This window comes from Canis lupus, chromosome 1 (assembly GCF_011100685.1).
Source record: "Canis lupus familiaris isolate Mischka breed German Shepherd chromosome 1, alternate assembly UU_Cfam_GSD_1.0, whole genome shotgun sequence".
NCBI lineage: Eukaryota > Metazoa > Chordata > Mammalia > Carnivora > Canidae > Canis > Canis lupus.
The window spans coordinates 113,105,828-113,173,057 of record NC_049222.1 but is presented as its reverse complement, the minus strand read 5'-3'; the positions used below and the strand labels follow the sequence as shown (position 1 = coordinate 113,173,057).

At 57.9% G+C, this 67,230-nt stretch overlaps 4 protein-coding genes and 1 long non-coding RNA gene across 14 annotated transcripts; 3 read left to right on the top strand and 2 right to left on the bottom strand.

Moving 5' to 3' along the window:
- Positions 1–5,735: 5,735 nt before the first annotated feature.
- Positions 5,736–14,327, top strand: RPS19 (ribosomal protein S19). The gene is made up of 6 exons (XM_038528786.1): positions 5,736–5,826; positions 6,295–6,365; positions 6,646–6,746; positions 12,559–12,742; positions 13,256–13,310; positions 14,266–14,327. Exons 2-6 carry the CDS (start codon positions 6,295–6,297, stop codon positions 14,290–14,292), a joined length of 438 nt encoding a protein of 145 aa, XP_038384714.1. The 5' UTR covers positions 5,736–5,826; the 3' UTR covers positions 14,293–14,327.
- Positions 14,328–17,682: 3,355 nt separating this feature from the next.
- Positions 17,683–22,761, bottom strand: LOC119867179. The gene is made up of 3 exons (XR_005354594.1): positions 22,147–22,761; positions 19,477–19,626; positions 17,683–17,742 (listed from the first exon to the last, which is right to left on the bottom strand). It is a non-coding gene; the product is annotated as an uncharacterized LOC119867179 (long non-coding RNA).
- CD79A (CD79a molecule) lies at positions 18,300–21,847 on the top strand. The gene is given in 5 exon segments (NM_001313834.1): positions 18,300–18,472; positions 19,889–20,212; positions 20,377–20,495; positions 21,278–21,346; positions 21,479–21,847. Coding segments are annotated over 5 exon segments (711 nt in total). The 5' UTR covers positions 18,300–18,393; the 3' UTR covers positions 21,599–21,847.
- A 201-nt stretch (positions 22,762–22,962) lies between the features above and the next one.
- ARHGEF1 (Rho guanine nucleotide exchange factor 1) lies at positions 22,963–41,995 on the top strand. 10 transcript variants are annotated; one of them, XM_038528782.1, is made up of 32 exons: positions 22,969–22,999; positions 23,092–23,181; positions 28,019–28,061; positions 28,153–28,236; positions 28,694–28,807; positions 30,755–30,853; positions 31,027–31,069; positions 31,309–31,555; positions 31,967–31,996; positions 32,273–32,372; positions 32,516–32,612; positions 32,694–32,729; positions 32,918–33,055; positions 33,946–34,051; positions 34,558–34,569; positions 35,211–35,378; positions 35,675–35,820; positions 37,244–37,390; positions 37,727–37,809; positions 38,030–38,155; positions 38,261–38,375; positions 38,488–38,588; positions 38,781–38,858; positions 39,106–39,181; positions 39,264–39,431; positions 39,952–40,039; positions 40,183–40,269; positions 40,536–40,606; positions 40,698–40,784; positions 41,032–41,201; positions 41,291–41,393; positions 41,627–41,980. In XM_038528782.1, exons 3-31 carry the CDS (start codon positions 28,032–28,034, stop codon positions 41,372–41,374), a joined length of 2,931 nt encoding a protein of 976 aa, XP_038384710.1. In that variant the 5' UTR covers positions 22,969–22,999; positions 23,092–23,181; positions 28,019–28,031; the 3' UTR covers positions 41,375–41,393; positions 41,627–41,980. The 10 variants fall into 10 exon arrangements, with proteins under 10 accessions (XP_038384713.1, XP_038384704.1, XP_038384708.1 ...); XM_038528776.1 differs by lacking the exon at positions 41,032–41,201 and having other exon boundaries at positions 22,965–22,999; positions 41,627–41,995; XM_038528783.1 differs by lacking the exon at positions 34,558–34,569.
- Positions 41,996–42,367: 372 nt separating this feature from the next.
- Positions 42,368–47,629, bottom strand: ERFL (ETS repressor factor like). Its single transcript, XM_038528775.1, has 5 exons — positions 47,477–47,629; positions 44,454–44,688; positions 43,870–44,065; positions 43,641–43,758; positions 42,368–43,202 (listed from the first exon to the last, which is right to left on the bottom strand). Exons 1-5 carry the CDS (start codon positions 47,541–47,543, stop codon positions 42,748–42,750), a joined length of 1,071 nt encoding a protein of 356 aa, XP_038384703.1. The 5' UTR covers positions 47,544–47,629; the 3' UTR covers positions 42,368–42,747.
- Between the last annotated feature and the right edge of the window lie 19,601 nt (positions 47,630–67,230).

Below are 67,230 nucleotides of genomic sequence, written 5' to 3'. Positions count from 1 at the left end.
CTCCATGTAGGGAGCCTGATGTGGGACTCGATCCTGGGTCTCCAAGATCACGCCCTGGGCTGAAGAAGGCGCTAAAGAAGGGGCTGCCTAGTGGCTCACTAGGGGATTTATTTATTTATTCGTGAGAGACAGAGAGAGAGAGAGAGAGGCAGAGACACAGGCAGAGGGAGAAGCAGGCTCCCCATGCGAAACCTGATGTGGGACTCGATCCTGAAACTCCAGGATCACACCCTGAGCCAAAGGCAGATGCTCAACCACTGAGCTACTCAGGTGCCCTTGCCCAACTATTTTAGGGGAAAATTTCTGGGCAAAAATAGGGGGAAGTATATCTCTCCTTGCCAAGCCCCAAATCAACTAGGTAATTTTTATAAACAGAGTGAAAGAGTCAGGACTCCAGGAGACAGGGATGAGCCCAGGGGTTTTTCAAAAAGTCTTTTATTTTTCTACTCAAAATATCCATAAGTGATCATGAGATCTTACCTGCATTCGTTTCTTAGTCCCCCGCTGTCAAGTTCTACTTGAACCGTTCCACACATATGAAGACCTCTTGAGCTATTCCAAAGATATGAAGATCCCCACCCCCATTCCCAGCCTTAGAAGGGACAGACAGCTCAAGGGACATGTCTGCTCACAGATTCTTTTTCCTGATGCTACCTACACCCCTCTTTAAAAAAAAAAAGGGGGATCCCTGGGTGGCGCAGTGGTTTGGCGCCTGCCTTTGGCCCAGGGCGCGATCCTGGAGACCCGGGATCGAGTCCCACGTCGGGCTGCCGGTGCATGGAGCCTGCTTCTCCCACTGCCTATGTCTCTGCCTCTCTCTCTCTCTCTGTGACTATCATAAATAAATAAAAATTTAAAAAAAATTTAAAATAAAAAAAAGGTATTTGAGAGAGAGTACATGCGCTCACATGAGTGTGGGCGGGGGCAGAGGGAGAGGGAAAAGCAGGCTCCCCACAACACAGGGCTTGACCCTGGGACCTGAGCCAAAGGCAGATGTTCAACCAACTGAGCCACCCAGGTGCCCCTTTATGCCTCTCTCTCTCTTTTTAAAAAAGATTTATTTCTTCATGAGAGATACAGAGAGAGAGGCAGAGATACAGGCAGAGAAAGAAGCAGGCTCCACATGGGGAGCCCTATGGGGAGCCTGATGCGGTACTAGATCCCAGACCCTGGGATCATGCTCTGAGCCAAAGGCAGACGCTCAACTGCTGAGCCCCACCCAGACATCCCTACGCCCCTCTTTTTATTCAAGCTTTTTGCTGGTGATGAAATTTAGTCATAGCTTGTTCCTTCCTGTCTGGGGCCTTGAGAAGATAGGCTTCTTCTACTTCCTAGCATTACAGAGAGCAAATGTGCAACACTTCTCAGGACTCGGCACAAAATAATCAAAGGAGGAAAGTCTTCACGTTTTCTTTCCTCTTCTTATAACTTAGGTATATGATTGCCCCTTAATAGACCTGCCTAAGCCTTGGCATGCCATACTCTCTGTATGTCACTCTCAAGTGACAGATGACTAAGTCCACATGGTCACGGAGGAGGTTTGCAATACGAAACATGGCTGAGACCCTGCTACTCAGGGCTGACCAAAGGTCCCAGTACACCAAGGTCACACAGCTGGGAAGAGTAAAAGAGAAAGTATAATTTGGGATTAAAGGATTACATGAGAAGGTGGAGGAAGAGATGAGGACTAGGCCAAGGAGCTAGGGGCAGGCCCCACTTTGCAGGCCCTTCTCAGTTCTCAGCAGCCCCTTATAACTTCAGAAGCTCATTTCACATTCTGCCCTTTGGGAATTTATGCTTTCTTCACTTCAGCTCCCTTAACTCCAGGAAACCTGGTCCACTCCTGACCATACTTCTTGTCCAGTGTAGAACTAACATCATGCCACCCAACCCTAACCTGTTTCTACTCAGACTCTCATTGCCTGGCCCTTATAGGCCTCATTCTGTACCCCTGTCCCATTGTGTAGCTGTCTCCGTGGACCCCAACATATGTCTTCATAGACACAGTCCTATAACCCTTGTGAGATCCTGAGCTCTTCCCAAAAGCAAGTCTCTATTTAGGGGAATCTTCTTAGTATCTCCCAGAAGCTCCTCAAGCAGAGTGCCCTACATTCCTACTTTCACAAGCCTGATCACCCTGAGCAGCCCCTGGCTCTGTGCATCGGTTTCCTCCTCTGAGAATAAGCAGTCTCAGGGCGCAGGATCTACACTCAGTTCCTCTCTGGGAACTCAAGAAATAATTAAACACATTCTGTCTGATTCCTTTGGATTTATTTTTTTCCGACAAAGTTCACACACTCCAATGCTGCTTCTCCCCTTACCACAATATGAACAACTTCCTGTCCTCAAATCATTTTTTTTAAAACAGAGTTTGTTTTTTAGAGCAGTCTTGGGTTCGCAGCAAAATTGAGCGGAATGTAAGTGTTCCCATGGTCTCCTTGCCTCCAGGCAAACACAGTCTCCTCCGCTATCAACATCCCATACCAGAGTGGGACATTTGGTATAGTTGATGAGCTACACCGATGTGTCACTTCCACCCCAAATCCATAGTTTACATTAGGGTTTGCTCTTAGTATTGTACATTTTGTGGGTTTGTACAAATATATAATGACATGTACCTACCATTATAGTATCACACAGAATAGTTTTCACTGCCCTGATTTCTCTGTGCTCCACCTATTATTCATCCTTACCCCCACCAACCCCTGGCAACCAATGATCTTATTACTGTTTCCATAATTTTACTTTTCCCCCCAGAACATCATATAGTTGGAATCATACAGTATGCCTTTTCAGATTGCCTTCTTTCACTTACTACCATACACCTAAGTTTGCTCTGTTTTTTTCATGGCCCAATAGTTCTTTTTAGCACTGAATAGTATTCTATTGTCTGAATGTACCACAACTTCCTATCATTTTTAAATTCTGTCTATAGAGTTATTGGAAAACGTTGGAGAGTCATTACTTATGGATTCAAATCCCAGCCAGGCTTTACCCTTATCTGAGCTTGGTCAAGCGACTTGACTCTCTAAAACTCAGTTGCCTGGTTTGTAGCCACCTTAAGAGTTGTTAAGATTATGAACCTGTAAAAATGAACACCAAGGACATAGTACTGAGAAACCATGTTATTTAAAATCATAGACTGTCAGAACGTTTGCTCTTTGAAATCATAGTAATAATAAGAAGGGGACATCTTACTGTTGCCTGGAGAGTCACTTTAACACAGAGAATCAGTTATGATTTCCAACCCACGTGCAGAGCTTCAGAGGGCAGTTTCTGGAGATGACACTGCACATTTATCTTAATCTTATAATTTCCAAAAAAACCAGGACCTTGTGTCTGCTGCTCAGCCCAGGCATGATGTTGACTCCATTACATCAGATCTGCTTTGCCTTGAGTCCATCAAAGCTCTGCTTAATGCAAATTTTATCTAACCTTCATTCTTCCCCAAAACTTATATTAACCTTGTGTCTTCCTTTGTTTGGTGAGTGACACTACACAGTTCCTCTAGAGAGCTCTTTTCTCAAAAAAAGAAATATTTAGTAAATTGACTCAAGTGAACTAAGCTTAAATGATTCAGCACTGATATTAGAAACATATATCGAAAACGTATAAAAGTGGGATGCCTGAAGTGGCTTGGTGGTTGAGCGTCTGCCTTCGGGTCAGGGCGTGATCCTGGAGTCCCAGGATCCAGTCCCACATCGGGCTCCCTACATGGAGCCTGCTTCTGCCTCTGCCTGTGTCTCTGCCTCTGTGTGTGTGTGTGTGTGTGTGTGTGTGTGTGTGTCTCATGAATAAATAAGTAAAATCTTTTTTAAAAATTCATTATGAAAAAAATAAAAGTGAATATAAATTACCTAAGTATAGGATATTTATAGTTACACATGCATGCAACTTAGGTATTCAAAAACACATATATTGATTCAGGGGGAGGGGTGGAATCTGAGATACTAAAACTATTCTTAAGTTTTCAAGACAGTGTGAAATAGGTTTCAACCACATTCTGCATGAATGTGAGGTGCTCTAATCTAAATACATGATGCTAGAAACATGGTTTATGTTCTAGACTAAACATTTGTGTTACTTCCCAAAATCCCTATGTTGAAAACTAATTTCTACTTGTGATGGTATTTGGAAATGGTGCCTTTGGTAGGGATTAGTGCCCTAATAAAAAATTCCCCAAAGACCTCTCTCCCTCACCTTTCTGCAAGGTGAGGACATGGCAAAAAGATGGTTATGAGCCAGGAAGCACATCCTCACCAGACACCAGATCTGCTGGCACCTTGATTTTGGACTTTCCCAGCCTTCAGAACCATGAGAAACAAATTTGTTGTTCATAAGCCATTACCTGTGGAATCTTGTTATAGCAGCCTGAACAAACTAAGATAGTTGGTTTTAATTTTTTAACAGTTATTGGTATAACATATCGGCTTATTAATAGCTAAGGCATTTTGCATACACAGTATCTCTGGAAAAAATATTCGCTCTTATGTTTTAAACTCTGTCCTTTCAACATAATAGCCACATACATTTATTATTTTTTTAATATTTTACTTATTCATGAGACACACAGAGGGAGAGGGGCAGAGACACAGGCAGAGGGAGAAGCAGGCTCCATGCAGGGAGCCTGATGAGGGACCCGATCCCAAGACTCCAGGATCACGCCCTGGGCCGAAGGGAGGTGCTAAACGGCTGAGCCACCCAGGCGTCCCAGCCACATGCATTTAAATGTCTCCTTTTGCAGCGAGTTAACAATTTTATCAGACAAGAAGTGTGTCCTTTCTGTTCTCGGTTGCTGGACTTTACAAGGATTTAACTATCAGGCATGTAACACTACATAAGGTTTATCTGTGCCTCGCACAGGGTAGGAACAGACACAAAAATATGTTGATAGAATTAATTAGACACATCAAGTACAGGAGCAGTCACTTAAAGGGGGCAAATAAAACAGGATTTCGGTGCATCCATTTAAATTGTATTCTTTTCTTTAATGGGGAAAGACTGGAGTGTTGATAGGGCAGTGGACAGCTTGGACTCGCACAGGTCTGGGAGGTGGATAGATTTTAAGCGGGCAAAATAAGCCCAAAGCGCTGAGCGAACAAGATTCAGGCACTAGGAGGCAGAGCTGCACTAACTTCTCCGAAGGTCCCGCCTCCGCCTCTTTGTCCCTGCCCCGATCTCCTCCCCGCCAGCACTGCCTCATTCCCACTGCGGTCGCCTGGACGGTGATGAAGCAGTTTCCGCCCTAACAAGGGTGGTCCGCCTCCTCCTGCTCTCGCGAGAACTGGTGGCCGAACGCTTTTCTTCCTTGCTCCACCGCTGGGTCCCCCAACACAGTTCCGCCCTTACTGCCCCCACTTCCGGCACGAAAAGCTGCTTCCTCCCGGGGCGGGGGGGGTCGCCCCCCTGGGGGCGCGGGCAGTGGTCCCGTCCCGCTTCTCTGCCCACCCAAGTGCCCCTCAGCTTCCGCCACCACCGTCTCCTCCGCCGCTGTTCCTTCCGCCCCGATCAACGCAAACGAAGCCACCTCGCCACCCCCAGCTCAGGATCGGAGCTCTGTTTCGCTCCGGGAGAGGAAAGGGTGGGGAGGAAGCACACCTCCACCCCCGCGTGCCCCTGGCTTTTCCTCTGCCAGCCCGCCCCCTGGCCACACACCCTCCCATCTCCACGGAGGCGAAGCCGCATTCGCCCTGAGAGAGGCGGAGCGGCTCTTCTGGTCCCGCTCTCGCGAGCTCTCGCACCTCTCGCGAGACTCGACGCCCGACTTGTGCGCCCGGGAAACCCCGTTGCTCCCTTTCCCCTGGCTGGCAGCGCGGAGGCCGCACGGTAAGGCGGGCGCTCCGGCTCGTGTTGGGCGCCGGGCGTCAGGGCCCGGCTCTCCAGCCGGGATCGCGTACCGGGAAGGGCTCCGAGGCGACCGCGTGGGGCCGCCCCGCCCCCTGGAGCCGCAGCCACGTGCGAGCGGCAGGCCCGGACATGCCTGGACCGCGCGGTCCGGGAACCGAGGCTGGACCGAGTGGGCGGCGGAGATGCGGGAGGCGCCCCCGAATCGGGCCAGGGTCGTCTCCGTCTCCATAGCGGCGCCAGACCGTGCTGGTGCGACCCGCAGAGACCGCGAGGCGCGGTGAAGTGGAGCGCCCGCAGGCGCCGGGGCCTTCAGGGCCCAGTTCCGAAGTGGGGCCTTGGGAAGTAATGGGAGTGCGGCGGTTTCGGTGTCGTGGGGGCCGCACCCCGTCCCCTGTCAGTCGTCTGCCCGGGTCCTGAGCTCACATGCTTGCTCTTTTTTTCTTCCAGATGCCTGGAGTTACTGTAAAAGACGTGAACCAGCAGGAGTTCGTCAGAGCTCTGGCAGCCTTCCTCAAAAAGTGAGTGTGGGGATCGGGGCTCGCGGCCTGTGGGGGCTGTGGTCTTTCCGGGCTCCTGGGCGGGCGTTTCTCTCCCCTGGTGGAGGGAGGCTTGTGAGGTCTCTGTGGAGTCTGCTTGTCTGCCTGAGGCCTGGGTCTGGCTTGTAATTGGGTTTCAGATGCTTTGTATTCTGGGACACGTGGGGCTCCCCTTAACCTACAGTTATGCTGAGCAGAGGGGATTTGGGGGACGGAGTTTGTGGAGACTCCTGAATCGTGCCTCTATCGCTGTTGATCCCAGGTCTGGGAAGCTGAAAGTCCCTGAATGGGTGGACACTGTCAAGCTGGCCAAGCATAAAGAGCTTGCTCCCTACGATGAGAACTGGTTCTACACGCGAGCTGGTGAGGAACTGGGGCCTCTGCCTGGGTAGTGGGGGCCTGGGTGACCCCTGGCACAAACCATACCTCCCCATTCTCTGTGAGCCCAGGATAGGCAAGAGAGGTGAAACTTTTTAAATCATGGTTGACCTACGGTGTGAGAGGAGAAACCTCAGACGGTCCCTGTGTGCTTGTGTGAGACACTTGATATCTTCACATTCTGAATTTGTTTTCTTCGTTTGTAAGAGGGTTAAGTGAGGACCTGTGGCTTCCTCTGAGCCTCCAGGGAAACCCAGGGTCAAGCGAGTGTTCATATTTTACTTAGAGGTGGTGTGTTTTAGAGGGAGGTATTTATGTTCATGGGGTCTACACTCTCTGGGTTCAAATTCTTCTCTACTGCTTACCTGTGGCCTCCCCATCTGCCTGTGCCTCTTGTTCTCTTCTGTAAAATGAGGCTGATGGAGATGCCTGGGTGGCTTACTGGTTGAGCATCTGCCTTCTTCTCAGGGTGTGATCCTGGGGTCCTGGATCCTCCACGAGACTCCATATCACATCAGGCTCTCCTTGGAGCCTGCTTCTCCTACTGCCTGTGTCTCTGCCTTTGTCTCAGGAATGAATATGTAGAATCTTTAAAGAAAAAAAATAAAATGGGACTAATGAATGTACCATTGCAGGGTTGTAGTGGGAATCAAATGAGTTTATAACTGTTAAAATGCTCTGGAGTTTACCTGTGGCAGTAATCCTTCAAGAAAAGTCGTGTGTGTGTGTGTTTGTTTTTTTTTTTTTTTTTAAGATTTATTTATTTATGATAGAGAGAGAGGCAGAGGGAAAAGCAGGCTCCACGCAGGGAGCCCGATGTGGGACTCGATCCCGGGTCTCCAGGATCACACCGTGGGCCAAAGGCAGGCACCAAACGGCTGAGCCACCCAGGGATCCCCTCTATTGTGTTTTTTAATGTTTAGATCATCAGACTCACTTTCTCATTGCCTTTTTAGTAAATTATTTCTAAGAGGTTGGGGTCTGGCCAGATGATTCCTTTCTCTAAATCTTGGTAAGTTCCAAGTGCCTGAAAGAAAGCCTTATGGTCTCCCTGTAACCATTGCCAGTCCCAACTATTGGTTTTCCAGTGATGACAACTTGGAAGGAATGACAAATGTAGTACCTGATAGCACAGTGCTCATTTTCACCTGTCGTTGACATTTTAAGTTTCTCCAAGCTGTCTCCTCATTAAGGCCTAACTTGGGGATGGGAGTGGTGCTGGTCAGTGCTCAGTTGTTCTAGGTGGCAGCCTCTGCATAGGCCTTCACTGAGGGCCCTCAGCCTCTACAACCTTCGATCTTCCTCCGTGACCTAGGGGCCCTATCCTGGCCAAAGCTTGTCTCCTGATAGGAAGTAGGCGGGAAGCAAGGTTTGGGAATTGAGAAAACCTCCAGATGACCTTGAGAAGAGTTGACTTTGGTACAGATTGCCTTAGTGCTGTGGAATATGGACCGTTTCATAGATTGGTGGTGCACTCGTGGATTGAATATCTGTGAGGTCCACTCTTCATTCAGGCCTACACTGGGCACAGGGGCAGCAGCCTCAGATCTCTGAGGTTGAAAAGGTCAACTCAGGTGGGTAGGGTGGATGGCATTATGGTGGGAATCACTGCTGTGCTTTCAGGAGGAAAATGGGGTTGGTGAAGGAAAGCTGATGTGACTTGCCTGGGCACATGAATGAAGAGGTCTGGGTGAGACCACCACCCCATCCACCCATCTAGGGAAGAAAGCAAGCCTGCCCGATCCTGAGTTTTTTGGCAATGCCCCAAGAATCCATTGGTCATGGCAACTTTGGGTCTAAGATGAGAATTTGAGGTAGCTTTTCCTGTACGGTTAGGTACACATGCATATTTTGCTTAATCTGCCTTATCAAAAACCTCCAAGGTAGAATTGGTGGTTTCTGTTTTATGGTTATTGTCAGGAACCTTAAATAACATGCCAGCTAGTGATGCCACAATCCACCCCATCCGTGCCATCACTTTGAGGAGGGGGTCTCCAGCTCTCTTCCCTTAGCTGCATTTCATACTTTATTTTTGGAGGTGGGGAGAGATTAATAGGAAATGAGATCAGGACTCTGGGCAATACACACAGATGAGTCTTGCTGTAGCTGTGGCCCCTTTCTGCCTACCCCATCCCTCCTCTTGACAACTAAGTGTGTGTGCTCTTCTGGTCTCCCTTACTCAAGGTTCCCAGATTCCTTTTATTTTGGCGGGGGTTAAGATTTATTTATTCATGGAAGAAGCAGAGACCTAGGCAAAGGGAGAAGGTAGCCTCCCTGTGGGGAGTCTGATGCAGGACTCGATCCCAGGACCCCAGGATCACTACCTGAGCCAAACCACTCAACCACTGAGCCACCTAGCACCCCCCTCCCGCCCCCATTTGTTTTTTACCTCTATTTTCCAGCTGCCTCAATAGTATATAGCCTGGTGATTCTAGACAGGTCTGTTGGGTACATTTTTGTTGGGATACCGCTACGCCTGTTTGTTTACATCCACACCAGAGGTAGAGTTGTAGTTGTCCCAGACCACATGGCCTACAAGGCCAAAAATGTTTACTCTGACCCTTTACAGGAAAAGTTTGCCAGCCTAGTTAGAGTTCTCCCATACTTCAGACAAGTCATAGGAGATACTCTGCTACCAAAGAGGAAACTAAGGTGCCTATGGGGTGAAGTGACCCTGGGAGGACATGGCAAGCAGTCTGTGCTGTATTTGCTTTTTTTCTTTATTTGGATCATGAGGCCTTGGCCTCTAATCTCCTTGGAGATTTGGAGCCAGAGCACAGTAGGACAGTGGCCTGTTCTGGTAGGCTGAGCTCTGGCAGTGGGTGGGTGGTATGGGACTTGACTTCTGGAGGCATGTTGATAGAGCCATTGTGGAGTGAACACGTTTTGATCTCTGGTGGAGGCAATAAAAAGGCAGTTGGCAGAGCCTTCCTGAGGGCTCCTCTTGAAGAGGAACAGAGCTAGAGGAGTTTAAGAGGTCCCAAGTCAGTGGTGAAGGGTGAGGTAGGGCTAGAAAGAACCTGTCAGGAGCTGCTCTAAGAAGAGGAGGGGCGGTGTCCAGGAAAGACCACCTTTAGGGCTTTGTGAGGGGCCTTGGACAAACTCTTAATCTCTTGATTTTTAGAGGGGAGGTGAGAATCCATTGTCTCGTCTTGACAGTGAGTGACTGCTGAATTGGGACATTGGAGTGCATTTCATTGTAGGATGGAACCTGGTTGTCTCTGACCCCTGCTCAGGGCTGGGCAGTCACCCATGTTGTGTTACTGGCAGAATCAAGACCTTGCAGGAAGAAGATCGGGGTGACAATGTCAGGAAGTCATTTTTGTCTTTAAAAGCTTAGCAGAGGAGGGTTGGGGGCAAGATGTACATGAGAGGCTTCCTTTTCCCACTTTGTGACTCGGGAGATGAGAATGGGGTCACAGATCTGAATTTAAACAAGCTGTTGAGATGCTGGCTTGCAAAGACACTTGTGCAATTTCCTTGGTCCGCCAGGTGCTCCAGTGCATTCTGACCCTCTTCCCTCTGGTGGCCCCATGCGTGGGGCATGCTGCTGGTCCTTCACAGTTGGAGGCACCAAGTGACTCCTGGATACTTGGAATAGGATTTCCCCCAGAGGAGTGGAGCAGAAAGCCTTTAGAGGGACTTGAGGAGAAGCCATTTGACTCGCTGTGGCCCTCATAAACAGCATCTAGGATGGCCTGGATTTGTGATGTTACAACTCCACTTCAAAAGAGGTTGGGGGCTGGGTCTTCTTCAGGGGTGGAGGGGTGCGAAAAATTGGTCAATATTTCGTAGAATTTGTTTCTTTTGACTGTAACAGCTTTCAGTTTGTGGAGTTAGTACTCTTCTAATGGGTCAGGAGAATAATTATCAAGGTGAGGGGGGCACCTCGGCTTGTGATGTCTGACACCACACCAGATAGTTTGATGCAGCTTTAAAAAACAAATTAGGGGCACCTGACTGGCTTGGTTGGTGAAATGTCTGTCTTCTCCGATCATGATCCCAGGGTCCTGAGAGAATCTGGCATTGGTCTCTGCTCAGTGGGGACCCTACTTCTCCCTCTCTGTCACTCTGCCTACTTATGCTCATTTGTTCTGTCAAATAAAATCTTTTTTTAAAGAACTTTAAAGCAACCCGCCACCCCACCATTTCAAAGAAACTAATGGTTGGACTTTGCTGGAGCTTATTCTCTGCCACTCACTTCTCAGGATTTAAGGAAGTCTTCCCCTTTAGGTACCATGACCCAGACCACCTGAAACGGAAATGGACTCTCACAGCTGATGAGGAGTAGTGTTGGGATTCAGACCCTTTGGTATCAGACAGTTCGGGTTTAGGTACCCCTTTTTATACAGAGCCCAGATCGGGTTTGAGCAGAGTGTTAATCCTGTCTTGGCCAGGCCTCTCCAGGGCAGCTGTGTGCTTAGGAATATGCATCTCACCCCCTTCCTGAGGCTGTCCTACTCTCACCCAGGCCAAGCTGTGGAAGGAAGGATGGTGGCTGTTGGGCATGTGAGCTGGTAAAGTTCGGAGTTCTTCAGAGATGTGTCCCTGGAAAGGGAGTTTTGGTCCTAGAGGTGGTGTTGGGAGGGTAAGGGGTAAAGTGGGGATGGGAAGAACCAAGGAGAATGGTTTTTAAGGTGAGCAGCAGCCAGAAGCAGTTGTTCTAATAGGTGGTGAAGGGTTCATCTGTGCTATGGCTCCCAGAAGCCCACAGCTGTAGCTGGAGATTATGTTACAGGGGTGCAGGGGCCTGGGGAGCAAGTGGTGTGGAAGAGCTACTCTGGGAGGGGCAAGCAGAGGGGTGGCATAGCCCTCTTCAACTGGTCAAGTCCCCCACCCCCAGGGGGTCGTGGACACGGCCCAGCACCCAGCTCTTCCGAGTAAGTGGTTACTGAGGAAGTGAGTCCTGATTGCCCCTTTGATCTGCGGGACTAAACCTGACTTGCTGGTCTCCGGGGGCCCTGGAATGACCTGGAGTCCTTGTATCTTGGGCCCCAATTCCTTCATGTGCAGTGGCCCCCTGAGGTAGAAAGCCAGAACAATCTGGAGGGGCAGTCCCTCAGGGCTATGTGACTCCAGACCAGTGAGTACTTTCTGGAGCCTGTTAGCTTTTCTGTGAAGGAGACTAGCCTTAGGCACCTGTGCAGTGTTCACAGCCACGCTCCTCTGAGGGACTGTTACTCCTGGTTCTCAGATGAGGGTGAGGACTTGCCAAGGCCATGCCATCAGGCCAGGTGCTGAGGGTATCTTACTGCCTCATGGAAGAGAGTGAAAAGCAGATCGTCCAGTGCCTGGTGGAGAAGCGATTCTGTAGGACAGAACCGTGAGGGAGTGGGGACTTGCCCAAGCAAGGCTAGAGATAAGAACCTTGTGTCCACAGAGTGGGTGACACCCGTTCCAGGTTGCATGGGGCATCCACCCTGACCCTGAGTTCTCCAGAGCTGAGGGGCTTGGGGAGCTGCACTCCGGTAAGCAGCATGTCCCCTCCCCTACCTTCCTGCCCCTTGGGCCTGGGCACATGGAGATGGACAGTTGTGGCTTAGGCATTTTCTAGGCTTTACCTACAGGTTAGAGTCCTCCTTCATGGCAGCATAGCTGTGGTGGGGCAGCTTGGTGGTAGGGGCCTGGAACTGGGCCTTGGTGCATCTTCGCAGTTCCCCAGGCCGGCCATACGAAGGGAAATACTAGCTTCCACACGCGCACAGAATTGATAGGTGTGACCTCGAGCAAAGCCCTTCCCTCAGCCTGTCTCGGCTATGGAAAGGAAGGGTCCTCACAGCTTCCACGCACCCCACAGCTTCCACAGCACGGCACCTGTACCTCCGGGGCGGCGCTGGGGTCGGCTCCATGACTAAGATCTACGGGGGACGTCAGAGAAACGGGGTCATGCCCAGCCACTTCAGCAGAGGCTCCAAGAGCGTGGCCCGCAGGGTCCTCCAAGCCCTAGAGGGGCTGAAAATGGTGGAAAAGGACCAAGATGGGTAAGTGGGAATGGCGGGTGATGGAAGAGACCTGGGGCCAAATCACCTGTAAGGAAGTGATCTAGAGCCATCCTTCCCCCTGTGGAGAGGTGTCCGGTCTGTCCTGCATGGTCTGCAGCTGCCCCTCAGGCAGGCAGGGGATTCAGCAGAGAAGCCAACAGTCAGGGGCCTCACCCCGACCTCTCTGGCTGACTACCCCGAGCTCTAGGAAGGTAATTTAGCGACTGTCCGCTTTCATTAGCCTGCTCGTTAACTTTTCCCAATTGATTTTTCGGGGCTTTTGATCTAATGCTTGCACAAACGACACCCCAGCAGCTCTCAGGGGGGCTCCCACTGCTGCCCCCAGCTTGTTAGAATGCAACCAACTAGGGCCCTCGGTGGGACTTGGCTGGTGTCATGTGCTCCCATGGCCAGGTGCCTTCTTGGGAAACCTGGCTCACATCCAGGAGGGGCCTGGCAGTGACAGGGCTGAGAGCCGGCACTGATGGGGGGCACATGACCCTTCTCCCACAGGGGCCGCAAACTGACACCTCAGGGACAGCGGGATCTGGACAGAATCGCCGGACAGGTGAGGCCTGGGTGTGGGCCAGGACTGGTGCCTTAGTCACTGCCTGGGCATTTTCAGAGCCCAAGCTTTGTTAGAGTTTCCTCCCCTGGAAGGCATAGCCTGGGCTGGTGGGGGTCAGAGAGGGCTGTCTGGGGTGGGGAGTGGGGGGGGCAGGAGAAAACATTTCTGACTTCCTGCCAGCGCTGGTTGAAAATGTGGGTGCCGGAGTGAGGGGACCCCAAGCCTGAGGTGCAGCCGGGTTGGTTTCTCATGCAGGGCATGTTTCTGCACACACAACTCCCTCTTCCCAGGTCAGCCTTCTTAGGATTCTGGCTGCAGTGTTTCCTCCTATTTTTCATGCTTACTGAGCACCAGATGGGACGGCTGTAGAGAGGGGGAGGCAAGCCAGCTCAGAACTCGGGTCTCCATCCACATGACTGACTGGCTGGACACCTTGGGGCAGAGTCCATTTGCCTGGAGCCACCCCCATCTGTAGAGCAGTCTGTCCTTGCCCGCATCAGAGGGTGGTAGTGAGGGCTCAGTTAGCTACAGCAGCAGGAGCCCCCAGGCTTTCTTCTTTATGTTAACTCAGACCCCCTAGGAGCTTTGGAGGGGGCTCAGTCACTTAGTCAAGTAGCAAGAGAGAATAGAAGGTGTCAGCCCCCTGGGAGTCCCAAGGGTGGCCTGGAAGGAACCAGTGAACTGTGCCAAGGCAGGGCCGGGCCTTACACAGACACCCCTGTGGTGACAGGGCAATGGGTGTTGGAATCCCCCTAATATGCTCAAGTCCCAGTTGACACTTCTGTAAAATGAGGGAGTACCTGAGGTGGCAGGGATCCAGGGATCCGATTGGCTGGACACCCGTCAGGCCACGAATCCAGTTGCCTGGTGTCCCTTGGATAGTGGGGAGGTGCTCTGAAGTACCGAACTCCAACCCCACAGCTGATCTTAATTACTCTCCCATCTTTTCCCGCAGGTGGCAGCTGCCAACAAGAAGCATTAGAACAAATGCTGGGTTAATAAATTGCCTCATTCGTAGTGCTGGTCCCAGTCTCTTGATTGGCTGGTCCTCTTCAGTTTGGAGGCCCAAGGAGGGAGCACTGCATCACTGCGCCGCACTTCCTTCCCTCGTGAAAGGGGGGCTAGGGGTCCCCTGGGTGGCTGCAGCACCAATAGCCACTAAAACCCAAGGCCCAGCCTTGCCAGTTCAAAGACTTCTCCCGCAACCGGGGTGGCTCCAGACCTGGAGGCTCTTGCCCCTCCTCCCACATCCTGCCTTTGCAGTTTTCAGATGAGAAACTGAAAGGAGTGGCTGTGAACCGTGGCCCCAACTGGGGCCTGGGCTGCAGAAGTGGCACTCTTCCCCCTGCTGGAACAAAGCAGGAGGGGCAGATGGCTTCTTCCCTGCCAGCCTTCACTCCTGGCATCTCCTTGAGTGCCTCCTGACCAAGATGACCTGTGTGCACCTTTCATTGGACAACACAAGTGGTCCTGCCCCAGAGCCAGGATGGGGTGGCATTTGCACCCACACCCACCACCACCCGGATGGAGGGGTGTGCGAGGTTCCTGCACTGAGGTTGAGCTGGGCACCACTGCTTCTACAGTCCTGCATGGTGATTGCCTCTTGGTGCCAATGGGGTGGAGTTCTACCTGTGATTGGACCTTTGGTGTAGGGGTGGGAGATCTGAAGGACACCAAGTGGGCATGTGCCAGACCCCAGAAAGCTGAGCCTGTGCTGGTTTGGCCAAGGTCTCCAGATATCCCGTAGCCTAAGTGATTGGACCCATTTACTTCCGGTGTGAAGCCTCCCTGAGCTTTGAACTCCAATGACTCAAGTTAACTTCCAGCTCTGACCCTAATGCTCTGCAGTCTTGAGCAACTTAATCCCCTTCAGCTTTCCACTCCTTGTCTTTATCACTCCTGAGGGATCTTACAGAGGCCATATATAGATAGGGCCTGACCAGCTCCTTCGTGTTGAGGATGGAAAAATCAAGAGTCCCGTATTCGGTGGGGGGTGAAGCTATCCTCCCTCCCAGCTCAGGTGTCCATGCTGGAAGAGGTGCACTGAACAGCCTAAGCCTACCAGGTGCAAGGCACTGAATAAACCTCACTTAATACACTAGGCAACCCTGTGAAGATGCCAAAAAGCACCTGTAGTTTGGTTATAGGGCAAGTCAGTCACAGATTGGGTGAATTGCCTAGACACTACAACTAGGGGATGGCAAAGCAGGTATTTGAGCTTGGGCACTGTCTCCAGCACTGGGCAGAGCCATTGGGGTTCTTCCCTCGATAGGAAGGGAAATGGGAAAAAAGCCCAGAAGGTTACGCTCCCAGGCATGGCCTCAGCTAGTCATTCCCTGTTTCCTTTGTCAACTGAGGATGAAGACATGTCATAGAGTGGACATGAGAACACAATGCAGCGAGTCCAAGTGCCTGCTTGGCAGCGGTGCTGGGTAAGTGGCAGGTGGACTCCCCCCCCCCCCTCCAACAGGCCCACCAGGCCTGAGGACCTGCTATCCAGCAGCTGCGCCCTTGCAGCCACTGGGGGGCGGTCGAGGGCCTGGAAACCAGTTCAGATGAAGGAGGTGAATTCCTAGGGCTGCAGTTATGTGCTGAGTTTCTTCCTAGGTAGGGGGTCACAAGGAGAAGCTGAAGCACAGAGGGGCTGTTGGCCTGCCACAGAGCAAGGATTGCAACTGAGCACCTGGGTCCCCGGAGGGAAAGGAGCAGGGCCGCCAGGCCAGAGAAGGGTGACGATGTCCTAGGAGCTGCAACAAGCTCACTGTCCAGGACACCTGGGTGGCTCAGCAGTTTAGCACCTGACTTCGGCCCAGTATGTGATCCTGGAGTCCCGGGGTTGAGTCCCACATCAGGTTCCCTGCATGGAGCATGCTTCTCTGCCTGTCTCTGTCTTTCAATAAATAAAATCATTAAAAAAAAAAAAAACTCACTGTCCTACTCTTGCAGCCTCACAAGCAGGACAAGGGGGTTCCAGGGGGATTGTGCCCAGATTACAGGAGAAGAAACCTAGGCCCAGACAACCAGTCAGTTGGCAGAGCTGAAATCCAAATATAGGAATCAAACTTGTGGCCCATGCTCCTCCACATAGGTGATGGTTGCACTTTTTAAAAAACTTATGGGGGATCCCTGGGTGGTGCAGCGGTTTAGCGCCTGCCTTTGGTCCAGGGAGTGATCCTGGAGACCCAGGATCGAATCCGTCAGGCTCCCGGTGCATGGAGCCTGCTTCTCCCTCTGCCTGTGTCTCTGCCTCTCTCTACCTCTGTGTGTGACTATCATAAATAAAAATTTTTTAAAAAATTAAAAACTTATGAAATGCTTCAAGTATGCAAAACTTCCTATTCCTATTCCTGTGAGAAGAACCCGTGGACACACTACCCAGCTTAAAGAAGTAAAACAAGACCTAAAACCAAGATGGGCAAAGCCCTCTATCCCTCCCAGTCCCAGCCCTCCCTTCCCCCCCAGAAGGAACCCCTCTCAGGAATTGGATGTCACTCCCCCGCACAGTTCACACCTCAAGTACAGGTGCACGTGTCCCTAACGGCACCCGATGTCGTTTCGCCTTTTGGAAACAAGTCAACTGTTGCATGCTACATGTTTTTTGTCATTTTCATGCCGTTTCTGAGATGCAGCCATGTTGACAAGTAGAGCTCAGCTTCTTCCTCTGCGGAGTGCTACTCCACGGGCTGCCTACATCACAATGTGTGCATCCCATCTCCCTTACATGGACTCTTTGTTTCCACATTTGCTACTAAAAATGTCCCTGCAGTAAAATTTTTTCCTAAGTGTCTCCTTATGCGTGAGCGTGATGGTCCCCCGACTGCTCACAAACATCTCAACAATCTCTTGTAATTCCCCACCCCCACTCCTCGGACTCAGTTTCCTTCCACATGACCTACAATGATGCTCCAAGGTATGTGGGCACACGTAAGTGACTTTGAATTTCTGCTCCACCACTCCCAGGCCGTATGACACCAGGCAAGCTACGGCATCTCTCTGGGCCCGTTTTCTCTGTACAATGGGGCGGGGCCTACCTTGCCCACTTGTGGGGAGGCTGACTTGCCTCAAGAACCCTCCGTGGCTCTAACTTCTCACTCAGGTGCTGGGAACATCATCTCATGTTACAACACCGGAGTTATTCTCATCCTCTTCTCTAAATGCTAAGGCTGGGGTGCCCAGCTGGCTCAGTCAGTAAGAGCTGGTGACTCTTGACCTTGGGGTTGTGAGTTTGAGCCCCCTGTTGAGTGTAGAGATTACTTAACAAAATTTTTTTAAGATTTTATTTATTCATGAGAGACACAGAGAGAGAGAGAGACATGCAGAGGGAGAAGCAGGCTCATGCAGGGAGCCCGACATGGGACTCAATCCGGAGACTCCAGGATCAGGCCGTGGGTCAAGGGCAGGCACCAAACCGCTGAGCCACCCAGGCGTCCCACTTTAAAATTAAAAAAAAAAAAAATTTAATGCCAAGGCTCAGAATAGGAAGCCACCCCTAGTCATAGAGCTGGTCGACCTGCCTCATTTTTTTCCTCATGAGCATTAGTAGTAACCACTTTTTACTGAGCAGCTACTATGGGCTGGGCCCTGTGTTCAGAGCTTTGCATGCACAACCCCTTTGAATCCTGGGTTCCAGCACCAAGAAGTGAGGACATGGAGGCTCAAGAGAGGAGATAAGCTTTGCCTACAGCCAGTGAAGAGCAGAGACCAGGCCCAGAAGCTCCGGGCCGGCAGATCACCAGTAGGCAAGAGACACCTCAGACTTTGGCTCCTTCAGGCTTCCTTCCCAGGGCTGGCCTGTGAGGAGCCAGGCCTCGACTGGTCTCTTTCCCCCACCCAGCAACCTCCCCTCAGGGGAATTGTGGCCACAGGTGCAGGGAGCGGTTTCTCTCCACTCCGGGCCTGAAGCACAGTGACAGGGGCTGCCCCCCCTCCTCCAGCCCACAGCTGAAGGGGCCCAGCCGTGGGGCCATTGGAGCCCATCTCCGGCAGGGCTGGGCAGGAAGTGGGGCGGGGTTTCGGGGCAGCCGAGGTGGAATCTGGTACCCCAGGACTGCTGCTCCCCAGACCAACCACCCCACTGGGAAAGATGCCTGGGGGTCCCGGACTCCTCCAAGCGCTGTGTGCCACCACCTTTCTCCTCTTCCTAATCTCTGCTGGTGGCCTGGGTACGTGGCTAACAGGCTGGTGCTGGGAGGTGGGGGCTGGTGGGGCGGGGAGGACTGAGGAGGCTGGAGAGAGGGCAGAGGCAGAGACGAAGGCACTGGGAGTGGAAGTGAAGAGCCAGCAGGTGTAGGGGGGTGCCGGGAAAGCCCCTAAAGAAACTGCATCCACCTGCTTGACCATCCTGAGCAGGCCGCAGGTCCGAGGGGAGGCTGCAGGGGATTCGGCAAAGTTGAAGGGGTGTCCACAGCCACATGGACGGAGAACAGGGCGACAGACGACTTCCCCACCCCCTCATCCCCACAGGTCAAAATAAGGAACTAAGGTTGCCCTTGACTGAGCTCCAGAGCTGGGGGCAGGAAGGGGACTTGGGGGTAGCTCTCAGCTTCAGAGAGAAGAAACAGCTTTCTCCTTCTTTGCCTTGAATCTCCGTCACCCCACTGTGTAGGGAACCCCTTCTCAGTGCTGGGGAAGGGGGCTCCTCATCAAGACACTGCCCTCCTGGGGCTTCCTCCCCACCTCCACCCCATACAATGCCAGCTGGTGGGGCTGTGACTGTCCGGGTTACACACTGGGAGTGGGGCCAGGGATTGGCTCCCACGCCCCTAAGGTTGCTGCTTCTTTCTCCACCTCTTCCTCCTCCTCTCTCCCTCACCTCCCACCTCCTCCCTCCAAAAGAAGCAGAGCCAGCCAGGTGGGTGGGCCTGCCTGGGGGACTGGGAGCTGGGGTTTCCCCAGCAGCCAACCACTTCGCTGAGGCCCTCCCCTAACCCCCCACCCCCACCCTCCGCACACCCAGTTGCCAACCTAACTCACTCCTGACCCCCAGGTCTACACACACAAGTTACAAAGAACAAGACGGGTTTGAGGTCACAGGGCAAGGTAGGCCCAAAGGCTCAGACTTTGAGATGCTAGCCTCTCTTGCTGCCCTGGTGATGCCAGGCAATCAACGCATCCTCCTTGGGCCTTAGCTGTCCCACCTACAAAATGGGATAATGAGAGAACCTACCTCGAAGGGGTTAGTGAAGATTACACCAGATAAAGTGCCAGGTGCCAGGAGAAGCTGGGGGCTGGGAAAGCGAGCCTGGAAGGCCTTCAGGAGGAGGAGGTGATGCCCAGACTGATCCTGGAGGTTGCTACCTGGTCCAGGGCACTCCTACTGCAAGGAAATCAAATATCCAAACGCCACTGAGTTCTCTGGGGGCAAAGGACAGAGCGCAGGCAGGGAGGGTGGCAAGAGATGGCGCTGGTGAGGTGTGGGGACCTGCAGGGGTGTGTCACCACCCCAAGGTGTCTTACACTCCTCCTCGGGAGTGTCTTCAACACCCTCCGCACATACACACACACAAGCGCCCAGGGGTGCTGCTGCTGCAGGCCAGAGCTGGGGCCCATCCACAGTCCCTGTCTCCTCCTCTCCACAGGCCCCGGGAGCCAGGCCCTGTGGGTGGACGGGGGCCCGCCATCGATGACGGTGAGCCTGGGGGAAACAGCCCGCCTCCAGTGCCTGCATAACCGCAGCAGGCTGTCCAGCAAGCTCAACATCACGTGGTGGCGCGTCCTCCAAGGCAACGCCACCTGGCCCGACATCTTCCTGAGCTACGGCAAAGGCCCCAATGGCGAGCTGACCATCGACACTGTGAACAAGAGCCACATGGGCATGTACCGATGCCAGGTGGAGGAGAAAGATCTCAACCAAAAAATCCTCAGCTCCCAGCAGTCCTGCGGCACCTACCTCCGCGTGCGCGGTGAGTGCCAGCCCTGGTGTGGCTCCCAGGCCACCCGGCCATGCTGCCCCATCTGCGCCACCAGGATGGGGCCGCGGACATCAGAGGGTGGGGACAGGGCTGGGAGGCCAGGAGGGTTGGGGCGGGGAGGCACCAGTGCTCTGAGCAGCACCCCCTCCTCCCAGAGCGGCTCCCCAGACCCTTCCTGGACATGGGAGAGGGTACCAAGAACAACATCATCACAGCCGAGGGCATCATCCTGCTGTTCTGTGCCGTGGTGCCTGGGACCCTGCTGCTGTTCAGGGTGAGCCCCCCGGTGGACCGGGACCCTCTGACGCTGAGGTCCCCTCCTAGCATGGGAGGGTGACAGCCCCATCCCAAGGCTGAGGGGCAAATGAATTAGCACCATGACAGGATTTTGAAGGGGGCAGGGGGTACTCAGCGGGTGGCTCAGCGGTTTAGCGTCTGCCTTTGGCTCAGGGCATGATCCCGGAGTCCTGGGATTGAGTCCCGTCAGGCTCCCTGCAAGGAGCCTGCTTCTCCCTCTGTCTGTGTCTCTGCCTCTCTCTCTCTCTCTCTCTCTCTCTCTCTCTCTCTGTCTTTCATGAATAAATAAATAAAATCTTTAAAAAATCAATAAATAAAGGGGGCAGGGCCCAGAGGGGCCTCCTCACCCCGTCTCCCCTCAGGGTTGTCCTCATACCCCCCAAGTCCCCCTCACCCAGCCATGGTGTCTCGCTCTACCCCCCCCCCACCAACCAGAGGCACAGGAGCCCTCCAGAGGTAGCCAGGGAAGAGGGGCCTGGCTGTCCTCCTGGAGTCTCTGACCTGCACCAGCCCCGCCTTAGGCCACAGGACAGCCACTGCCATTTCTATGATAGTTGTGGCTCCTGCAAGAGCAGTGAGGCAGTAGAGACAGCCAGGGGGACACGGGCTTGGATCCAGAGACACCTGCCACTCACCTGCTATGTGGCTTTGGCCATACCTTACCTCCTCTGGTCAAGCACTTCTCAGCATCCAGGAGGTTCAGAAAACATCTTCTCCTCCCACCTCCCCTCACTGTGGCTCCCAATCCCTCCCTCCCAGAAACGATGGCAAAATATGAAGTTTGGGGTGGATGCCCAGGATGACTATGAAGATGAAAACCTTTATGAGGTGAGTGGGCGAGTGGGGACAGGTTAGGGGCGGGTGCGTTGGGGCTCTCATGGGGGTCCTTCCCGGGGTCACGTGGGGCCGTGGGTCTGGGCGTCAGGGTGCTGAGCCCCACCACCGTGTGTCCACACCCAGGGCCTGAATCTGGATGACTGCTCCATGTACGAGGACATCTCCAGGGGCCTCCAGGGCACCTACCAGGACGTGGGAAGCCTCCACATTGGAGACGGGGATGTCCAGCTGGAGAAGCCGTGACCCTGCAGGGTGACCCTGTGGGCTGCCCTCTCCTGCTGTGTCGCCAGCTCTGGTGTCCCCCCACCCCTTCCTGTTCTCTTTTCATAATCTTTCCTGGAAGTGTCCTGACTCAACTTCTCCCTTGAGGGTGTCTGCTCTTCTTCCCTTTAGACTGTCCTCATCCCCTCCCCATGCCCCAATTCAGCGCTCCTCCTGCTGCTTTTCCCCCACCCCCCCCCCCCAACACCCAGCGGGTAATGAGCCCTTAATCGCTGCCTCTAGGGGAGCTGATTGTAGAGCCTCGTTAGTGTCACCTCCCCCTCCCTGCTCTGTCATGGCCACTTAGTGATAATAAATCCTTCCCAACTGCAGACCTTGGCAGGAGTCATGGATCTCATGGGGATGCTCCCCTCTGGTGGGACCCAGGAGTCCAGGCCCCCAGCCCCCTTCTCTCTCAGACCCAGGGTTCTGGGCCCGCAGCCCCTGCCCACTCCCCACAACGGAGGGCCAGGTAGCCAGTCTTAGCTGCTCTCTGAGAGAAATAGGAAGTATTTGGGGGAGGCTCTCACCCCAGGCTACGCCCCGGAGCAGGGAGGGGACACAGAAAGGAGCCAGGTGGCCACATTTATGTGCATTTCAGTCCCACGAAGAACACAGGGCCTGGTAACAGGTTCTGACTACAGCCAGGCACACCAATTCTCCGGGAATGGACTTGAAGCAGGGGTGTCTGGACAGTCTGTGGCTTTCACCTGCGGATGGTGGGGAGCCCCGGGGCGGGGGAGGGGACAGAGGCACAGGCATGCAGGGTTCCTGGGACAGGCGAGAGAGGCTGAGACAAGAGAGACCGTGACGGACACACAGAGCCAAGTGAAGAGAGGGACAATGAGGGGACAGGGAATCAGGGCGAGACAGAGATACGGGGAAGAGAGAAAGCAGGAGACAGAGAAAGAAAACAGGGTCCATAGAAAAGTGGTCACGGAGAGGCTGACCCCTGGGACTCTAGAGAAAGCAATCGTTGGGGGAACGACCGAGGTGGCCCTGTCTTCCCCGGGGATGGGAAGACGGGAGAAGCAACGGTGGGGAGGGCAGCGCGGAGAAGCAGGGGCCGGGGCGGGAGGCAAAGCGCGCGGCGGAGCAGAGAGGGCCCGAGGCGCCGGGCGGGAGCGGACCAGGCTGCCGCGCCGGCCCCCGCCCCGCCGAGGCGACGCTGACAGCGCAGGGGCGAGAGCCCGAGCCCCAGCTCCGCGGACCGACCGACCGACCGACCGACCCACCGACCGACGGACAAAGCCCGGGCGGGGCCGGGAGGGGCCGGGCGGGGCCGGGGCGGGGGCGGGGGCGGGGCCGGGGCCGGCGGGTCCCCGGGCCGAGCGGGGAGAGGAGGGGCCGCGCGGGCGGCGAGAGAAGGGGAAGGAAGCGGAGGTGCCGGGCGGGCGCGGGGCGCGGGCAGGAAGCGGGGAGGGGCGGCGGGGCGGGGGCCTCCGGAAAAACGCCCCGACTTCCTGCCCCGCCAGAGCCAGGAAGCGGGAGCCGGGACGCAGGGCCCGGGATCGCTGAGCCCGACCTCGGGCGCCCCGCCGGTCACCTCCCCGCGAGGACTCCAGGTACACGGTCTGGCCCCGCCCGGCCTCCCGCCCCTTGGCCGCCGGGGGAAGTGGGGAGGAGGAGGGAGGGCGCCGGGGCGCTGCCGGCAGCGCAGGGGCCTCCTAGCGCCGCTCACAGCCTGCGGCCGCCCCTCCCTGGGCCTCAGTTTCCCCATCTGTCAAAGGGGGGCAAAGGGAAGGGAACTAATACCTGCCGAGTGCCCACTAAGTGGGGATGAAGGGTGCGAGGCCGGAGTCGAGGCCTCCCAACTGTCCAGCAGAGGACGGATGATCACTCCCATTGTACGGGTGGGGAAACTGAGGCTCGGGGAGGGGAACCGGCTTGTCCCAGGCTACACACACACACACCGTGGGGCCGAGTGGTGTTGGGATTTGAACTTGCAGGTGCTTTTCAAGCACCGTCCTCCCACCCCACATGCTTCAGGGCCGCCGAGAAAAGAAAAACGTCAATAACCACGCCGTAGGCCGCTGGGAATGAAGCTGAAAGTTGCAGAGCGCGTTTGAAAGCATTTCTGGAAAGCTCTTTTTCTGGGCCATTAAATTATACCCTGAGAGATGGGCTGTAGGGAAGGGAGCTGGAGATCTTCCCCCATTGTACAGGTGGGAAGACTGAGGCTCGGAAAGAATTACTCTTTCCAGGTTACTTAGGCTCGCTGCAAGTCAGCGAGAAAGGTACGCCGGAACCCAGTTTTGCTTCTCAGCCCGAGCAGAAAGCGTGCTGCCGGGGCGGTGGGGGTGCCGGGGAAATTAGCGTACGCCTTGGGAATTCAGCTGGTGAGGAAGTTAGGGAGTTAGGAGTCAGGAAGGCAACCCAGATGGAGGGGGGAACCCAGTCCGAAGACTGAGGGCCAGGGGCGACCAGGAGATCGCGGACTGAGCCTGGACCCGGGAGCTGGAACCACTCTCTAGTCCGGCTGGGGGGCGGGGGCAGGGGGCGGGGCGCGGTAGAGTGACAGAGGCAGTCGAGATACGGAAACGCCAGCCCTCCCAGGCAGGCCAGAGCGGCCCTATCTGGCCAGCGTGGCGCAGCGGAGAGCTAGAGCGGCCGGCGGGAGGAGTAGAGTCGCCGGGGCCGGAGCCTGGCAGGAGCTGGGCTAGAGCGGCCGGCGGGAGGAGTGGAGCTGGAGGCAAAGGTAGACGCTGGGGCAGCTAGAGCGACTCGGCGGCGGGGGTGGGGGGACCCCGGAGCCGGCGCGCAGAGGCTTCGGTGGTGGAGGCTGCTGTGGATTTTCCTACGACCGGGAGCAGGTGAGGGACGCGGCCCCCGGCGGGCGTCAGACCCTGACTCCGCAGGTCGGCCGCATCATCCCTGGCCGTGCGCACCGCCACGTCCCCTGTAGAATTTGGGGCCCGTGTAGACCCGCCACGTCCCACGTAGGATTTAGGGGCTGGTGTAGATGCGCCACATTCCATAGAAATTGCAAGGTCTGTAGACCCCCCAGCCTCCTGCTAGCCCCCCGTGGAAACTCGGCTTCTTATAGATGTGGGGTCTCCATCGGTCAGTAGCACTCCCTAGAATCCTGGGCCCTGGGACCATCACTTGCTCCTATAGAATTCTGGCCCCCTTTTAAGTCTCCAGAGCTCCTATAGACTGGCTGCTTTACATATGGAATCTTGATGCTGTGTGATCCTTAGCTCCGTGTGGACCCACCATGTGTCAGAATCTGGAGCCTTATACATCCCAAGGGCACCTCATGGGCTTACCTGGACTACTCTGTATTTTAAGTTCTTTAAGGCTTCCGGAGGTTCTTGGGAACCAGGGTCATCCACTCAAGTGTCATAGATCAGAAACCTTGCATAGAATCCAGGCGCCCACGTAGTCCCCAATTGGTGCCTGCTTTGCTCTAGGATCCTCACCTCTTAAGAACCTTCTAAACCTTCCCTAACCACCACCACCCCAGAGCCCCCTCTGCTGGACCCTAGGCCTTTTCAGTTGCTCATAGATGCATCTGACAGCTTCAACCTATGATTACCCTTTGTGGCGCCCCCTCACCCTCTATCTCCTAAGCAGCCAACCCCTGCCCCCCTTCCTTGCCAGAATGCTCTCTGAGCCCTAAGCCTCTGTGGAGCAGCCTGAGCAGCAACCTGCACTCCTGCCCAAGTCACAGTGCCCACATATTCCTGATTTTCCCAACACTATAAAGAGACCAGATGTGTTTCAGCTTTGGTTCAGATTTTAGTTTCCTAAAGGTTGGGGCGGGGGGTTCCCCATGCTCTGAAGCAGCACATTCTGATCGTTGAAGTGCATAAACGCTGGAACCAGACTGCCAGGATTCAGAACCAGGTCTGAATCCTGGCTCTGTCCCTTGTGAGCTGTGCCTCGATTTCCTCTTCCGTAAAATGAAGATAGTTATAAAACTGACCTCCAGGGGTCATTTAGAGGATTAAATGAGCTAATACCTGTAAAGCAGTAATGTTATGCCTGGTGTATGCTTAATGGCACTTAGGTTAAATGAGCTATTATTTTGTGGTTCCATGATGAGAAACGAAGGAGATAATCTGTGTCAAGTGCATGACGTGGGACCCGTGTGGCACTGAGCATTTGCGCACATAACGTGTGTCCTCTCCTTTGCCCTTTGTGGAATCTCCCTGCCTCTTTTGAACCTTCCTGCCCACCCAACCCCCACCCCCTATGGGTTGAGCATGGTCCTTCCATGTGTGTGGTCATGTTTTCCAGCCAAGAAGTTGCAGCTGGTAGCCTGGTAAAGGTTTTCCACCTCGAAAGGGATTACGAGAATACTAATTGCATGGGTGCTTCTGGTTGTGAGCTTTAAGTGAGTTCATATGTGAGAAGCACTGGGGGCAATGCCTAGCACAATGTGCTAGTTAAGTTTAGCTTTTATAATAAATAATCACTTTGCTATTTTTTTTTTGTGTGTTGGTTTGCAAGTTTATTCACGTGAAGATTTAACAGTGCTCAAATCTTAAATTACCCACACTCAAAGTTGGACAGATACACTGTATGGAAGAGAATAAAAATGTGGTGTGCTCTGGGGAACCCGTGGGATGACACTTGGACACTCCAGAAAGCATCATTGTTTCATGATCGTAATCAAAATTGTAGCCACCATTTATTGAGTGTTAGGGAGGAGGCCTCTGGAGGAGGCAGGAGGGTGAGTCTCCAGTGACCAGGGTTATAAATAGCTTTGGACTGTGGGGGAGCTCCCCCACCCCACTCGTCCACCCCACCCCAACTCCACAGCTCCTTCCCGCCTGACACGGGCTCGAGTGGCATTAGTCAGACTAATTAAGGATACAGAAGATGGTGGTGGGAAGATGCAGGGGGAAGCAGAGACTCTAAGGGAGACAAAATGGGAAAACCAGCAAGAGATGGGAGAGCGAGAGAGATGAGAGACAGCACGTGACACAGTGACTCACAAGGACTCAGAGAGGTGGCCGCAGAACCAGATGTGGGAAGAAGACAGGCAGAGACACCGGCTGAGGGGAAAGATACTTACAGAAGCAGGGTTAGGGCGAGGTGGCTAAGGGGGAGGGGAAGCAGAGATGGTGGGAAAGTGAGACTGGTCTGAAGGGAGGGAGAGGGGGGAGACGGAGAAGAGAGGCAAAGACCTGAAGCATATTCAAGGGACGGCCAGCCAGAGAGCTGGCGGGACAGATGGATACAGGGTGAGGGGGGCAGACACACCTGGGGCTGAGCTAGCTGAGGACTGTCCCTTGCTTTCTGGGATTGGAAGGTGGGGAAGATACCAGGTCCCCGAGGTAACTTAGGGTCTGGGGAAAGGAGGTTCAGATTTTTGTTTTCTTATGTGGAGAAGGTTGGGGGTTGGGGGATTTGCCATTAGATTTCCTGTCACAGGAAGTGGGGCTGGTGGGTTCAGAGGCAACATCCGGCCCCAGGCCTGTCAGGTTAAGGAGAGCCCCCCCACACCCCACTTATCTCCTTTCTACCTTTCCTTTAACCTTCCCATCTCTATTAGCCTCCAGGCCCTGCCTCCCTAGGATCAATCCTACAGTGCCCTCCTCCCTCAGACCCAGGAGTTCAGGCCCCAGCCCCTCCTCCCTCAGACCCAGGGATCCAGGCCCCCAGCCCCCTCCTCCCTCAGACCCAGGGGTCCAGGCCCCCCAGCCCCCTCCTCCCTCAGACCCAGGGATCCAGGCCCCCAGCCCCCTCCTCCCTCAGACCCAGGGGTCCAGGCCCCCCAGCCCCCTCCTCCCTCAGACCCAGGGATCCAGGCCCCCAGCCCCCTCCTCCCTCAGACCCAGGGGTCCAGGCCCCCCAGCCCCCTCCTCCCTCAGACCCAGGGGTCTAGGCCCTCAGCCCCCTCCTCCCTCAGACCCAGGGGTCCAGGCCCCCCAGCCCCCTCTTCCCTTAGACCCAGGGATCCAGGCCCTCAGCCCCCTCCTCCCTCAGACCCAGGGGTCCAGGCCCCCCAGCCCCCTCCTCCCTTAGACCCAGGGATCCAGGCCCTCAGCCCCCTCCTCCCTCAGACCCAGGGGTCTAGGCCCCAGCCCCCTCCTTCTTCAGACCCCCAGTCCAGGACCCCTCCCTCCGCCTTCCTCAGAACCAGGGGTCCAGGCCCCCAGTCCTTCCTCTATTAGGGACCTCAAATTATAGGCTCTCCTGGCCAGAGCTCTCTTATGGACCCAGGCTCCTGGGCCTCCCCCCCCCCCAGGGCTCCCTGTCCTTGGGCTCCCCCGCCCTGACTGGCCTCTGAAGGGCTCTTTGTCGCCACACAGAGGCCCCATTGAGCTGCAGAGGCTGGGATTGGCGGGGAGGCTGTTTACTCACCTTCACACCTGGGCCAGGAATCTGTGAGTAACCTCCCTGTGCCGCAGCCTCCTGCCCCCCCTAACCATCGCCCCTCCTCTTCCCCAGCCCTGTGGAGCCCATGGAAGCAGACAACGTTGCCCGAGGGCTGGTGAGTGGAGAGAGCCTGGGAGGGGGAGGGGACTGGGGGGCTGCGAGGTGGGTTTGCACCCCGAGCTGAAGCCATCTCACCTCTTCCACAGGCACCAGGACCACCGCGGCCTGGCCTGGTGCCAGTCAGCATCATTGGGGCTGAGGACGAGGATTTTGAGAATGAGCTGGAGACGGTGAGGGGGAGATGGGGTGGAAAAGCTTCTGTCCCAGTCTCCCTCGTCCCAGCCCTCAAGTCCCACCCTCAGTGTCCCCTCCCTCCTTAGGTCCATGTTGGATGCTGCCTCCTGCCTCCTCTTACTTCCCCATTCCTCTTTCTGTTATCTGGATACCACCATCCTCATCCCCTACTACTTCATCCTCGATGCCCCATTATGACACAGACTCCCACCCTTGGGTACTCTAACCTCGGTTTTTATCACCACCCTCCTTAATTACAGCACAGATCCCTCCTCTGTCTCCTAATGCCTGTCCTCATCACCCACCATTACCACATTAAATCTCATCCACCTTCCCTAACACCAGCCCTGGCCACCACCATGACCGCATAGACACCTCTGCCAGAAAGGGGAAGGGTCGACCCCCATGTCCGTCCTCTGCTCCCCACTCTCTCATCCCCATCTCCACCCTCAGAACACAGAGGAGCAAAACAGCCAGTTCCAGAGCCTGGAGCAGGTGAAGCGGCGGCCTGCCCACCTCATGGCCCTCTTGCAGCACGTCGCCCTGCAGTTTGAACCAGGACCTCTGGTGAGGGCAGGGCTGGGTGGGCAGAGGGAGGGGTTGGGTTGGGTCAGGTCAGGCCACAGTACTCAGCGACATAGACAATTGAAGACAAGGGAGGGTCCAGAATCAGATCCAGAACACACAGCGCAAGATCTAGAAATGGAGAGCCAGAATGCTAGCCATGTGGCCTCTGACAAGATTGCAGGTTCCCCGCGTACATCTCAGTGAGCAGGGAGTGCAGACGGGAGAGTCCACACGGCAGGGTCAGGCAGAGAGCAACAGAGAATCCAGAAGCTGGCAGAGAACATGCCCCCCACCCCCCTTCCCTGCCTGTGACTGGGTCACCTGTCAATGACAGCGCCTTCTCCCACTGGTCCCGGAAGTGGAATCTCCTCTGTGGCCTCAGCAGCCGCCACCAGTCATTAATTCAGAGCCAGTGCGTGGGAGGAAGCCACTAGCCTTCCCAGGTCTAGGTAGCACGGCAGGCCCTGGCCCAGAAACAAGAAACGCCTGCAAGCAGCCCACAAGGCAGAGCGAACATAACTCATGACCCACAGATAGCAGGCAGAAATTACCTGGGCCACGGCGGGTGCAGGACCGTGCTGTCCGGAAGCACCTGCAGAGTCTAGGGAGCCCAGCAGGTGACTTAGGAAGGAAGAGGCCGCTGCGCGGGCTGGAGTGGGGTGCTCAGTGGACAAGGAGCTCATCCGAAGAAGAACCCAAGAACACCCTACAACTGGTGCATAGCCCAGAGCACTGGCCTGGCACGTAGCCCAGGGATGGCGCTTCCTGCCGTGTCCTCTGCCAGATGTGGCAACAGGCCTGACAAGGGTCAGGGGCTTGGCCGAGGTGACCCCGATGGCCCCCAGCTTTGGAATCTCTCCTGTGGCCCCCTCACCTCATCAGCTAGGAAACCGTTCGCCTCTCGTGGAGTTTTGTCGTGGAGTCTGGGGCTGTGCCGAGGTTTGTTCTAAGTGTTTACAGCAGAGAATTAGAGTCCTGCCCCCACCGGGCTGAGTCCTTAGCACACAGACCATGTCACTTACCTGTCGAAAGAGGCCAGGAGCCAAGGCAGGTTGGAGTTTGCAGTGCATTGCCGGCATCACCCAGCATGGGGCTGACACGGAGGCAAGCTCAGGGAATGAGTGGTGCATGAGCGAGCCCCACTCATCCACCTGTTTATTTACCCAGCCCCCACTGCACCCAGGCCCTATCTGGGGCACAGATGAGTCGGAACCTCACATGTGTGTGCACACACACACACAAAAACCTTCACATTGCTCCCGGTATTTCTAGGCTGCCTAGATTCTCTTTTTTTTATTTTTATTTTTTTGCTAAATTTTTGCTATTTTTTTGCTATTTTATTTTTTTGTAGAAGCTTCTTTGCCTTTTTTTTTTTTTGTATACTTTTTTATTGGAGTTCAATTTGCCAACATATAGCATAACATCCAGTGTTCATCCCGTCAAGTTGCCCCCCTCAGTGCCCGTCACCCATTGCCCCAACCGCCCCCCCTTTCCACCACCCCTTGGCTGCCTAGATTCTAATCCCTACTTTGCCACTGACTAGCTGTGTGACCTTGGGCAAGCTTCTTGAGCTCAGTTTTCTCATCTGTAACATGGGATGATGATAGGGCCTATGATTGACCAGGTTAATGTAGGTAGAGCGTGTAGAACAGCATCTGGTGCAGGCCTAGCTTTTTTAACAGTAGCTGGCGGTGGCGGTGGTGGTGATGGTGGTGGTAGCCCTCTTAGTGTAGCAGGCGACAGCAGGAGACGGAACCACAGCCATTTCACAGGATAGAAAATGAGCAAATGCTCCCAGTGGTCCCAGGGAGGCCAGGAGAGGCAAGGGCCGGGGTGTGGGGTGGAGATTAGGGAACGCTTCCCAGAGGATGTGAGCCTCAGGCTTTTCAAGGGAGAGCGTGGTGTAGGAAGGGGGTGGAGAGGACAGGTGACGCTGTGTCCCCTCAGCTCTGCTGCCTGCACGCGGACATGCTGAGTTCCCTGGGCCCCAAGGAGGCCAAGAAGGCCTTCCTCGACTTCTGCCATTGCTTCCTGGACAAGACGGCGGTGAGAGACACCTTCAAGGGGCCCCAGTCGCCCCACTCCTTGGTCCTGGGGAGACTCTGTGCCAACCTGGCCCTCCCTCCACTGCTCCCTCCCCTCAGACCATTCCCAGCTGTGGCCCCAAGAGCCCATCACTGCCCAGTCCTCCCCTTCACTCCATTCTCTGTCCCAAGCAGGTTTTGCGGGTGCTAGTCCCTCCCGCCGTCGCCTTTGAACTTGGTAAGGAGAGGGAAGGGGACTGTGGGTGAGGGAGATGGGTGAGGGAGAGGTCTCTGGCAGGGGTCAGCTGTCCCGAGGGCCCCAGGGCGGGAGGTCACACTCTTCTGCTCATGCGGTCTCCTGCTCATGCAGACAGCACAGATTCCTTCCCCCTGGCCATAGCGGCCCAAGGAAGTGTGGCTGTCGCAATCCAAGGGTAGGTGGAACTGGCCCCCAGCCCCCTGCCTGTGTCCCCGCAGACCGCACGCGGCCCGAGGTCATCTCCGAGGACTTGCAGCGGCAGTTTGTACAGGAGGTAGTGCAGAGCCAGCAGGCAGCTGTTAGCCGGCTGCTGGAGGACTTCCGCTCCAAGCGGCTCATGGGCATGACACCCTGGGAGCAGGACCTGACCCAGCTGGAGGCCTGGGTTGGGCGGGACCGTGCCAGCTTTGAGGCCCGGGAGCGGCACCTGGCTGAACGGCTGCTGGCCCACCTGGAGGAGATGCAGTGAGTGGGGCCTGCCCCTCCCCAGCCCGTGTCCCTGCAGCGTCAGGGTTCATTCCTTAACATTTGTGCTCTGCCTCTGACTTCTGGGTTTCCCCAGCCCTGGCATTTTAATTTGCCTGGTTTTGTGTTGTCTGTTCTTGGTTTTGGGGAACCCTCCCAGTTTCCAGGTCTTTCCGCGGTCTTGGGTTTGGGCCTGGTGCTTGGGTCCTGTTGCTGCAGCTCCAAGCTGCCTCACAAGAGACACTCCTCCCTACTGTGATCCTCCTTCTTTGTAGCCTTGGTACTCTTCCTCTCTGCCTCTCCTTGCTCCTGTCCATGCTTCTAAGGGGACAGCAACCCGGACATTTGTGCTTAAAGGACAGGGACCCAGGCTTAGCAAGTTTGTCATAAACTTCTTTCTTATTTTTGCAGACACACCATCTCTAACGATGAGGAAAAGAGGTGATGATGGAAGCAGAGAGGACAGCAGGAGAGGCATTTAGTCCCCTGGGCCCTGGGGAGGAGGATTGGGGATCAGGGTCCTGGGCACGGAACAACATCCTGGTCCTGTCCTCTGGAGCCCTCTCCCCCTTCCTCAGACATTCAGCTGGAAGCGGTCGTGGGGTTGTGGGGGGAGCAAATGAGGAGGGGAAGGCTCAGGAACAGCAGTGTCCCTGCAGCCATAGACGTGTGTGCGTCCACGCACGTGTTGGGGCCCTCACCGTCCCCTCCCCACAGTGCCGCTGTGGTCAATGCCATCAGCCTGTACATGCGCCACCTTGGGGTGCGGACCAAGAGCGGAGACAAGAAGTCAGGGATGAATTTCTTCCGCAAAAAGGTGCCTCCCTGATCCCCCAAATCTGGCCCCTTTCTCCCCGAGAGACCCTCAGGGAGTCCCGTGACTTGCCCCTGGGATCTGATTCTGCTTTGTTGGGTCTCAGAGATGCTTAGCTCCCTCTCTGCTCTCCCTACTTCCCTCAGGTGATGGGGAATCGGCGGTCAGATGAGCCAACCAAGACCAAAAAAGGCCTGAGCATCTTCCTAGACCCTGCTCGCTGGAACCGGGGAGAGCCTCAGGGTGAGGTGCCCCACCTCAGGACCCTCTGCCCCATGACTTCCCCACACAACCCCCGCCTCATGGTACCATCTCTTGTTTCAGCCTCGGATTTCCGACACCTCAAAGTCGAGACTGATGGTAATGGTCCTACCTGAAGCCCGGGGTGGCAGTGGGGGGCGGGGGGCTGGAGATTGGGGGGGCTAGGGGTGGGGAGGAGGGGACAGGGTGTGCTCCTGGGCCGAGGGGAGGATGGGGCTGGGCACAGGCTGCTGTGGATTAGAGTAGCTGGGCTCTCATTTCCCCCTGTTCCCTGGATGTCTCCCTAGCTGAGAAACCAGGCCTTACGGAAAGGAAGGGAGGCCTGGGGGTGCCCTCCCGGGACCGGAATGTTGGGGCTCCTGGGCAGGATGTCCCTGGAGTTTCTCTGCACCCTCTGCCCGGGGACAGCCCTGACCGGGAACCAGGTGAATTTCTTGCCCCCCACCCCTACCCCAGAGAGACTACCCCTCAGTTCTCCACTTGTCCCTCCCTGTTCCTGGTCACCAGTATTATTTTATTTTTTCCAAGATTTTATTTCTTTATCATGAGAGACACAGAGAGAGAGGTATAGATATAGGCAGAGGGAGAAGCAGGCTCCCTGTGGGGACCCTGATGGGGGATTCGATCCCAGGACCCCAGGATCACGCCCTGAGCTGAAGGCAGATGCTCAACCACTGAGCCACCCAGCTGTCCTGCGGTCACCAGTATTATTAATAACCACCCCCCTTCCCTCAGTTCATCCATTCCACGGCTTTCCTCTCAAGCTTGAGTCTCTATCCTGGTGATGCATAGTGTACCTCCTTGGACTACATTTCCCATCTGCCCCCACGGCATCATTTGCCAGAACCCTCTCTGAGTACATTGTCAGTCACCCCATGGATCTGAGACAGCAGCTTGGCCAACCCTGGCCTTGGTTCAAGTCCCAGCTCTGCGGCTTACTCGGGTTATATCTTGGAAGCCCTGCCTGAGCCTCAGTCTTCTCATTCCTAAATGGGGTCTACCCTCTTCCTGGAAGTCCTGGCTTAGGGTTGGGAGAAGGAAGGGACGTGGAGGCATCACCCAGAGCACCCAGTCTGCCCTGGTTCCGTGGCTTCTTCACCCCCCTGGCCCCAGCTGCCCACGGCCATGTGCTCTGAGGCCTTTCCATCAGTTCATCCCCCACCCAAGTGCCAGGCAGCTGCTGGTGTCAGCCAGGCACTGGATGGCTTTAGCCCCCGTCCCCCATTCCCTGGGAGGAAATGGAGGCCCCAGAGTGTGGGTCTTGCCCCTGGGCCCCGGCAGCCAGCCCTGCTCTCCCTCCCCTTCATCCCCACAGGTGTTGACACCCCGCCAGAGCTGGGGGACCCACCCCCCCAGGGCCCGGCCAGCCTGGAGCCCCCGGGGCCCTCGGAGAGCACTGAGGAGGGTCCTGACACAGAGAGGTGCCCAGGGCTGGGTGCGGGCGGTGGGGTGCGGGTACTGGGTACAGAAATGGGCTTATCAGGCTGGGGAGGCGCGTGCCAGGGGTCGCGCTGCCATTTGCTCCTGCTGTCCCTGAGCCATCTCCACTCTGCTCCGCTCCTCCCTCTGTCCATTTTCTGCCTCTTTCCATCCTCCACTTTTCCTTTTCTCATTTTCTCTTCCCTCTTCCTCCTCCTGCACTCTTGGCGCCCTTCTTCACCCCTCCAGGTTTCCATCCCCTCCCCTCCTCTTCTGAGCCACTGCCCTGCCCTGCCCTGCGCCTTGCTCCTGCCTCCTGGTGCCCTATCCTCCATCCCCCACCCTCTGTGCTCCAAGCCCGGGGGCCCTGTCCTCCTCACAGTTGGGGGGCAGGCTCTGCCCCCTGCCTGTCCTTGTGCCGCAGCTTTGGGGGCCCTTTGGGGGGGCGGGGGAGGTGAGTTGGGTTCCATTTGGGTCCTTCTCTGACCCTGTGCCCCTCTCTCCCCAGAAGGTGGAAGAGGTGGGTGCCTGGGCCCTGGGTGGGGGGAGGGCTAGCCCCTCCCCCCATTTCTCCCAGCCCCTCCCCTCTCCCCATGGGCCACCCCCTCCCCTTCACCCTGCAAGGGGTGGGTGGGGACATCACCCTCCCAGCAGAAGAGCTAAGTATTGAAATCTCCTTCCCTCCCTGCTCTGCGCCCCCCAACCCCGTTGCCTCAGGGAAGGGAGGGGTCAGTCCTGTGCTCCATACTGGGTTTCCCTCCCCACCCCCAACAAGACTCCCTGTCCCTCCTGACCACCCCCACTGCCCCAGCACCCCGAAATCCCATAGCTCCTTCTGACTCTCTCCTCTCTTCTGTTGCATGTTTGATCTCTGTCCTGGTCTCCCCTACCCTGGTCCCCCGTCTGTCCCCGTCCTGGTCTCTCCCTGTCTGTCCTTGACCTGGTATCTCCCCACCTGTGTCCCCGACCTGGTATCTCCCGGTCTCTGTCCCTCTCCTGGTCTCTCCTCAACTGTCCCTGTCTTGGTCTCTCCCCGTCTCTGTCCCTGTCTTCTGTCTTGGTCTCTGTCTTGGTCTCTCCCTGTCTCTGTCCTTGTCTTGGTCTCTGTCCCTGTCTCTGTCCTGGCCTCTGCCTGACTCTGTCCTTGGCCTCGGGGTCCAGGCTGTCGGGGCGTCTGGGGCGCTCGGAGAGCCTGCGGGTGAGTGACCGCCGCCGGCCTTCCCGGGGCAGCCTCGGGGCTAAGGGCCGGGGTGGGGGCCGCTCCCGGAGTGACGTGGACATGGACCCCAGCTCTGCCACGGCCGTGCTTGGCCCTGCCCGACGAGCCACGTAGGTCATTCCTCCCCCACCTACTGAGGCAGCCTGGAGAGTCAGGAGGATGGTGGGGGAGGGGTTGTTGCCAGATTACAGGGAACTGGGTATTGGATGCTAAGGTCACTGAGGCCACAGGAGAGGGATGGGACTCTTCTTTCTAGAGATTTGGGGACTGCTCTCCAGCATGGGCTACTTTGGAGGTGTGGAATGCCAAGGCCACGGGATTAGGGGGATGGGGTTGACACTAGGAATGGAAGTCTCCTTCCTGGGATGCCCCAAGCTGGGGCCCTAACAAGGCCTCTGTCTCACAGCCCTGAGCCTGGAGACGAAGGGGACCCTGGGCGGTCAGGACTAGAGCTGGAACCAGAAGAGCCCCCTGGCTGGCGGGAGCTCATCCCCCCAGGCACCCTGCACAGCCTGCCTAAGAGCCAGGTGAAGCGGCAGGAGGTCATCAGCGGTGAGTACCACCCACTGCAGCCCACTGTGGCCGGGGACACCACCCAGTGCTGGCAGAGACAGGGAGCTGTCCATCCCCGGGCAGAACTTGAAGGCAGCCAGTTTCCACCGAGGGCCATTTGTTGTGTAAACTGTAGAACAGCAACTCACAGAACTGGAATGTGGCTGTCAGTGTCAAAGTGACATTCCCCGCGAATTTTTCATAGTGTAGGGCAATGCTGGTAAGAGCTGGAAAGGGTATATAAAGTGGTATTTCTAGCGTAAATCTTTGTTACCTTATTTGGGTAGTAATAGTCCCTGCCTCAAAAAACTGTCACGAAGCTGAGGTGATTCATGCAAGGCGTTTAGCACGCTCACTGTAGGGCCGGGTAAGAACATTCCAGTGAAACTGTTCTTACTATGATCTTAACCATTCAGGGGCAAAAAGAGTCCCACGGGAACAAGTTTCGGAAGATAATCAATATATTATCAGTGCTTGCCTCTGGGCGGGTAGATGATGGAAGTATTGTTTCTGCCTTGATTCTCGTCTGTGATTTCGAATTGTGTGTGTGGAGGCCGTTTGGCCAAAGTAGGACACTTTTTTTGGAAGCTGTGGTTTGGGAGTTTATTTACAAGTTGTTTAATAGTAAGAAGGGCACTCATTCGGAATTGTCAGGGCAGTGGGTGAATACTTTTTGTGTCGGATCCTTCTAAGGATACGAGCAAAACAAAACAGTGTTATCTGGTAGAATTTTCTGGAATGATGAAAACATGCAATATCTGCGCTGTCCAGCGTGGTTACCACCAGCCACGTAACGGCCATTGAGCACTTGAAATGTGACAATTACGACTGACAACTGAATTTTGTATTTCGTTTCGATTAAAATCTGAAGGCCTGTATGTGGTTAGGGGCTACCGTAGCAGACAGCACAGCCATTTCTCTGATCAGAAAAATATTTGTAACACAGAATTGTGCGTTTGTCTCCAAGCACTCCTGGGGCCCCTGAAACCCAGGCATGTTCCCTCTGGGTGTGTGGGGGGAAATCCCTGGATCCAAGGCTATCAACATGTGTGTAAAGGGTATCATTATTCCAGAAAGCAAGGCCGGGAGACTTGCTAGACGCTAAACACACTTGCAGGCTTGCTGGTGGTGGTGCAGCCTACTCATCCCACTTTGCCTGGGACTCTCCCAGTTGAGCACTGAAAATCCCATGTTCCGAGAAAGACCTCGGTGCCAGGCACACAGGGACTGTTGGTCACCCCAGCCGACGGCTGCAGCCAAGGAAAACCGGCAGTAGGTTAAGGAATCCTTAGTGGCTATTTCAGGGCTGAACGATTCCATCCAGAGAGAGCCATCCCTGTCCCCCATCCCCAGCCTGCCTCTGAGACTGCACCCTATCGTTTGCACCCTCCGCAACCATGCTTTCTGCTCGGTGGCCCCACAGAGCTACTGGTGACAGAGGCTGCCCATGTGCGCATGCTCCGGGTGCTGCATGACCTCTTCTACCAGCCCATGTTGGAAGGGAACTTCTTCTCCACGGAGGATCTACAGAACATCTTCCCCAGCCTGGATGAGCTCATCGAGGTGCATTGTGAGTGCAGGGCCATGGCCCACTGTGTACCCCACCACGGGCTCCCTCCTCCAGGCTTTTGGCGGCTCAACCTGGAGCCTAGCACCTTCTCCTTGAGTGCCTGCTATGGGCAGCTTCTTTTTTAGCCCTGGGGCAGCCCCAGCCCCCCCAGAGCTCACATTCCAGGGGGCACATCAACAAGCTCATGGCACCGGGGTGGGGGTCGCGGGGACAGCCCATTGGCCCCAAGGATCTGACAGGCACACTTGCAGCCCAGCCTCTGCCACCTGCTGGTTAGTTCTACAGACAACCTCTTGGGCCCTGATGGAACACCCCCTTCCCTCATGCTCTCCACAGCCCTGTTCCTCGATCGACTGATGAAGCGGAGGCAGGATAGTGGCTGCCTCATTGAGGAGATCGGAGATGTACTGCTGGCCCGGGTGAGGGCGCCCAGCCCCTGCCCCCCCTCAGGTCCCCTCCTCCCAGCCAGGGACCTGGAATCCAGGCCCCCGAAGGCCAGGTGTCAAGCCTCTCCCTGATCAAGACCCAGGGGTCTGGGCCCCTCACCCTGTCCTCCTGTCTAGGCTGCTATTCCCATGTGAGGCCATGCTCTTCCCAATCCCACCTGAGACACCCTCCCTGGCCTGAATCTCGCTGTAGTTTGATGGTGCCGAAGGCAAATGGTTCCAGAAAATCTCCTCCCGCTTCTGCAGCCGCCAGTCATTTGCCTTAGAGCAGCTCAAAGCCAAGCAGCGCAAGGATCCTCGGTTCTGTGCCTTTGTGCAGGTAAGGGGGTGGTCTGGGCCCCGGGGTCCCAGGGGAGGAAGGGGCTGGTGTCACAGTCCCAGAGGTGGGCCGGTATGGGCCACCTCAGCACCGCTCTGCCCCCAGGAGGCCGAGAGCCGCCCCCGGTGCCGCCGCCTGCAGCTGAAGGATATGATCCCCACGGAGATGCAGCGTCTGACCAAGTACCCCCTGCTCCTGCAGAGCATTGGGCAGAACACAGGTGCCAGCCCCCAGAGCTGCTGGGCCCCGGCCCTCCCATCTCTAACCGTGGTTGTGGGAGCAGGAGCTTCCTGGTTGGGGTTTCACCAGGGCTGGTTTCTCCCTTGCCACAGAAGAGTCAGCAGAACGGGAGAAAGTAGAACTGGCAGCTGAGTGCTGCCGGGAAATTCTGCACCATGTTAACCAAGCCGTGCGTGACATGGAGGACCTGCTGGTAAGTGCTGCCGAAATCCTGGGCCCAGGCTGGTGGGGCGTCCACATGCGGAGATTGGCGGGCCCTTGTCTTGTCTACCTTGGGGCCACTTCTCTGGAGGTCAGGCCCGGTCCTCGGCGTGTCCCCCTCAGGGTCACTGTGGGTTAAGCCCAGCCCTCGGCGTGTCCCCTGACTCTCCCTTCCCTGCCCCAGCGGCTCAAGGATTATCAGAAGCGCCTGGACTTGTCCCTCCTGCGGCAGAGCAGCGACCCCATGCTAAGCGAGTTCAAGGTGACCCCTGCCTGCCCTGACCTCCCCTCCTCTCCCTAGCCTCCGCCTGCCCTCAGCCAGCCCTGACCCTCCTGCCCAGGGAATCTCTGATAATGCACCCAGGGAGTGAGAGCCACCCCTTCGCCCTGAACCCCCTCATTCTCTGCGGCTTGCCCATCCTGACCCCCGCCTACAGTCCTGCCCCCACGGTCAGCCCCACCCGGCCCCACCCTCGCCTGTGCCAACCATGACTCCTTCCTGCCTCCAGAACCTGGACATCACCAAAAAGAAGCTGATCTACGAGGGTCCGCTGACGTGGCGGCTGACGAAGGACAAGGCTGTAGGTGAGCGCTGGGCAGTGAGTGGAGCCTGGGGGTGGGATGCTGGGGGTGGGGGTGGCTGCTGAGCACAGGCCTTGCTCCGCAGAGGTACACGTGCTGCTGCTGGATGACCTGCTGCTGCTGCTCCAGCGCCAGGACGATCGGCTGCTGCTCAAGTCCCACAGCCGGACGCTGACACCCACACCCGACGGCAAGACCATGCTGCGGCCGGTGCTGCGGCTCACCTCCGCCATAACCCGCGAGGTGGCTACCGGTAAGGCCCTGCCCAGTGGCCCCGGGGTCTTCCCCTGCCCATGGAATGGGAGGTGACCCTCCCAAAGGCACACTCTGGCACCGGGAGGCAGCTGCAGAGGCGGAGGAGTGGGAAAATGTGAGAGGGGCCCTGGAGCTGGGCACGGCCGGGGGGCCGGGAGGGTTGTGGATCTTAGGATAGGAGATGGGCAGCCCCCCAGGGGTTTGCCCAGAGGAGCAGCCAACCCTGACCTTAGGGGAGCAGGGGTGGAGGCTGGAGCCCAGTAAGGAGGGGCTTGCAGACATGCTGCCAGGAGGCCACACCAGTGGCTCTGGGTTTTTTTTTAGGGAGAGCCAGACTGGGAACTTGCTGACTGATGGATTAGGGGGTGAGAGGGTGAGAGGGAAGCCTCTGGAGGATGCATGAGAGGGATGGGGTGAGCTGGGGGAGCCTAAGGCCACCACCATGGGGCTGCCTCAGCTCAGGGGAAGTGCACACCGGGGTGACCCTGGCTCTGAGCCCCCTCTCCCTCCCCCTGCAGATCACAAAGCCTTCTATGTCCTTTTTACCTGGGACCAGGAGGCCCAGATATATGAGCTGGTGGCCCAGACGGTGTCGGAACGGAAGAAGTGAGGGGGGTCTGGGTTCTAAACTCGGGTGGAAGAGGAAGCCCAGGCCCCTGGGGCTCTGGGGGCAGGCCAGGGGTGGGAGGCCCTGGCACAGGATCTGGGGACTCTGACTGCCTGCCCTGGGGGCTGACCTGTCTCCCCAGCTGGTGTTCCCTCATCACTGAAACTGCTGGATCCTTGAAGGTCCCTGCCCCCGCCTCTCGCCCCAAACCCCGGCCCAGCCCAAGCAGGTGAGGGAGGACATTGGAGGGCTGAGGGGCCAGGGGAGAGTGTGTGTTTCCAGAACCTGAGCTCTGGCCCTGTCTGTGTCTGTGTACGGGTGTGTGTGCAGGTGTGTGCCACTCCACCACAGCTCATCTGGCCCCTGTCCAGGCTCCCCGTGTCTCCCATCTCCCAGCTTCAACTTCTGTTTCTGTCTCTGGACAACCCCCCCACCCCATCTCCTTCTGCTGCTTCTTGGGGCTGGGGGGGGTCACCCAGTATTTCCTACCCACAGCACCCGAGAACCCCTGCTCAGCAGCTCAGAGAATGGCAACGGTGGTGGCCGAGAGATGCCCCCAGCTGACGGTGAGCCTTTGAGGGGGTGCAGAATGGGGGCAGGGTGTCCCGAGGAGGCCAGGCAGGAACTGAGCACTCTGTCCGCTCCCCTACCTGCCAGGCCAGACGGAGAGAATCCTCAGCACCCTCCTGCCCTACTGCAGGCCCCGCCCTGAGGGCCAGCTTGCTGCCAAGGCCCTTGAGAAAGGTAGGTTGGCACTGCCCACGAGGGGCTGCTACTCCCCTCCTGCCCCGGCCCTGCGCGTACCAGGTCTGCACCCGCCTGCACCCTCGTGGCCCTGACCCCTCTTCTCCTGTAGCCTTTGGCTCTCCCTTGATGCCCTCCATCCTCTGTGCCCCCTCACCTCTCCTCAGCACCCCCTTCCCATCCCCCAGCCCCCTGCAGCACCCCCCTTCCAGCCCTGCTTCTCACTCTGTCCCCTTGTCCCTGCCAGTGCTGTCCCTGAAGCAGCTCCTGTTTCCCTCGGAGGAAGACAGTGGGGCAGGGCCTCCCCAGGAAGGGGATGGGGTCCCTGGGGGTGGCCCCCTGAGCCCGACACAGACCCACACCCAGGAAATTCGGGAAAAGCTGCTCAGCCTGGAGGAGACCATGAAACAGCTGGAGGTGGTGGCCTGGGAGAGAGGGGCAGGGCAGAGGGGAGGATGGGGCTGATTTGGAAGACGGACCCCTCTCATGGAGGACTCCCCCACCAGGAGGTGGAGGAGGAATTTTGTCACCTGCGACTCCTCCTGTCTCAGCTTGGGGAGAACAGCACCCCCCAGCCTGGGTGTACCTGAGGCTCCTTGGGCCAGGCAGGTAAGAACCAGAGGGCCCTAAGCTCTGCGCAGAGGGGAGGGACTGGAGTGGGCATCTCAGGGGCTCCCTCCCTCTTAGCCTCTCTGCATCTCAGGGTTCCACCTCCCAGTCTCTCTCCTCCTTTGGCTCTTCTGTGCCCTCTCTGCATGGTCCTCCCCCTCTCCTCCTCCTCCCTTCCCCCTTACCCTGTTTCTCTTCATCTCTCCCCATCTCCTTTCTCCTACATCCCCCAGGCCTTTTGCAAGACTGAGGGCCACCCGCCGCCACCGCACAGCACAGCTGCCGCAGCATCTCCAACCCCAAGGGTCCGAGGAGAGGGAACCGGGCTGCCAGGGGGGCCATGCCTGGGGGGGCCCAGCTGGGATCACTGCCTCCCCCAACTTCCCATTGGCCTTGGCCTTCTCTCTCTCCTGCCTTCTGCTTGGGGGACTCAGGGCTTCATTCCGGCAGGGGGGGAACCACAGTGACCCTCTCCCATTCCTCAGGCCATCTCAGTATTGCCTGGAGGGGGCACCCTTCTATTCCCCACCCCCAAGTGCCTTTGCTCTGTTTTTATACCCTGAATTGGAGGTTTATTTTTTAATATATATTATCTAAGGAGAGGTTTGTGTTTGTGAGGATGGGGTAAGGGCCCTGGAGTGGCTTCTGGAATCCTCGGTGACTCTCTGGCATCACCTTTCTGGGTCTATTTCCCCCCCCCCCCCCCCCTCCCCCCCCCCCGCCTTTCTCCAGTTCTCCCTTCCTTCCTTCCTGTGCTTTGACAGTGACACCCCAGGTGACCTCCCTCCCTCCCCTGCATCCCAAGCCCCCACTGTCACCTGTGACGCCGGGCTCCCCCATGGCTCACACTCCTTTCCACTTTTTTATTTTTGTAGTAAACTCTCTGGAGGTGGCTGGTGGGGGTGGTGGAGAGCTGGTGGGGAGGGGGCCCTCCTGGGCGGGGGTTGGGGGCGGGGTTATTGCTCTGAGCTCCCTGTCCCCAGGGGGCCTGTGTGGGGAGGGTGTCAGGACTGGGGCCGGCACAAGGGGAGACACAGCCGCACAAACACGCAGGTCACAGCACGGGGGGCGGGCAGGAGAGGCTGGGCGCCATATTGCACTTTGGGAGTGGGGCCAGGCGGGGACCCCCCTCAAACTGGAGCCTGGGAAGGAGGCTGGAGGCCATCACGTTCCCTCCCCCTCTGGAGAGGGAGGCGAGCCCCCCCAACCTGGGGTTAGGGAAGGAGGTGGGCAGCCACGTGCCTGGTCCTGGGAGGGGCCGAGGGCTGGTCCTGGCCTCCGACGGTGAGGGCAGACCAGGCCAGAGGCCACGGCAGAGGCTGCGCGGGCGGCCGCCCCGGCGCCCCACACTGGTTCAGCTGCCGAGCCCCCCTTTGCTCGCCTTGGCCTTGGGGGGCACAGGGAGGCCATCGTCGCCCTCGCTGTCAGAGCTGCAGCCGCTGACGTCAGTGATCTCCAGCTCCGAGTCGCTGTCATCCTTCCCGCCCAGCGCAGCCTCTGGTCCCCCAGCTCCGGGCAGTGCCAGGCGAGGGGCTGCTGCCAGGCCCGAGGGGCGCTCGGGGCCCAGGCCCTCCCCTGCTGCGGCCAGTAGGGGTGAGGCTGTAGGGCCTCCCCCGGCCCCCGCCCCTGCCGAGGGCAGGTGGCCCAGGGAACTGGCCAGAGGGTTGGGGTAGAAGTGGGGGGGGTACAGAGAGGGGGGCAGCTTGGGGAAGGGGCCGGTGAGGTACGGATTAAAATTCCAGGGGTACTCCGGGAAGGCGCGGCCGTAGGGACCCAGCAGGCCAGGGGGCTTGGAATAGCCAGTGGCACCTGGGGAGCATGGGGTGCGTCAGGCTGGGCACAGCACACCTCCACCCTGGGGCTGCCTCCCGTGGATTCGCACAGCCTGTACCTTGGCCCGGCACCTTCCACCCGGGTCTGCCCCTTACCTCTCCCACGCAGCATCCGCCCACCACCCACGCTATGTGGTTCCCCCCACTTCTGCCCTAGTGTCCCCAGTCCTCTGGCACCCTGAAAGCCCTCCTCCCTGCCTCTCCCTGAACCCTCCTGTGGCTTTTAAACACACACAGGCGTGTGCGCACGCGTGCACGTGCACACACATACACACACGCACAGCCTTGCCCCGGGCCTCCTTCCTGCATCCTGCCTCTCCCCATCTTTTCCCATCCTCTTCCCTCCGACACAGCAGTGTGCCCGCCCCCCCCCCCCCCCCAACCAGCCCCAGCATCCCCACCTGCAGGTCCTTACCAGAGCCCAGGAATGGGAAAGGGCTGTCCAGACGCAGCTTGTCTGGCTCGGGGGTGAACAGGGGTGCCCGGGCCCCTGGCTCTCCCAGGCGAGGGGCAGAGAACAGGGTCTGCAGGGTCTGGAGAGGGAGGCAGCACCACTCAGACTGGCTACCCTGTCCCCAGGGGGTTGATGGCTGGGGAGGGGACCACCAAACACCCGGTTCTGGGACCCCAGAGTCCTAACTCACCTCGGGGGTAAGGGGAGGAGCATCTGGCCCAGGCGTGCCCGCAAAGGGACCAGGGGTCAGCAAGAGTGGGGAGCCCGTGGTGGCTGCTGCCACATCCAGCAGCGGGTAATTGACAAGTACGACTTTGCTGAAGTTGAACTTGTAGGTGAACCTCTTCCCTTTGGTCTTATGGAGAATCCGCTTGTTGTAGTAGTAGCTGTGGGGAGAGGGAGCAGGAGGGGATGCTGGGGAGGGGCACCGAGGGAGGGAGAGGGAGCCCCTGACTCCTGTTAGTGCACAGAATGCAACAGTTTGGGGAAACCGAGGCACACAGGAGTCCCTGAACCAAGGTCACAAGGCAGGGGCAGGGCAGGGGCAGGGCAGGGGCGCAGCAGGGGCTGGGATCCTGACTTCTGGCCACCTCCTTGCTTCCCTTCCACTCAAGGAATCACACAGTAGCCGCCCCACGCAGATCCCTGCGCGTTGGGACCCAAGGGACTCTGCCCCAGCAGACTGAGGGCAAGCACCGCGGGGTGCGGGGTCCAGAGGGACGGTGAGGGGAGAAGGAGCAAGGTGGGGGCCGGCCTCTCCCTGCCCCTCCTCACCGCAGGGCCCTGCTCAGCTTGTCATAATTCATGTGGGGCTTGCACTTGCGGATGCCCCAGAGCCGAGCCACTTCGTCGGGGTCCTTGATGACGAATTCCCCGTAGTCCCCCTGCCAGGCGATGACACCCTGGTACTCCTCCTTCTGCAGCAGCTCCAGGATAAAGTGCCACAGCTGGATCTGCCTTGAGCCAGGGGACGACTCCGGCTTGTAGGCCCAATCCGGGAAGGCAAAGCCTGGGGACAGGGGAGTGGCCCCAAGTCAGGACCCCAAGTCAGGGGCACCAGGACCCACGTGGACTTGGGAACCAGGAGACATCCAGTCCTCCCCCTGAATCCTGGACTCTGATGAGCAGCTACCCAACCTCAAGCATCTTTAGAGACCCAATTCCTATTCTCTGTACCCTAGCTGGTGTCAGTCCCCAAACCGTCCAAATAGTGACAGAGAACTCAGTCGTCCAGGGACCCTGGGGTGGCACCTCCAGCCTCATCCTCTACCTTGGCACAGCTCTCCCGGGTTTGGCGTCCCGGGATAGAGCGTGGGAGGAACCAGTTTCCTGCAGCCTTGACTGTGGGGAGGAAATGGGAGGGGGCAGCTTATGGGGAAGGGCACCCCCTCTGCATCGATAGCCCTTCTGGGAGGCTGCTGGTCTCTCCTCTCTGGGACATCCCTGACACTTGCTGTCTCCCCTCTCTGGCCTTTGCCCCCTGCTCACTCTCTCCCCCAAGCCCTCCAGGGGCCCAGAAGCCCTCCATGGACCAGGCCAGGCCCATGCCCACATGTCTCTGCCCCTGTCCACATCCATACACCTTTCACGTCCCGTGTCCCCTCCCTACGTCTAAGCTACATCAGTCTGAGCACACTGTGCATAAGCAGATATCCCCAGCATACGTGTCACACAGATGTCCACTCACGTACAAGGGACGCCCAGCCACACCACAGACCACGGACGCACCAGAGTGCTGCACTCCTGCTGGAGCGTAACACCTCATGCACAATGTGCCTCCACGGCAGACACGCCAGATACCCGGCATCACACATCTGTCCCAAAACCCCGTCACACATCCCAGGCCCCTCAAAATTGGGACCCCCTAGCAATACAGCCATGACAGGAGACACACAGGACCGCAAAGGCCCAGATAACAAGGTGCGATGGAGCCGGTGAGTGTGGCATCAAGATGTGTGTCAGCCTGACGGGCACACACAGGGTAACACCATGCCTGTAAAACAGCCTCCCAATCCCACAACACACAGGCGCCCACGCTGCAGGACCCACAGCTCGTTCTGGATTTTGAGCCCTCAAAGGGTGTCCTGTGCCCCATTGGCCAAACACACCAGGAGAGCTGGATGGATGTGGGAGGGTCTCGCCCACCCCTAAATCTTACCTCCCATCTGGGAGGTCCCAGGTCCTGGGTCCCACTTCTGGGCTACATCCTCTGTCCCCTCTCCCTCAGACACCCCGGCCCTATGCATGAGAACAGCAGGCAGGGTGAGCCTGTAGGGAACCAAGGTTGGGGAGAAAGACAACACCGCGCTGGGAGACCAGCCACGTATCTACTTGCTGTGTGGTCCCAGGGCAGCTCCTTGCCCTCCCTGGATTCTTAGAATCTCAGGGGTGGGAGCTGAGAAGCAGCAGGGTCCCTTCTGGGGTGCCTGGAGTATCAAGGGGGGTGCTAACGCCTCCCTGCCGAAGGCTCCAAGGCCGGGCAGCTTCCTCCCTGAAAGGAGAACTTTTCTCTCCACCCCATTTTGGGTCTTTCATATTCCAGGTGACAGGACTCCATTAACTCGCGAGCTCTGGCCCATTCCACACCCAGACCACACCCTAGTGGGGAAGTTAGTGTATCACGGACACACTCAGACAACCCCAAACACAATAGCACACAACTGGCCATATACGTGCAGATACACAACCCAACCTGAAACCACCACCTGTCCTCAAATATATTGTACCTGCTAAGACACTAGAGAGGACACACATTATGAAAGCCTCCCACATTCAGTCACACTCGGTGACACACGGATGCAAGAAACCCCCTGACACAAACACATACACACACACCCAACACAGAGGCCTAAAGCACACCGAGACCTCCATTCTGGACCAGACACCGACCCAGAAGTAACAGTAGCGGGCTCCCCACCCCACTGAGGCAGGCGCAGACTTAGTGACCTGGCACATACCACCTCCTCCCAATCCTAGAATGTAAACAGGCTCAATATTCTAAAGAAACTCGACCCACGCAGCCCAGAGACACTCAGGTAGCTTCCTGCATCTGTGCAAGCAGGCACGCCAGCTCACACAAAGACAGATGCTGCACAGACATACACTCTCCCAGTGTGACCCCTTCTTCCAGAAACACAAGTGTGACACAGGACGCATCGAGACCCCACACATAAGCAGACACAGAGTCCCAGTCTGCACGCACGCATCTGCATATGTAGACACGTGTGCACGCTCACCACACACACATACACACACACACACACGCCATCCGTGGGGCATGTGACTTGGACTCATGCACATCCAACCAGTCTTACTGTCCACATCCCAGCTCTGAGTGTCCACTTCTGAGCAGGCCGTCCTCTCCCAGGGCTCCGGCTGGCTGGGCCGTGTCTCCACGTCCCCTGCCCAGGCAGTCCCTGTCCATTTGTCCACCTGCACCTGGCCTGGTGCCCACTCTGGTCCCGCCCCTGCTCCATCAGTTCCTATCCCTCTCCAGTCTCCTTGCCTCTTTTTTGCCCAAGGATTTGGGGGAGGAAGGGAGCAGATGAGACCCCACAACCTCAGACCCCTGGATCCAGTCCTTTTCAGACCCCAGTACCTCCACCCTCCAGAAGACCCTCCCATCCCAGCAGGCAGGTGGCAGGGACATCTGGCTGTAAAGTTTTTAGTCAAGTTTTCCAGTGGGGGTTTGCATTCAGGGGACTGAGAGAGACCGGGGCAGAAGAGGGAGGACAGGAAGAGGGGCAGAAAGGAGGAGCCGGCTGGCTGGGAAGGGGCGGGAGGTCCGGGCCAGTTACCAGGGGTCCAGAGAGCCGGCAGGGCGGGCGGGGCGAAGAGAAGGTCGGAGACGCAGCTACAGTCCATGGTGGAGCCAGCCCTGCGGAGAGGCCGGGACAGACGCGGGGACAGGCGGGGACAGGCAGGAGAGACAGACAGGGGTCAGTGGGGTGGGCGCTCCTCCCAGGCCCACCCGGCCCGCCACCCGCCTCCCTCTCCATCCACGTCTGGCCGACCCTTCCTCCCAGCCTCTCCCGCAGCCGCCGCCTCCTCCTCCTCCTCCTCCTCCTCCTCCTCCTCCTCCTCCTCCTCCTCCTCCTCCTCCCTCCGTGCCTCCATCACTACCCACGGGCCGGCCTCCCTCCCGCTGCTCCCACTCGCTCCCACTCGCTGGCTCACCACCCGCCCACCCCGCACCCGCCTGCCGCTGCCGCCGCTGCCTCTCCGGCGCTCGCACCTGACCTCTCATCCGTCTCTGGGGCTCTGGGGCTCTGGGGCTCTGGGGCTCTGGGGCTCTGGGGCTCTGTCCCTCTCTCTGGCTGTCCCCGATTTGTCTCGCTCTGAACCTTGCCCGCCGCCCCCCCAGCCCCGGCCCACCCAGCGGACCCTGGGGCTGGCTTGTCCGGCTTCCAGGCAGCCCCCAGCTTTCAGCTGCTGCCCGCAGCGGGCCAGAAGCGGCCTACGGGGCCGCACCCTGCAGGAGGGCTCCCACAGATGCCCCCCAACCTGCTGCCCAGCCCTCAGACCCCTGCCACTTGCACCTGCCACCCCCCCTTCAGACACTTTCTCCTAGATCTGCCTCCCCCCCACCAAACAGCATCTCAGAAACCCCTTCCCCTTAGATCTGCCTCTCCCTGGGACAGCCCCCCCAGATGCCTTTCCCCCTAGATCTGCCTCCCCTAAACAACCCCCCAAACACCCCATTCCCCAAGATCTGTCTCCCTTCATCAAACAGCACCCCCAGACACCCCATCCCCCTAGATCTGCCTTTCCCTGAGACAGCCCCCCTAGATACCCTTCCCCTTAGGTCTGCCCCCCTCCATGGCCCTCTCAGACACCACTTCCTCTTAGGTCTTCCTTCCCCTCAGAGAGACTTCTCCCCAAACATCCCTTCCTTCCCCTACATCTGCCACCCCCCCAGACAGCCCCCCTCAGACACCCTTCTTCCTTGAATATGCCTCCCCTGGAGACAGCCTCCCTCAGACACTCCCTCCCTTAAGATCTACCTCCCCCAAACAGTACCCCTCAGACACCCCTTCCTTTCTCCCCCTCAAACACCCCTTTGCCCTTGGATCTGCTTCCCCTCTCAGACCCCTGCTCCTTCAAATACCCCTCTCCTCAGATGCCCCATCCCTATGCCTTTCACAACCTTTACCCTTCTGCCAGCCCCTCCCCGTCAAGCACCCCCCTATCTCAGACACCCCCACCCATACCCGTAGACATCTGCTCCTCGACACTCACCCCTCAGACACACCTTCCCCCTTAGATACTTCAGCCCGCCACCACTCCCACCCCTCGAGACCCACCTCCTAGAGGGAGCACTCTCCTCAGACCCCTGGCTCAGACGCCCCCCTCGCATACCCTACCCCCATCACGGGCTTTCGCACCCAGCATTCATCTCAGACACCGCTCTGCCCAAAGATCCCCAACAGCCGCTCTGTTCCCCATAAACCCCACCTCACCCCTCGGACGCCAGACAAGACTTGGCAGATGGCCCGTTCCCTCCAGACCCGTCAGATCCCCACGGACACCCAGGCGGCCCCCCCCCCCACCCAGTGTCCATCGCATCTCTCCCACACGGTCCCCTCCGGCACTCAGGCCCCCTGCCACCTCCTCTGCCCCTTTGTGGGGCCCCCTGCCTGGCCCCTCTGCCCCAAGTCCCCTCTGCCTCCCGTCCAATCTCCCCAACTTTCTCTTGATCTCCTTCCCTGTCTCTCTTTCTCTCTCTGCATGCATCTTTTCTCCCTTCTCTGCCTCCCCACCCTTTTCCATCTTTCTGTCCCTCTTTCCTGGTCTCCCCCTAACCCAGGGCCTCCTTGCACCCTTCCCCACCCACTCTCTCCAACCCCCGTGCCCCCCACCTCCCTCTGGTCTCCCCGATCTCTGGCTTCCCCACGCCCCCTCTCCTCCCTGACCCCGGCCCTTCCCCCGGCTCTCCCCTCTCCCCTCTGCCCCCCGTGCCCCGCCAGGGCTCCGTGCCCCTAGCCCGTCCCGCCTCAGTCTCCCCCTCTCCCTCCCGGCTCCGCACCTCACCGGCCACCTCTCTCCCACCTCCCGCTCGCTCTGCCTCTCCGGGTCCCCCTCCCTCCTGCCTCCGCCCCCGCCCCCACCCCCATTGGCCCCTCTCATTTCCGTGTTGGTTTTGATTTCTCTTCCCGACGCTTTCAACTCCCCGCCGCCTCCTCCGGACACGTTATAACGAGGAGCCGTGGGATCGGCGCTCCGGGCCCTGCTCCCACGCTCCCCCCGCATCTCTCACACGGTCTCTGCCGTCTCGCCATCTCTGCCTGCCCCTTCTCTGTTCCCGCCTCTGTCCGGCGGGGCCCACGGGGACTGGGTCCCTGCCCCGACTGTCGGGGTCCACAGCGCCACGTCTCTGGGTCCCCACATCTCCCTGTCTCCACATCACTCTTTTATGTCTCTGGGTCTCCATGTCTCTCCTCCCCACATCCTTGTCTCCGCACCCCTCAGTCTCTTGTCTCCATCTCTGTCTCCACATCTCTGTCTCTGCGTCTCTGTTTCCGTCCCAGTGTCCGTCTCTTGGGGCCCCTTTGATCTCACCCTGCCCCTGGCGCCCCCCTGGCCCCATTGATCGCTGATCGACCGATGGAAGGAGCGGGCCTGCGGGGCCTGGGGCTGCAGGGCCAGGCAGGGGCCCAGTAGGACGCTGGACAGACGGACAGCGGGCCCCAGACCTGGGAGCAGGTGGAGGGGGAGCTGCCGCAGCCCCCGCCCCGCCCCGCTGGTCCGCGCTGTGCGGATGGGGACTCCGGGCAAGCTTTAATTTTTAATTTTATTTTGCTTCCTCCACCCCCCCCGCCGCCCCCCATCTCCACCGCCTGCAGCCATGGCACTGAATGTGTGTGTGCATGTGTGTGTGCGCATGCAGCAGTGTGCAGAGGGGCTGGGCAGGCAAGACGCTGGCTCTCTCCTCTCCTTGCCAAGCAGACACACAGCCTGGGCACGCACACACCACACCGTCACACAACATACCACGGAGACCTGGGTCGACAGAGCCACACACAGCATACGGTCACACGACACACCACACAGACCCAGGTCCATAGAGTCCACACACCACACTGTCACAACACATCAACACAGGTCAACAAAGCAATACACACCATGCTGTCATGCACAACACATCACACAGGCACAGGTCAAGTCCCACATACCACAGTGTCACATACATCACACAGTCAGCCGAGTGACACATACACCACGGTCATACACAACACATATCACACAACTGTGTGATGCACGCGTCAACAAAATCCTATGCAACAAGACTATAATCAACATACGTCACACAGACCCATGCAGCGAGCAACCCAGGCACACATACCACCAAGTCTACACAACACATGGGCATGCAGGTCAAAATAGTCAAACGCTCCATGACTGTCACACACACATCACAATGGTCACAGATACTCACAGAGAAACAGATATGCAGTTATATAGATACGCATCTAAGACTCACCAATTCAATCCCACACAGAAACAAAGACACACAATCACAAATCGCACACAGAAACACACTAACACAGATACATAATGACACACTGAGTCTCACCATCAAATGCAGACATACAGACACAAGCATGCACTGACTCAATGCCACCCAGAAACAGAAACGCTCCCAGGCACCCAGACACACACACCAGCACAGCCAAGCCAGTCACACACAAGTGACACCAAAGCAGTGTCACACAGACAAGCACCAGAGACCCCGGGGGCACATGTGCTCCAACACACATGGAGGCGGAGATGCACATGTGGCAACAATACAGACAGATCACCAGGAGACCACAAACACACACCCCCCCCCACACACACACACTCACACACGGACCAGTCCGCACAGGCTCACTCAGACCCAAAGGCCAACTGGGTGAGGGGCTATGGTGGGGTGAGGTGGGCACTCAAAGGAAAGCACCCCAAAGCCCCCACTGCCCCTGCCACCATCTGTCCAGCTGTCTGATTGTCCCCCTCCCCACTCGCCATCTGTGTGCTTCTCAAGCATGTGTTGCACGCGTGAAATGGGCAGGGTCCCGGGCCTACTTCTGCTGCTGGCTCTCCGAGGACAGGGCTCCGGCCTCCTTCAGGCCCTCTGGGAGGCAGGGTCTCTCTCACTGAGGTCTTTGTTGTTGAGGCTCTGTCTGCCTCTAGCTCCAAATACCTCCGTTTCTGAGTGTCTGTGTTTCTTGTCTGTCTTAGGGCATCTCTGTCTCTCTCGGTCTCTGGGTATCTCTGGCTCTCTGTGTCTCTCCTGGCCTCTGTCTCCTCACCCCCCATCACCCCGGCCCCCCTGGACTGGGGTTTAACCAGTTGCTTTCATTTCTCTAAGCTGCTCGGGCCGCCTCGGGAGCTGCCTCGGGCCTCACCCCCCCCACCAGCCCCTTCATCCCTCACCCAGTACCCCCTCCCCTTAACACAATCTGCACAAGTGGAATGAAAATTGATTTTTTTTTTAAATTTCATATCTTCTCCGGGGCTCTGTCTAAAGAGGAGAGAGACGCGGCCCAAGACCCTTCTCCTGCCACCACCCCCCGCACACAGGCACACACCAACAGGCACACACATCACGCCTGGACACACACACACGCACTCTGACACTCCGTCTGCACCCACCCTGGGGACACACCCCTATGTCACACACCCACATAGGACACATCTGTGCACACAGCACACAACAGACCCCTGCACACGCTCTCTAGACACCCCCCAGTAGGCACAATTCACACACCCTGTCCCATCGGGGTGCATGGAGCCCGGCTGCCTGCTGGCACACACTATAGTGCGCATGCTCACACACACACCTGTCCATACAGATTATGGGCACGGCCATGTGTACACGGGCTCAAGGGTGGCCCCACTAGAGGTACCAAGAGACCCCAGTGGCTGTTCCGGGGAGGAACGGGTTCAAGGAGGTGACACGGGCTTTCCTGCCTGGACTTGCCCCTCCAAACCCCCAAGGTCACCTCTACTCCCACCCCTGCCCGCATCAACCAGATGCTTCGGCATGACCCTGGGTGGAAGTGTCTCTGTGCCAGGGGTGTATGAGTGCATGTGTATGTATGTATGTGTACACACACGTACACACACACACATCTTCTCTCGAGAGCACACGCTGTCATCCCAACAGGCTGGTTCATTTGAGAGCTAGCTTGTCCCCACACAGGCACCCATAACACACAGGCCCACAGAATACACACCACACACACAGCAGCACCGAACACATGTCTGTACTCACACATCACAGACACACAACCTCATGCGTCATTGGGCAACAGTTCACACAAGGAGGGCACACACGTACCACCCAACAGTCACCCATAAATACACAACCACAGGCACACAAAGCCTTCACCGTTTTAGGGCACACAGAGCACCTTCCATGTCTGATCCCAGACACAGACACAAGCCCACAGGCTCTGAGACACCACAGCAACCCCTTAATACAGAATGCACTGCCACACAGGCTCACACAGCCAGTTGTGATGCCCAGATTTGGGGGGATTTTTGTGACCATAGCCCACAGCTGCTCCCTCACTGTGTTTCTCACACCCGCACCCCCAGCCCAGCTCTTGGCGTCTAGCACCCACTTGCTCCTTCCACCATGCCCCCCTTGGCCTAAGCTTTGTCGTCTCCTTGCCTTCAGAGATGTGCGCTGTCCTGGTCACTCAGACACGCCAGCCGCCTTGGAGAGTCCAGACATAGCACAACTCCAGAGTTTTGGGCAGTCACACAGGACGATCACGGCTGAGCATCACGCTCCAGTCACGCACATGCTCACAGACACGGCTTGGATGGATTTCCCAGCCCCGTGGGCTCATGCTCCTGCAGGTCGTCACCTGTGCTCAGGAATGCACGCACCGCCACAGGTCACACCTACACATCCTGCCACACAAACCCATCACATGAAAAGACAGCCGAGCCCCCCACCCCACCCCACATAGTGTCACACACACACAGACACAGTTGCAGTAGCTTGCACATGTGCGCACACATGCACACACGCGGGCACACACCCTGGAACCTCTGCTGAGGCTGCGCTGTGCAAGAGAGACAGAAGGACAGACTGGCAAACAGACAAGGTACCAGCTTCCCTGCTTGGAGAAGGTGTGTCTGTGACCCCGGTTTGGGGTGCTGGGGAGGCTTCCAGCCAGGGCAGGGATGGAGACCTCACACCCACCCTCTCCCTGTCTCTCCCTCTGGCTGCTGTCTCTGTCTGTCATGTGTCTCTGGGTTGGTCTCTCCCTCCTGTGCTCTCTCTCGCTCTCGCTCTCTCTCTCTTTCTCTCTCTCTCCCCCCCTCTCCCTGAGTCCCAGTCTCTGCACGAACGTCCCTGGGGCTGTGGCCAGCACGCGGAACCGTGTCAGTTGGGGGGTGGGGGGGAGCATCCCCAGGGAGGTGGGAGCCGCAGTGCCACGCACCCCGCCTACCAAACAGCACTGGGGGAGGGGAGGGGAGGGGAGGGGAGGGGAGAGGGAGGCGCCACCGAGGACGTGGACCCAGAGCTCAGGCTGCCTCCCTACCCCCTGCCTGCATCCCCTTGCCCATCTCCCCTCAGAGACCCCTCAGAGATGGAGGAAGTGCAGGGGGTGGGAGGGGAACAGGGAGACGAAGACACGGAGAGCCGCGGGGGGGGGGGGGGGGGGGGGGGGGCAGAGAGAGAAGCAGGAGGCAACACCTACCAGGACATAGATGGGGACAGAGACCAGAGGAGAGACACGGAGAAAAGATGGGAGATCAGAGAGTCCTGCCAAGACGGGAAAGAACTAGACCCTGAGGAAGGTGGGGGGAGGAGGAGCCGAGCTGGGGAGACCCGGAAAAGGGGAGCGAGTCAAAGCAGCTTGGACAAAGTGAATTAGGGAGCCGGAGGTCAGAAGACAGCTGCTCCAAGGAGAGACCCCAGTCTGGGAGGAAGGACAGGAGGGGCAGAGATGCGGAAAATTGAGGGATTAGGGCAGAGGCGAAGGAGTGGACCAGAGGGCAGGGGCTGTGGGGCCGGGGCAGGCGAGAGAGGGAAGCGCAGGTGTGGGTTCAGGGCCAACGGGATGCCCAGCTGCCGTCCTGGGGGTGGGGTCTGTGGTCAGGGGCTGATCCAGCTCCTGGCTGCCACCCCAACTCCAAAACCTACCCTACCCCTCCTCCTCACCTCCACCTGGCCACTTCCTACCTCCTGCCTCATCCTGAGCCCCAACCTCTTCCCAAGGGTCCTCAGTCCCAGCTCCCTTCCCTGTCTCATCCCTGCACCTGGACCCCACCCCACTGCTGGGTGGGACCTCTTGGCCCCAAAAGCCTTGTATCAGAGACTTCTGTGATTGGGGGTGGGGGGAGGGGCAGGAAGCTGAAGGGCTGCGGCCAGCTTGTCCCAGGAACCCAACAGATCCTCTCTGGACCACAATGGCCAAGAGGCAGGGGCATGTGTGTCCTGTTCTTGGGACCTGGCAGCAAGTATGTGCTCAGGAAATATTGTTTAAATGAAATTCAGATAAAAAGGAGCAAGGCAGAGAGATAGTGAGTCAGGGAACAGAGATGAAGGTGGAAGGGAAGGGCCTAGAGCTGGGGGAGGAAGGACCCAGGGATGGAGAAGGGAAGAAGCCAAGGGACACAGAGATGAGAAGACTGAGACACAGGAATACAGGGGGGCAGAGACAGATGGGGAAATGGGGACCAACCTGAGGGGGAAGGGAGTGACTGGTCAGAGAAAATGAGCAGATGAATGGGGTCAAGGACCCAGGAAGGCAAACAGGAGACACTGAAAGAGAAGAGAGGCATGGGGGGGTGGGGGTGGGGGGGGCACAGGGAAACAGGAGACACAGGGCAGGGCCTGAGAGCCTGGGGCCAGGCGTGGGGCCAGGCCACTGGAGCCGGGTGCCTCGGCTGCAGGGGATCGCACAAGGGCCAGAGAAGGGCCAGGGTCCGGCTGGGGTCCGGCGGGGCTGGGGGAGGCTCAGGGCTCCAGGGGCATCGCACGGTGCTAATTCAGCTCCATCGATCAGACGGGATGAGAGCAATAAATTATTGTGACAAGATGCAATCCTGGCCCGCGCACTGCCGCCGAGGCGGATCGATCCCGGTCCCCAGCCCCACACCGGGGCCCATGCCCAAGCCCTGGCCCGGACGCCTCTGCCATCTCTCTCTCCATTCCCTCACCACGCACACTCCCGCTGACAGCCAGGTGGGGCAGCAGCCCTGGGAAGAGACAACAGGAATAGGAAGAGAGCCAGGGCAGGAAGACCAGCCCCTGCCTGTCCTGAGGCCTCTTGCTTCCCTCACCACCCCATCCTCACCACTACCCGGGAGGAAGCAACTGCCAGGATGCCCATCTCACAGATGTGGAAACTGAGGCTCAGACAGGGAAAGTAACTTGGCCAAAGTGCCATAGGGGTAGGTGTGAGACCTGGACTCAGATGTGGGTCAGCATGACTTCAAGCCCCCCCAAAAAACTTGCCCTGTCAGAGGAGAGAACAAGGGACAGGGAAAGAGGAGGGAGGAGACCGAGAGAGCCTGAGAGGAGAGACAGAGACAGAACAGAGAGTCAGACGCTAGAAAGAAATAAAGACACAGAGACACTGAGAGGGACAGAGGTGGAGAAACAGCAGAGACAGGGAGGGAGGGAAAGAGAGACAGAGACAGAGACTCAGGTTCAAGACAGGCAGGGGGGAGGTGGGCAGCCAGGGGCAGAAATGGAATAGAGGAAGCAAACAGGCAGGGTGGGCAGAGAGAGATGGAGCCAGGAAGCACCACGATAGGGATGGCTAGTTCTGGAGAGCAAGGGGTGCCTGGGGGACAGGTGTGCGGTGGTAGTAGCTGGGCTGGCTCCAGGCCCCTGGGAGGGCAGGTGGGAGTGAGGACACGGATGGCCAGCTTGGTTAGGGGAGTTGGTGTCAGAGAGGCCAGGTGTACAGGCAGGGCGGTGGGGAGTGTCGAGGGCAGGAGTGGGGTGGGGGTTGGGGGGTGACCCTGAGGCTGGGGTGCAGGAGAGCTGGGGGGACTCAGAGAAAAGTGTTGCCAAAGCAACAAGGTAGACAGAGGTGTCCGTGGAGGAAGGAGGTCACCTGATAGGCAGGTGTGGGAGCTAAGGACACTTGGATGCCTGAGGACAGATGGCCTCCAAGATCTACCAGTTTCTGAGAACTCCAAGGAATTACTCCATTTCTCCGGGCTCAGTTTCTGTCTCTGCGCAGTGGGGATGAGAGTAAGGACCTGCCTCATAAGGGCCTGGTGGGGGTGAAGTGAGAACCGAGAACACAGCCTGCCACAGAGACAGGCTTAATAGGCAGTGCCCGGATGGGGCGCCTGGCTGCTCAGCCGGTAGAGAGGGTGACTCTTGATCTCGAGGTTGTGAGTTCGAGCCCATGTTGGGTATAGAGATTACTTAAAAATAAAATCTAGATTAAAATAAGTAACAATAGCTGGGAACATGTCATGAGTAGGCGGGTGCTACCAAGGAGCGATCCCGGACCAGCAGCCCCTAGAGCTCGTGAGAAGTTCAGTCTCAGGCTCCGCCCCAGACCTGCTGCCCCAGAATCCCTGGGGTGTTCCCATCCAGTGTGTGTCCAACATCCCCAGCTCAGTGTTCCGCGTTCCGGTAGGCCCTCCAGCTGTTTCTGATGCCCGCTGAAGTCTGAGAACCTCTGGCTTAAGGGAGTCTGTAAGATGCAGTGGCAGGTGTGGGGAAGGCTGGGAACAGGTGTTCTGTGTGTTTAACAAATGCTACAGGTGGTACTTATGCTCAGCAAGAAAGGCGTTCCCTTGGGGATCCCTGGGTGGCTCAGCGGTTTAGCGCCCGCCTTCGGCCCAGGATGTGATCCTGGAGACCCAGGATCGAGTCCGAGTCCCGCGTCGGGCTCCCTGCATGGAGCCTGCTTCTCTCTCTGCCTGTCTCTCTCTCTCTCTCTCTCTCTCTCTCTCATGAATAAATAAAATCTTTTAAAAAAAAAAAGGTGTTCCCTGAGATAGATGGGTGGTGACATGCTCTATGAAAGGGGGACAGTATTTCCAGAGGGGAGCAGGCTGGAGACATGTGTGAGGGATCTGAAGGGTCGGTTCTAAAGGTGTGGGGGTGGACAGGTAGCGCAGGTGAGCACAGGGGAGACAAGGTGGCTGAGAGGTGTGGGGTACGGATACAACATCTGAGCAAGCTATGGAGGGGGGCGCCTGGAGGGCTCAGTTAGCAAAGCCTGTGACTCTTGGCCTCGGGGTCCTGAGTTCAAGCCTCACACTGGGAGTGGAGCTTACTTTAAAAAAATTCTTTTTTAAAGAAGAAGCTACAGGGGCAGTTGGGTGGCTCAGCCAGTTAAGCCTCTGCCCAGGATCTTGGGATCAAGCCCTGAATAGGGCTCTCTGCTCAGTGGGGAGCCTGCTTCTGCCTCTGCCCCTCCCTCTGCTCATGCACACACACACACACACACACACACACACACACACACACTCTCTCTCTCTCTCTCTCTCCCTGTCTAAGAAAGAAAAATGAAAAAGCTATGAAAGGACAAAAGTTACATGGATGCTGGTGGGTGGGGGGAGAGAAGGGGTCCCGATGTTGGTGCAGGTCTGTGGGGAAGGAGGGTGGCCAGGAGTCAGCGTTCCCCTTGGGGATAGGCTGGGGACACCAGGTGTATGGCAGAGACCCACTTGAAGAGATGTAAAGCAGAGAGAGATTAAGGCAGGTGTGGAAGCCTCAGGACCTGTTTGCCAAAGAAATGAGTGGACGTGGTACTGGAGCAGGTGACGCCTGCGGCAGACAGGTGAGGAAGGGGAGAGGTGTAGAGATGTGTCACCTTGCATAGCAAGGGAGGAGGAAGGAAGAAACCTGGGGAATTAGTGATGTGGGTAAGGGAGAGAAGTAGATAGTGCCCAAGGGACAGGTGTGGGGAAACAGGGATGCACGTAAAGCAGGTACCTGTGGCCAAGGACAGGTGTGAAGTGTGTGAAGTACTGCTGTGTGTTGTGTGAGACAGACAGAGAGAAGCAGAGACAGAGATAGCGAGGAGAGACAGGTGGCTTTCAGAGGAAAAGGGCTTGGAGGACCCTCATGGCAAGGAGGGACATGAGAGGAGGAGGAGGAGACCCATGATGCCCAGGGACCACTGCATGTGTGAGCAATCAAGCCGTGTTGAGGTCAGGAGACAGGTGCGGTAGGTGCATGTGTCATCTGGGATGTTACCTGAGATGACAAGTGGGAAAGGCAGATGTGGGAAAGACAGGTGGGAGTAGATATCTGTGTAAGGATATACGTGGGCACGTGCATGGGAAGCTCCTCTGGAAGGACAGGCATGAGGGTGGAGGAGGTGAGCACCGTATGGGGGAAGTACGGGACAGGAGAGGCGGGAGGGGGCCGGCTTCACCTGAGGACAGATTAAGAGAAGGCACGTGACAGGTGTTAGGGCTTCTGTGCAAAGAAAGGTGTGCACTGTATGTGAAGATACGATGAACAGGTACTGCTGGAGGGGAGACAGAGGTGAAGAAGTATGAATGTGTGAGAAATAAATGTGTTTAGAGCCTTAGGGGACTAAGGGGTGATGCAGGTGCAGGTAGGAAAGGGACAATAGGGCAGGAAATGAGACAGATGCAAGGATTCAAGTGGGAAGGGCAGATTTCAGAGAACAGGTGTTACCTGGAGGTGCAGGTAAAAGGGGACATGTGTTACCTGAGAGATCGCGGGCATCTCTGGGGCAGGTTTCAAGGGACAAGTGTTACCTGGAAAAGCAGGTGAGAGGAAACACTCGGTACCTACAGGGACAGACGAAGAGGACAGGTTACCTGCAGGGGACAGGTACAAGGAGACTAATGTCGCCTGGAGGTCCAGATGCGGGGACCTGAAGGGGAAACACTAATGTGACAGGTGTGCTGATAGGCAGGTGTGAGTGAAAGGTATTACCTGAGGCCACAGGTGTGTGCAGCGTGGCTCTTCAGGGTGAGGTGCTGCCTCTGGTTCCTTCACTTCCCTTCCCTCCCCTCCCCTCCCCGGGGGCCAGTTCTGGTGCTGGGACCGTCCCCGGGCTCCTGCCCAGGGCAGGGCACGCAGTTAGCTCGGCCGTCAGCTCTGGGCTCAGCGAGGCCGGCCAGGCCTGCCGGGCAGCCGGGCTCCTGAGGCTGCTTGGCGATGCGGAGCGCGTCTGGGCCTCGGCGGGCCGGCCGGGCAGGGGGAGCGGGCGGGGGGGCCGTTTAGCCGTGATAGATCCGCGCGCCGCTTGTCTCTTAATCTCCGGAGCGACCGATCGATTCGCTATTTCCCTTTGTTGCCAGAAAATTCGATCCTGGGCCTGGAATTAGGTCCCCGGCTTAATCTGAGCGGAAACCAGCGAGGGGGAGACAGAGACAGAGATGCTGGGAGACACAGAGACACCGAGACAGTAAGAGACACAGAAAGGCAGAGACAGAGAGACAGAGAGAGATGCTGAGAAAGACGCGGAGAGAAGGAGGCACAGAGATTCTGAGACAGTCCAAGAGTTGGACCCGAAGAGGAAGAGGAAGAGCGAGATGCTGCGAGAGACAGAGTCGGAGAGAGACAGAGATTCTGGGAGTTAGACACAGCATCTCTGGACACAGAGATGCCCAGAGACAGAGACACAGTAAGGAGAGACCCAGCCAGGGAAGAGACAGCAGAGGTGGCCCCGCACGGCCCTGGGACGGTTGTGGAATGACAGAGAAGGTGTGCAGCAGACTGGGCCACCTGTCCCCAGAAGGACACAGCCCCTGGAAGGTCAGGGCTAGACCTGCGCTCCCAGCCCCGAAGTGTGTGCAGACCCATTTATTGGCCCAGTGTCCTTCCCACAGGCCCTGTGGACCCCCTTACCCCAATATCCAGACCCCAAATATGCAGACCCTCAGCCTTGAACTCCAGCTCCAAATCCAGACCTCCCAGCGCCCCCCAACCCATCCAAACCTCCATACTGACCACAGCTCCAAATGTTCACACCCCTAGTCTGACCCCAGCCCCAGTCGGCTCTCAACCCCAAATACGCAGTCTCTTGGCTCTGAACCCCTAGGTCCCAAATTTCAAGCCCTCGGGTCCTGGCCCTCAAGTCCCCTCCTCCCCCCCCACCCCAGGATTCTAGCCCCAGAGGTCCAGACTCACCCTCAGGTGTGCCCGCCAGCCTCGGTTCCCAAACAGACCGGGTCCGCCCAGCCCCCGACCCCTGGCGCTCCCGGACACTCCTCGGCCCGAGTCCGGAGTCCTGCCCCCCACCCCCCCACCCCCCCGCCCCGAGCCCAGCGCCTCCGCAGGGGGGGTGACCCCGCCCGCCCTCCCCAGCCCCAGGCTCCGCGGCCCCGCTCCGGAGGTCCCTCGGGAGCACCGCGCGCCCCGCCCCCTCCCTGCACCGGCCCGCGCGCTCACTCACTTTCCGGGGTTGGCGCCTCCGCTCCGGTCCGGCGAGAAGTGTTTAAAGTTGGGATCCCGCGGCCATGGCCCCCGCGGCTTCCTGGGGGGCGGGCACCGGGTGGGGGGGCAGGGCCGGGCGGGGGCGCGGCCGGGGCCCGGGGGACGAGCGCGGGCGAGAGTCTCGGAGAGCCCTGGAGACGGAGGGACGGCGGGGACCGGGAGGGGGGCGCGCGGGACCGAGAGAGGCGCGCGGGGGCGCGGGCGGCCGGGCGCGGGGCGGGTGCGGGGCGGCGGGAGAGCGGGCGGCCGGGCGCGGGGCCTCCTGCGCTTCCTCCTCCTCCTCCTCCCCCTCCTCCTCCTCCTCCGCCGCCGCCGCCGCCGCCGCCTCCCTCCGCTCCTCCGCGGCGCGCGGCGCGCCTCCGCCCTCGCGGCCGCCCGGCCGGCTCGGCGCGCAGATATATGGAGGCGGCGGCGGCGGCGGGCGCTGCGGGGGAGGGGGCGGGCGCGCGATCGATGGAATATAATTTTCCTCAAACTCGGAAAATAAAGTTCAGAGCTGATCAAATTTGAAAACAGATGTCGAATCGCGACTCTAAATAAGGTTCGATCCCGGGACTGAGGGAGTGGGGTGGGGGCGGGGCGCGTGGAGCGAGGAGAGACCCCCCACCTCCTCGCGCCTCCCCGCCCCGCCCCGCCCCGCCCCTCCCCGGGAGGACGCGCGGACGGACCGACCTACCCGCTGGCGGTGGAGGGAGCAGCTGCGCGCCAGGACCCCTGCTGGACCCGCGAACCTGGACCCCGACACCGGCCCGTAGAGCAGACACACAGACACACGGACGTCGGGACGCCCGGATACAGTGACACAGAAAGTGCAAACACACACGCAGAGTACATAGCCCAGGGGGCCTGGGACACACAGCCACAGGCAGAGGCAGACACAGAGCAGCACAAACAGATGGACCCTGATCCACTGACCCCCAAACTGGACACACACACACACACACACAACCGTGGTGACCTACAGTTACACTCCACCTCCTAACACAAACCTTCAGTGACACACAAGCCCAGGGCATATGGACAGACACACTGACAATCACAGAACCCAGAGCAGGCACACGGACACTCCTCTTCACACGCGCAGGAGTGGCAGGAGCCCACCCACACCTGCGGCCACAGGGAGGGCCAGGTGGGCTCCGACTGAAATAAAAGAAGTGGCCACTGGCCTCAGGGCTCTGGGAGCAGCAGCCCCCAGCCCCAGGGTTCAGCCCCTTCCTAGCCCGACCCTCGCCCTCACTCTCCACTCTCTTCTTTCCCTTGTACCTTCCCCTCACCTCTTCCCCCTCCCTGCTTCTGTCCCCCACTTTTCTCTCCCATTCTCAGATCAGGCTCTGCCCCCCCAAGCACCAGTGCCACTTTCTGGGGGGGGGGGGGAACAGCAGCCCCTGGAGCCACCTGCCTCCAGAGAGAAAGTGTCTGGGGTTGAAAAGACAGTCCCCAAAGGAGCTTGCCATGGCCAGGGCAGCTCTGCGAGATCGCACCAACCCCCCTGACCTCCAGCTGGGCCCCAGCTCCGCCAGCCACTGCCCACGACGCACTTGGGCAAGTTACTAAGCATCTAAGCATGAGTTGGTAAGCAGGAGCCTCAGTTTGCTCAGCTGCGAAACAGGGCAATAGTGACAGCTGCCTCCTAGGGAAGTAACCCCCAGGACACTCGGAGAGCGCTCTGCATTGGGTCAAGCACCAAATAAAGCACTTGCCACGAGCAACACTACTTCGGAATAATCACATTAAAAACACTGGATTCTGCTCGAAAATGAGAATCCCCTCACTGGTTTCTACGTGGAACAGCACTCTTCCAGGGAGCCACCAGGAAGCTCCTGCACTGGGTGTCTCTACCCCTTCATTAGGCCACACTGAGACCCCCTCAGGACAGCCACCGTCCTCTGCGTGTCTAGAACAACCCTCGACCGTATATAGCATCCTTGAAGATAGCTCACCAGCTAGACTTGTACCTCTTGGGTGTCTATGACACCCACCCAGCACCTTCATGGTGTGCGGCTCTGGATGCCAAGTTGGAGGTTTTGGAACACCCGCTGGGAGGCAGGACTCCTCGTCAGCACGTGGTGCCATTCGGGAGAGAGACAACACCCTCCAGGTGTTTCAAGAAGGCTAGAACCCGGTCAGGACACCAGGAAGATCAGCTGGAATGTATTTAATGACCGTTAAGTGCACGAAAGTACACCTGGGAAGAGAGAAGGCGCACTGAGCAGAGGACTGGCTTGTATGCTACGCCCTCCAGTAAGAGTCCACCCTCTGGGAAGGCACCACTTATTACACTGCGTGCAACCCTCTTCTGGAAAATACAACATCCCTGGGATGCCAGTGACGCCCCTAAGGCAGCAAAGAGCATCATCTTTAAGCCCTGCGTCTCGGAGAGAGGAGGGCACTCCAGGGTGTCAGACCTTAGGTAACACCTGTAGGGGGCTTACATTGCCCATCAGAGGTCACGGAGGACTCCCAAAGGGAAGTCTGATGGCCTTGGTGGCCAGGGCCGGATGGGCTGAGCAACCATGCCCATGGGCAGGTGAACACACCCCATCTGATGGCTCAGAATCCACGCCCACCCAGGAGACACTTTCCTGATCCCTGTAACACCTTTTGGGCTGTGCATCTTTGGACCATCTGTTCCCTCTCTGAGCCCCAGGCGGTTGGGAGGCTCCGCGAGGAGGATGCCAGAGCGTGGCGGGTCCTATAAGCGCGTAGGAACTCCATAGCAGGGAGAGTTCTTCCGTGGAGCGTCCCGGGGAGGGGGCTGCCCACCAAGCCCGCGTCTTCACTCGTTAGCAGTATTGCCAACACCTACCCGACTGAAGGAAGCATCTCACAGGAGGGGGACCATTAAGCTGTAGTTAACAACCCAGGGAGGCTGCACTAGCAGCCACTGTAGTTAACACCCTACTGAGACAGAACACCCTTAGGGTGTTAAATGCCCCCTGGAAAAGAGAGAGAGAGAGAGAGAGAGAGAGAGAAAGGGCACCCTCACCAGCCTGTGACACCCAGTGGGCTGAATTTATTACCCATGGAGGAGAGAACACCTCTGGGGACAGTAACATCCATTAAGACTCTTTTTAACCCCCCCCCCAAGGAGTAAGGACCCCTCTGTTGGGGCGAAAGCCTCCCTTTAGATTGCTTATAACGCCCTTGTAAGAGGTGTCCAGGTGCAGCAAATACCACTAATGGTGACAGAGGGTGAAGCCCGGCTGGGTATAAGCGGGCCACCCCCCCCCATCAAGAAGCCACCCCCTAACCCTCGCCCTGCACAGCTCTCCTGGAGCTGCAGGAGCTCAGGAGTGGGGTGGACTGAACAGGGCCTGTCACCGTTATAAGAGCCATGACAATGAACTGGACTTTGCTTGGGGCCAGGCACTGGCCCAAACCCTTCACGGAGATGAACTCATTTAATTCTGTCAAGGACAACCCTATGAGGTAGGTGCTGCTTAGCATTATCTCCATGTCACCGACGAGGAAACTGAGGCACAGAAGTCACTTGCTCACTGTGGCGCAGCTAGTCAGTGTTGGAAGTGGAACCGGACCCTGGCCGGAGGGGGCGGGATCTGTTTTCCTAACTCCCTGGTGGGGCTGACCAGACCACCTGCTGTGTACACACGACATACTAGACTCTGGTCTCCAGCTTTGGCCCACACGGCCCCACCCCGGCTCCCAGCACTTGCCCTGCACCGTCTGACATCCCCTGGCTGGAGGCTCCCTGAGGGCAGGGCCTGCACTGGAGTCTTCCCTCGTTCCCCAGTGAGGGCAGAGCCTGTCACTCAGGGGCCTGGGGAGATGGAGGGACAGAGGGAGGCGGAGGAAAGGCAGTGGAGAGGGGTGCGGGGAGGAGGGCCCCGGAGGATGCTGAAACTGGGCCAGGCCTTAGGGAAGGTGTTGGGGAGTGGGAGGGAATCCAGAGCCTAGGGGAGGCAGGTCTGCTGGGGGGGGCGGGGAGCAGCGGGATAGCATCTCCACCCCTCCCCCACTCCTCCCCACCCCACCCCCACCCCCTGGAAGGTGCTAGAGGGATGCAGGCAGGGGATGGAGCAGGACAGACAGACCGTCACACAAGGCCGACAGGAGAGCAGAGGAGGCGGCCAGCCAGGGCGGGCCTGGGGGGGGGGGGTGGTCAGACAGACGGACAGAGCTGGGTGTTGAGAAGACTGATGGACAGATGGGGGAGGGGGTCCCAGGGGAAGGGCTGGCCGACTTAGGGCGAGGGAGGAGAGGACAGCGGGACACACAGACAGCAGGAGGGCGCGGCCACGGTGGGGGGGGGGGGCGCGGACAGACGCAGGACGGCAGGGGAGCGGCCGGCGGCTGCGGGGCGGCAGGCGGGGCAGCCCGCGAGGCCAGGGCCAGGCCGAGGGCGCGCGGTGGCGGCCGGCGCGGGGAGGCGGAGGCCGGCGAGCGGCGGTGTTTGTGGAGCTGTCGGCTGCGGTGGAATTATGAAAAATAGCAGGCATCGGAGCCGGCCTTCAGCTTCGATTAGGGGAGATGGGACATGACAGGTGCGATCAATACGCAGCCGTTCTATAAAGTGTCAAGTAATGAATCAATTTCGACTAAATTTTCCATTTTTCAGAGGCCGTTCTCCGAGAGAAGAATATCCTCTTTTGTAAAGATATTATTATCGATTTCGGCGGCAATTTGACATCAGGGGTAGTTAATTCCACTCAGAATAAAATTGAAAACACTTGAGAGAGAAAAGAGAGAGGCGAAGAGTGAGACAGAGGGAGAGGGGGGAGGGCGGGAGGGGCCGGGAGGAGAGAGACGGATGGACAGAGAGACAGAGACAGAGACCTGGGGAGAGGACAGACCGCCGCCCGCCCGGGGAGCGGGGCACAGACGCGGAGACCCACTGACGGGCTGTGCAGCCCAGAGTTGGGGGGCGGCAGAGACGGTCGGGAGAGCCTGGGGTGGGGGGAGCCCAAGACTACACGACAGAGAGACAGTGTCTCCCAGACAAGCCCAGATGCTAGGACTTGCCACAGAGGCGCAGAGACGTGGACAAAGACAAATTCAGAGCAAGGGAAAGATGGCAAAAAGAGGCAGGGGAAACAGGGGAGAGACCCAGAAAGTGAGAGGCGGAGAAGGGGAAGTTAGGGAGCTGGGGGGAGGGCCGCTGAGCGAGCGGGGGCGACAGTGACAGGGGTCGGGACCAGATGAGCAGGGGTGGGCAGAGGCCTGTGAGAGGTCCGGGGACTGAGGGCACATGCAGGGGTGGGGGCCTGCCCTGTGTGTGCAAGTCACTCTGAATGAGGTGTGTGTGTGTGTGTGTGTGTGTGTGTGTGTGTGTGTGTGTGTGTCAGTCACAGTCCCGAACCGCGGGGACTGGTTGAGGCAGAATGTGAGTGTGTGAGTGTGTGTCGTGTGTCCATGAGCTCCCTGGGGCAAGGGGTCTGATCCAGGCTCCTGGGGTCTGACTGGGGTTGTGGTTCGGGTGGGGGGGGGTGTGTGCTCTTGCGTGCTAGGACTGAATCTGATTACCCGTGTGTTTCCTGGAATCCTGTGTGTGTCCCTGTGCCTGCACACGTTGTCAGACCCTGGCCTCGCAGCCCCGTGGGTCTCCGCAGCAGGCAGTGGTGACACTTCTGGTTACTGCCTGCCAGGCCCCCAGCTAAAATCTCCAGCACACCCTCCCACCCCCAACCCCCACCCCAGCTCACAGGCTGCCTGAAGAGAGGGAAGGGAGCTGGACGGTGGGACCCCTGCTATTGAGAGAGAAGATGGCTGGGGACCCCGACTTCTGAGTCTGAGGAGGAGGGGCTGGTTGGCGTGGGTGCTCCTGAAGGGGGAGGTCCGCACCCAGGCACTGGGCTGGGCTGGGAAGCCCCTCAGCCATCCTGCCAGCCTCCCCACCTGAAAAGCCTGTGCCTGCTGCCCCCTAGTGGACGTGGAGATTGGGCAGCCGGGGACAGGGAGCGGACAAGGTCAAGGGAAGGCAGAGGGACCGACCCACAGGGGAGCGAGACAGAGAGACAGGTGAACACAGACTGGGACAGAGATGAACAGGGGACAGAGACGTAGGCGGACAGAGGGGCAAGGGTCGGGCAGGCAGAGGACTGAGCTCTGGTTGAGAGAGGAGACTGGGCATTGGGGATGCGCAGGTTAGGGGTCGGGCGGAGTGGGGACAGACTGGTGTTAGACGGAGGGACGCTGTGC

Bases quoted from the DNA above. Each gene is read 5' to 3' on its own strand.
- RPS19 (XM_038528786.1), top strand. From the start codon at position 6,295: ATGCCTGGAGTTACTGTAAAAGACGTGAACCAGCAGGAGTTCGTCAGA. The intron at 6,366-6,645 runs GTGAGTGTGGGG...TGTTGATCCCAG, and splicing joins CTGGCAGCCTTCCTCAAAAA to GTCTGGGAAGCTGAAAGTCC. The intron at 12,743-13,255 runs GTAAGTGGGAAT...CTTCTCCCACAG, and splicing joins GTGGAAAAGGACCAAGATGG to GGGCCGCAAACTGACACCTC.
- ARHGEF1 (XM_038528776.1), top strand. From the start codon at position 28,032: ATGGAAGCAGACAACGTTGCCCGAGGGCTG. The intron at 39,432-39,951 runs GTAAGGCCCTGC...CTCCCCCTGCAG, and splicing joins AACCCGCGAGGTGGCTACCG to ATCACAAAGCCTTCTATGTC. The intron at 40,607-40,697 runs GTGAGCCTTTGA...CCTACCTGCCAG, and splicing joins AGAGATGCCCCCAGCTGACG to GCCAGACGGAGAGAATCCTC.
- ERFL (XM_038528775.1), bottom strand. From the start codon at position 47,543: ATGGACTGTAGCTGCGTCTCCGACCTTCTCTTCGCCCCGCCCGCCCTG. The intron at 44,066-44,453 runs GTGAGGAGGGGC...CTCTCCCCACAG, and splicing joins AAGCTGAGCAGGGCCCTGCG to CTACTACTACAACAAGCGGA. The intron at 43,759-43,869 runs GTGAGTTAGGAC...CTCCCTCTCCAG, and splicing joins CTCCTCCCCTTACCCCCGAG to ACCCTGCAGACCCTGTTCTC.